Here is a 72,089-nt window from a genome sequence, read left to right on the forward strand (position 1 = left end):
TATCACCGCTGACAGTCTATATATACTAGAACGTAACCCTTATCAGAGCTATAAGAGGACCATTGAATTCTTTTGAAACAGGGGCACTTGTAATTCCTGCAGCAACACTTGTGTTGTCTTGGGTTTGTGTTTGGTCTTTGACTGAAATCGTGAGCAATTAAAATATTCACCTGTCAAGTCAGCGAGCTTCGTATGGCACCTGTATCTTTAACCACGTCAGCTAACCTGACTACCGGATCCCCTTAATCACCTATTACGACAAGTATGGGTTCCTGAAAGCCAAGTTCCATTCCCAATCTTCATCAGAGTAAATCTAATATGCAACCATGAATATGGACTTGGACTGGCACTTTTTAAGTACAAAAAATGAAAACATATGTCTTGACTACTAACATAAAACAATAAATGTGACTGTTATGTTAACAACCTGTATCACTCTTTGTGTCTGTTGCATGTTATTTTACAGTCTGCATAGTTATCCGGCCCTTGTTCTTGAATTATCTACTTTTAATGCATTTGCAATATAAATATCAGATACGTTTTATCTGCTATCAATTATCAGTATACATCAATGTATAATTGATTTTGTTCACGTCCAAGTTAAAAGTGGCGCCATTGTTCATATTGGAAGACTGAATTTTATCAAATCGTATCAGATGAAACAATAACTTCAGTGCAAGGAAGGGAAAACATTGATTCATCCTAAATGTAACATAATTACGTTAACGTGATTCGGTAACAGTCAGACCAGTTATACTCATAACAAATAAAGACAATATATAGTCCATTTGATTCATATACTGATGAAAATAAAACTATCGCGCCATCGTCGATAAATGTAATTAACTTTTGACCAACTTGGGTCACGCCAGTCTCACAAGGAGCAGCGTTTGCCAGGCCCCACAGATGGTGTCTCAACAAACTGTATGGGATCACAGTACATTGGTTTACAATATGTCATGCGTGGTTCTGTGAATGTACTGTAAATGTTTTTTTCTATTCCTGCATTAACGTAATAAGGTATATTTCCGGTGTTTTAGATACGTATCTGTATGGTATAAATTTAGTATTGCTGTCGTCTATAATGACTAAATGATTCGCATCGGAATTGACTTCCGGGGCAATGGGAACGTTGTCTACCTTTCCTGTTCCAGCAGATAATTCAAGAAAACGGGCAGAATAATTATGAAGACTAAAATAACATGCAACGGACACAAGGAATGATACAGGTTCTTAAGATAACAGTCACATCACTGTTTTCCCTTTATAGAAAGGTAATCTCAGGTGACATTCTGGAGCAGAGGAACTTATATATGACACGGTGTGTATATGTGCATACATAAATGAATTTGCGTGTGGCCTGAACAACAGAAACCATTCGAACCATTTCAAGATTCTCAAAAGTATTCAAGCTTCATGTGACAAAACTCAATATCTGATTTTCACTGCAATTCACAAGCCTACTCTTTTGAGCGATGCAAAACATTCAAAACAAAGAGGTGCAAGAAGCAGGGTTTACACCTGATTAAATTTTAGACAAACATGAATGTGATGTTTCTTTGTGTTCCCAGCAGAGCATAAGTAATATGAGTTTTTCTACATATGGTCTCACTGAGTGTTCCATTCCTTGGAACTGACATATTCAGGGCATCGGATAATCCTCAACACCCACAATCTGTAATCACTTTACTTATTGAAAATCAGTTTACCTAAAAATTATTATTGTTCATTTTATGAAAGAAATGTTTATAGCAAGACTTTGGTGCATTGGATAATATCCAACACCCACGATCTGGAATCACGTTATCTTTTCATAGGATATATTTGCATTTATCTGAAAATATTATTATTCAATTTATGTAAGACACCTGTTCATATGACTTTTAAAGTTCCGGTGGATCTGACAACTGATATGATAATGAGGTTCCTGCCAAAACACTGGACTCTTACTGTAGCATATCAACTAATACTTTTAACCATTGTATCACTCTGTCTATCGGATATTGTCATTTCATTGAGTGCAATCTTAAACACAATATCACCTGTGAAATCATCGACTATTACCAGAAGAATGGTCTCTCGGGCTTTTATTCTTCTGATCTTTATAGCATGTTCATGTATGTAGTTAATGCATCCCCCCAAGTGTATTGATCACATCCATGGAAGTTACTGATGACTAAATCACGGTCACTTGAGCTATCCAAGGGAACGTCCCTGTTCTGGGGTTAGAACATTGGCCTATCAACAGCAGATGCCTCATACCAGCGCCATGTGATTTGTGGTGTTGATGCAAAGCACCTCGGAGGCTTCAACATTCTTCTACGCTAAGTGGACACTTGGTCAGCCTGTTCTTATGCAACAGCGCATTGACGTTGCTGAGGAAGACGCCGGTGGTTAACCATGCATCACCTCTTGGACTACCTTGGTAATTGTGTTACTCGTAACTACTTCTTTGCTATTTGGGTTCGTCGTGAAACATTCGTCCTAATTTTTGCACATTTCATTTCGAAATATTTCACAAAGTTTTGATAGATTACCAAGGTTGTGATCTTGACACGTGAAATACATGTTTGGGTTCAAATCCTCAATTTGTTATAATGGAAAGCCACAAAAACATGAGGGATATAGAACAAAATATGAACTTTACCTTAAACATGACAACTTATTTCCGTGAAGCAAGGAAGAGAGCTATGCAATAAAACTAAATTTCTAAGAAGAATCAGTTGTGACAATGAAAATGAATACCTCACAGAAGATTGCAACACACCTCACATAGTTGTGGTCATGTTGTGCAAATAGATTTCGTTGCTGCTAAGTGGTACTTGGTACTCGTGTTATATTATATAAACCAACAGACGCCATGAAAGACATACATTGTATGTTTGTTTGGTGTTGATTGTGCTTATGAAAAAAAATGATTGTGCTTATGTCCAGGAAAAACCTGGACTCATGTGATTATGGTTTAGTGAGTGAGTAAGTTTTTGTGCCACTTGTAGCAGTCTTCTGTCAATATTACAGCGAGAACATACAAAATGGGCTTACACACTATACCCATGTGGAGATTGTGGGTTACCAAACTGTCCTCCCTGGATTAGAACAGACAGTGTTTAACAAGGAAGTGGCTGTATAAGTGTCAGCAACGTCAACACATTGTTCTATAAGATTTTTCATTGGCACACACTTTCGACTTGTCTAAACCTTGCCACCAATTTTTACTGGATATGCTCAAGTCAAATAGTCCACAGTATGGATATGCTCAGTTTTAGATGTTGTATACTTGAAGGAAAACCATGTTGTATGGATAGTCAATATTGCAATAAATGCTATGTTTGGGTGTAGGTACTAACACCGTTAACAAGCACCGATAACATTACATGCTTGATAATGATTTTAGTACCTAAACGGATATGCCGTACTCATGCAATAAGGAAGCTGACTATCCATAGAACTTGGTTTTCCTTCGTCCATGCTTAACCTGAACACATCTTGTACACACTATGAATGACAACAATGATCAATAATAATCAGATAATTGCATACGAGAACTATTCAGTGAACAATCATTGTCACACAAATGTTGATCAGCACAAATAATATCACAAACAGTTTCAGGAAACATTCCAAACACATTGAACACAGTAACATCACTGCTTCCTTAGCTTCACCATGCAGCTTAGCAGTGGCATATGCTTGCACAATGTTTCGGTGTCAGAAGGCAACAGTCAGCACTATCAAATTGTCAATTTTTCTGAAGGCGTCAGTTCTGTGTTAGCTCTTTATATAACTGTCTAAGCCGTACGGTATAATGGAGACTCTCCCCCATGCCCAGTGCATGTCCAGTGCCATTCAAGTGACATGCGATTTTCATAGAAAGCTACTTTGACACCAACTGTAGGGCATTGTTGTGACCAATCTTTCCGCTTCATGTCACACAAACCAGTGCTCCGCTTGGTTCTTTTACAGTTTTTTTCTACAAAGATTTCAGAGAGTATCACACAACTTTTGCTCAAATGAAGTTCCATGCATCTTACGGATTTTAAGGCGACAGTGAAGTATTCATTTATTGTTTTCATATTGTGAGCTGGGCGACATTTCAACATATTAATAAGTGAAAAAAGACGTTAAATGAAAGTATTTATTTTGTCTTTTACTATGTGTTCCAATGTTTGTTCAAGGGAAAAGGTGACATGTCTTTATATGGGCTGGGCAGGAAACGTTCGCCGGTAAGTATCACTGTCTGATAGTGATAAACACATGGCGATAATACAATCGGAATCATACAATGAATGTCCTTGAAATATGTCTTATACGCAAGATAACCCACAATAACAAAATACTTTCGCTGGATTCGGTCAAAGTGAGTGGTCTTGTAAGCCTTTCTATTATTTATTTATTTATTTATTTATTTATTTATTTATTTATTTATTTATTTATTTATTTATTTATTTATTTATTTATTTATTTATTTATTTATTTATTTATTTGTTTGTTTGTTTGTTTGTTTATTCTGCTTTTTCATCGTTAGTATCCTTAATAACTGAATATTTTATTTCATATCCCTCGTCAGAGAGAGGCTACAGTGCGCAGAGTTTCTTGACGTTTGTGGTCTCATGAACTCTTGACCTTCGCGCGAATAGGTTACTGTGTTATACTGGTTACTGTGTTATTTGGTCTTGTAAGCTTGGGAATCAAATACCTGTGACAGGATATGTACCGAACATACACGACGTTTTACACGATATTACATTATATACATATCACATTAACAGCAGCTGAGACGAAGTACAACATCTGTGTACAGTGAAACGTGCAACCCTTCCGTTGTTGAGTTGAGTTGGGGCTTTACGTCAAGTCGACATTATTCCAGTTATATAGTGACGAGATCAACTTTGCATTTATTACCGTTCTTAAGGAAGGCATTCTGGACGGCACACTCAGAGTCGGAGAAGATCTGATGGGGTTTAAAACCCCTCTTTAGTTTGTTATTACAGACTGTTTCTATAATAAGGTCCGGATCGGTGACACAGATTAAACTGCTTGTTCATGAGTCCTAAAACTTGTTTGACAGAACGAAGAGCATCCAGTTCTGAACGCTACCCATTTGATTTGTTTAATGTAATGGTAATGTATGTGTACAGCCATGTTTCCAAAAAAAACACAAAATTCGCTTATCACTAGACATTTTTATTAATCTCCACAACTGGCGCCATTGTAATTTAGCTGTAGTACTTTTTCAGATTATTTCTAACAACCTCATATCTTGCTGTATTACCCCGAGGGTAAAACAGATCATAACATATGTTTTTTTACATAAGCACAGCATGTACATTTTAAATTTCAGTCACTTAAGGAATGTGACTGATTGTGAACCCTGACACAGGTTTCTACTCCGATGACCCTGGTTTGATTTAGGATGGAAAACTCAAAACTGAAGTTTAATGTTGACGAAAAACTGTGTCTAATATGCAGCTGATGATCTTGTTCACTAAATGCACGTGTGTCAGCTTATCATCATACAAACTGCATAGTACAAAACTGAGACCTGTAAGGATCCGGGTTAGAATTAATCTTTGGGGACCCATTTTTGTCCCAAGAGTTGACTGACGAGATCGCCTGGTCACCTGCCAGCGTATCCCATTTGCTAAAGTTGATAGTCATGCTGCTGATCACTGGATGGTTTAGATTCGATCATTTACAGACCGGCATGCTCAGAGACGTGGCATGTTGCTTAGAGACCTCACATACTGAAGTGCAGCTTGTTACATTACTGTGAGACGTGACGTCGCCGTGAGACCTGACATACCGCTGTTAGACCTGCCATATCGTTGTGACACGTTCTATATTGCTGTGAAGTGTAGCATGTTGATGTGCAACTTGACATGTTGCTGTGAGGTGTGACGTGTTGCTGGGTAGCGCGTGTTTCTGTGTAAAAAATGGCATGATGCTGCGAACTCATGTCTGTAATCAACGAAACATGTCATGAAATGTATCGTGGTTCTGCACAACTGTTTTGTTGAGATTATTCGTGTTGTGTTACCTAACATCTGTCTGTCTAACTTGGCATGTTGCCGTGTGACCAAACTCATGTGTTGCGTGGTGTGTTGCGTGATTTATATAACCTGGTCTTTATTTGCGGGAAATGGCGTAAACATGCCATGATATTATTATAGGACATGTAGATAGTGTACATATCCACGCAGCTACTCCATTCTCAAGTATTTTGACCTTAGATCACTGGATGTCAGTCTCAACGGCACATCGTATTATCAATCTCAACTCCCTGGGGATCATACACCCTTGGTGCCACACGGCAGGAGTTATTGTAGCTTTCTCATGCTTACGAAGTACCCATTCACAACTGGGACACATTTAAATATAGTCACAGTATTTTGCCCAAGTTAACTGCACGTTGCTGTACCCGCAACAAAGTATTTACACGTATTCACGTGGCCACCACGTGGCCATTTACCATCGGATTCGCGGGTTCTTTGCAATGCATAGGGTTGTGTACTGTACACACTAGGGGTTGTGTACTGTACACACTAGGGGTTGTTACAGCTCTGAAAGAGTCTGCACACAAAGGTAACTCCAGTGTGGGTTCGATCCCGACAGCTCGTGATCAAGTTTGCTGGACATATCTGTGACGTCGGTAACATAACGTTTTGCGATGTAACATGACATACTGCTGTGGTTTGTACCTAGTTGCAGTGTCAAATGACTAGTTGACTTGTTGCTGTTAAAATTTTCAGATTGCACCTCGACATGCTCCTTGTATGGTATTGATCTTAACGCTGCTTGTAAGGTGATATATTGGTGTGTCCTTAAACGTGTTGCTGTGTTCAGTATCATTCGGTCTTGTATCTCGACGTCTTTCAACGTGACCTGACTCGTGGCTGTATAACGTGCCATTCGCTCTTGTATCTCAACGTGTTGCAATGTGACCTGACTTGTTACTGTGTACCGTGTCGTTCGGTCTTGTACCTCGGCGTTTTGCCGCGTGACTTGATAGTGAATAACATAAGACGTTGTGTAACTTGTGCTGGGACGATGTAGCTCCACGTGTTCTTTGTGACGTAACTGGATCATATGTAATGCTGTATAACGTAACATATTGATTTATAACGTGACATGTGTTTTTAGGGTTCGTTTGTTTGATATGTCGTCCTACATCTAGATTCGATTCTACTTCAAATGAAATTATGAACTAAACTTGCTTTGTTTGTGCGTCGTCTTTTAACTTTCATGACAGCCATGTCAAGACCGATCAATACAACACAAGGATTTCCATGATGTTCTGCCATAGATAACTTGTAGATTCCTTGTCGGGTAAAGACACTTGTACATTACGATGCACCGGGGTTCCAATGGACTTTCCAATGACAGCTGTGTTGTACATTTCAAAACATCAACTGGAAATAGGCCGGGGAAATATCAGGGCAAGTAATTTTGTAAGTGCAGTTGTACTAGAGCACACTAGCAAAAGTTGTTTCCTCCCCTGTGCCCGGAATCGTTTCGAACAAAAACACTTTCCTCACGAGGCACTGCACGTTCAACAAGTGCTTCCGTTTAGGGCAGAGTCGAAACTCTGGAGTGTGTTGGGTAGCCCTGTGGTTAAACCGTTCGCTCGTCACGCCGAAGGACCCGGTTCAGTTTCACAGGGGTACAATGTGTGAAACCCATTTCGGATGTTATAAGCAACACCATGGATTGGATATTGTTAAAAACGGCGTAAAACTAAACTCACTCCGTGTATTCTTGCAGATCAAGCTTTCTTTCGACTAAATGGACTCACCCACTCACTGAAATACGTTTACCCTGCCAAAGACTCACAGCGACCAACATCTTTGAGCTGGTCATTCTGGACACACTTCAAACACCGCAGTTCACAAACAACAATAACTTACATAAATATATAAATGCATAATAACATAAATACAATGATACCAGGTTTGGCGAGCTGGCCACACCCTCCCTGCAACACGTGTCATAAGGCAGCTTCCAACAGAAGTTATCTCACGACAAGGTCCAGAACATAGTCCATTTGTAACTTCTCGTCCCTTTTCGTAAGCGCTCTCAGGTTACGGAAAGGGACGAGTAGGTCTTTCAGGTTATGGACAGGGACAAGTAGTTACAAATGGGACACAGTCCTGCTTAAAGTTAGACGTGTCATTTGTAAGAACGTCAGTCAAAACGAACAAAATGCTACAAACGTATATTCAGACCGCGGACGACAAAAACTGTAAATATAAGGAGGAAATCAACATAATTTAACATACATTTTATTCAGCAATTTCAGAGGTACAAAAGATCACGGAAATCTGCCAAACCTTTGTACATGTTTTTGAAGAGGAGAGCTCGATGTTGTTATGGACCGGAAGTGAGATGAAATGGAAACGAGGCTTACTGAGGGCACATGTCTTTGAAAACAGAAATATCACATGAAAGTCTTTTTTTCGGAACTGTTCTCACAATTTCACTCGTCACTGCTGTAATAAACGTTTCAGCTTTCCCAGAACGTTTTTATTCACTGTCTGAAAAGAAAAGTGTGAGTTAGTTCAAATGATTAACAAATAAAAAATACTACCTACAAAAGAATGGGATAACAACTAACAATAGATGCACATGTTGGTAGAGACGTTCAATGATATGACGGCAAGGATAATTCATGTTCCTTTGACAACATCGGGGATTGTATTAACAAATGAACACTGTATATTCCTTACGTCTCAACAGAGAAGGGGCGGTGGAATGGCCGTGTGATTAAATCGTTAGCTCGTCACGCCGAAAGCCCCGTTTTCATTCCCCACCTAGGTACATTGTATGAAGCCTATTTCTGGTGAGCCCTGTCGTAATATTGCTGAAATATTGCTAAACGCTTCGTAAAATCTCACTCCACGTAGAAACTTCGTATACTTTTACTGGCAGAACGATCAAACTATTTCATGTCACCCGAGACACGCGGATGTTTAATATTCGATTTTGACTTTACCGGACCTATGGTCTATCATCATCTCGATGAATCGATTATGAGGACATACACTTAATGGTCAAACCTGATGCAAACACCACCGATCAATTTAGCTCCAAACCGAAAGCAACATATTTCCATGTTATCGTTTTGTAAACCCCGCACATGTCGTAAATCGTTAGTGTTTTACGACATAGTTTGTGTCAATCGGTCAAGAATGATCAAGTCACTTCCCTATGTGTCTCTGATAACGAATAAGTGTGTCCTTGACTCTGATATTAATCTAGCAAGTTAAATACTCAACTAACCACTTTTTCAATAAATTTCGTGATTTTTAACAATACTTTATGACTTTACGGAAATAGACACAAGCCCTTAATACAGATCAGCGGATATTTTTTTAAAGAAATGATTCAGCTAGTGAAATGCCCAGGTATATAAACGCAATGAGTATATGACGGAGATGGAGACTTTGATTCCTCTAGAATCATGTTTGACAGCTCGTGTAGCACAAGAGTCATTTCACATGCGGATCACGGAGGACTGATTGGAAACTGACCCTGTCAACGTCAATCGCGAAATGGGAAAAAAAGAAACTCAATTAAATGGGATTTTGAATTCCCTTGCCCTGGGTAAGCGAAAATGCAAATATGAAGACGCTAATCGCGACACGGTGTCTAATAGATTACATTTTAAATGAAGGTTATGCTATAGAAAAAATACTAGGAGCACCACTCATTGCATGGCAATGAATAAACGTATGACGAATACACATGGAGCATTTGCCATAATGTATTTATGAATTATTCAGGAAATCGATGAGTGTGTGGGGTACACACACATTATTGGGCGGCAGGTTTCATCATGATATGAGCTCACGTTCAGAACGTTAGGAATGAGGAATATGTACAGACCCGTGCCACTTTATTGTTGCTTTGGGAACGATGATAATATACGCTTAATCGAACTTGCATGGTCTATGTTACCTGTCACTTAAAGTAACTGTGTTTTAATACTTAGTGCAATATTTAACAGTTGACGTATATAATCCACCTGAACACCTTACAGCTTTCAAGGTGATTGAAGTTAGGATCCCCAGCAACCTTAACTGATTTCGAAGAGCGACAAAATGGATAACACTGTTGACTTTGTGTCATCGGATCCTACTGCCAGTACAAGTGTGTAAAGGGAGGAAAGTGTTTAAATTGCACATTCATTCAAGTCTGTTTTACTGTCAAGGATTTCGCCCCGTGAAGGTCACGGGGTAGAATAGGCCTTCAGCAACTCATGCTTGCCACAAAAGGCGACTATGTTTGTCGAAAGAGGCGACTAACGGGATCGGGTGGTCAGACTTGCTGACTTGATTGACACATGTCATCGGTTCCCAATTGCGCAGATCGATGCTCATGTTGTTGATCACTGGATTGTCTGGTCCACAATCAGGACCATATAGATGCAGTATTGCTGAGTGCGGCGTAAAACTAAACTCACTCACTTCAAGGATTTCAACTGATCGCGTTAGTGACTGAATGAGTGATGTAGTTTTACGCCGCACTCAGCAATACTGCATCTATATGGCGGCGGTGAGTAAATAAACCAGTCTGGACCATGCAATCCACTGATCAAGAGCATGGCCCTCAACTTGCGCACCTGGAAACCGATAACGTGTCAACCAGTCAGAGAGTCTGACCACCCTATCCCGTTAGATGCCTCTTCCGACAAGCATTGGTTACTGAAGGCCAATATTGTAACCCATAGCTTCAGGGGTGATCACGCTATTGATGATTTTTGCCTGTTTTGGGAATCTCATTATGACTTTAAATCTTGTTAAATAGGACTGTCTGAGAAATTTGAAGGGAAATATCTCTGTGCATTTCTTCTGTCTAAGAATTACCTTTAAGGACTCTGTGTAATGCTATAGAGTATGGGAAAGTATTAAGCATGTATGGCACGGGTGGCACAGTAGGCTGTCACATTTTGCCGTGCAGAGTTGCGTCCCTCCAGTTCATTTGTTCATGCCACAAACGTTTTTATGAGATTGTTTTAATGACGCATGGGGCGATGAGGAAACCCGGTGGTTAAATGTCCACTCGTCACGCTAAAGACCTGGGTTCGATTCCCACATGGGTACATGGTGTGAACCTATTTCTGGTGTCCCCTGCCGCGATATTGCTAGATATTACAAGAAGCAGCGTAAAGTATAACTCAGTTTAATTACTGTCTTTATAAGGCAAGATATGGCCTTTCAACGATAATTATTTATTTTGAGTATGGCAATGACATAACTTATGTAAAACGCCCACAGCACTTTACCTGGGGTTTATAACACTCCGGCAAACACATAGAATAAATAACTCCGTCAGGTTTTGTGTCAACTGTTTCTTTCAATCCAGAACAGCAGACGTTTCCGGTTTGACATATACTCCTCACTTCCGGCTTCCCTTCGTCGCCTACGACCCACTCGTTTTTAAGTCCCATAGTGCAACACGCGTCACTTCCGGTGGTCTGTTGTCCCGATCTGCCCATTCTGGGGAATGCTAAATATCCCTGAAGAGAAACCGAAGACACTTTGTTAGTACGAACACGTACGTAAAACATGACATCGTCCCATCATACATGACGATGTCCCTGTCAAGACCTACATTTGAGGATGCATCTTTTCCAAAGGAGCGAAACTAGTTTGCCTAAGAGCCCCAGTAGAAGCGATGCCTCTTCTCATGTTTGCCTTGCTGTAAAAGAGAAATGACATTAATTTCAAAGACATAAATCAGATGTAGATATGAAAGCATATAACAGGTTATCCATTTTTAATCAAGACCAAAACAAAGTGTATATACTGACATGGACGAACATCATTTGAAAACACATTGCGTACAAGAGGCAAATGTGAACTTTATAAAAACCCCTAGATTTCTTAAAATAAGTACTTTTTTCAGCTTATTTGCTTAGCAGGTAACTGTACACGTATATAAGACACACATGTACACAAGACACACACGTACGCAGAAACGGACACATAGAGACAGTACATACAGAAACATACATGAAGAATTAGGACACATTCCAGAAAATGTTTGTTGTGAACGCCGCACTCAGAATTATCCTAAAGTCATGAATATGATAACGGCCTCTAAAGAGTAATGCGCGTGTCTGGATCATACGATCAAGTGATAGATAATGGGAACGCCGACGTGCATCATCGGGGAACGTTGATTTAACTACGTCACTGGGTTGGAATGTCTCATCTCTTTAGTAGCTTCTGGACCGGTCGGGTAGCGTAGTGGTTAAAGCATCTGCTCGTCACATCGAAGACCCACGTTCGATTTTCCATATTGGTACAATGTGTAAAGCCCTTTTCTGGTGTCCCCCGCCTTGATATTGCTGGAATATTGCTGAAAACGGGGTAGGACCATACTCGCTCACTCACTCACTCATGTGCTTACTATTCCATGTAGTAAATATGTTCCTATTTTTCTGTATTTTCTCTGTAGTAAATGGTCTATCGACTGGACACATAAACACACAATATTTCAACACAAATGATATATGTTGGACAAACATGACATTGACAGATCTGACACGGACATTCTGCAATTTGACGCAAACAAAACATGTTTCCTTCCTTCGGGACATTAACACCTTCTGTCCTTGCGCCGAAACCCCTTCTGCTGAATACACAGAAAAGTATCGGAGGGCTTCTGAGAAAGGACGGGTCTCGTTGTTGTGATCTCCCATTGGATATGAAAGTTAAAGACAAAAAGAAATACTCGGTACACAGAACACAGGCGAAAAGGAATTATAAATTTTCATTTCATTAAGCTTTACAGTCTGGTCTATTCAGCATATAGACATCTATATATCTTGTAATCATATGTTCCGGTGATGTTCTGTCTTGGAAAAATATGCCATGCCTAGTGGTTTTCATATCCATATACCTCTGCCATAATCTAAACGATCAAACCTACACTCGAAAGTCTTTACAAAATTAAAATGATAACGCTTGGTGCTCACGAAAGAAATGCGTATGTCGTGCTTTGCTCGTATCACATTTGAACAATGTTTGTCTCATGCATTAACGGTACATCCTTTTATATTTGCATCTCCTTTTGCTCCGTATTTTGAAAGTTATATTTGCATCACAATAATGTCAACCTTAATCCAAGTCAAGGGAAGTGTATTTATATACAAAGTAAATGTTGTTATGCCTGTGGCAACAATTTCCTTGGTTTTAGTCCTCTTCCTCCGTTCTATGTACTAATGTAGGTCTGGTTTAGAGCACTCTCAAAATGGTATGAGGATTTAGTATCTGGAACGGTTCGTGAAGAAAGTGGGATTTTCTGGTGGTTTAAATTATAAAACTCCTATTAGTTCTAAATCACACTGAGTAAATGATGGGTATGATATTTAACAGGAGATATTATTCTGTTTATGTAAAAAAGCTGAGGGATTTTCAAGCCCAAATTTTCCATAAATAGATCTGGTTATTTTTTACAAGAATATACTCATGGAAACGAATAAAGGAACACATGAAAGTGTAACTGCTCCTTTATTCTTTTCAAAATTTCTTTCACAGTTTTGCATTGCACTGTGGGTGACGTTCTGGAATTACTAAAAGGCACACCTGTACTTTCATGTGTTCCCTTAATTTGTTTCCACGAGTATACTTATATCTTAGAATCGTGATGTCACTAAAAACGTATTGTCGTTGTGACACAAGTTTGTTATCTCGATTTTTTATTGTAAACGTAGGTTCAAAATCTTCATCATAATTGGTTTGCTGAAATATAAACTCAGTGGTTGATGTTAACATCATACAGCAAAAGAAGGGCATGGAACAGATACTGTGTTACTAAAATAAGAGCTATCCAATCCGTATCTGTTGATGTCCTTCTTTATTCTTTGTTGATGGTATCATCCTCTCGTACAGACATGCACCTGTGAAAGAAAATGTTAACTGACAAAATCACTGTGATGAAATTTAAATGTTTCATCGTTGCACATGCACCGATTGACGTCATACCGATCGACCCTCCGATTGCAATCGTTTCCGGGGCATAGGAAACGGAAGTCCGTCTTTACTGCGAAACTGAAGTAGCTGAAATCGAAATTGTGGAACAGGACATGATACGAATTTGGACACAATAATATTTCCCTTCTTTGGAAATGCGACACACATCATTGCAACACAAAACGGTTATATATTTACCAAACTTTAAGCGTTAACTATGTCACGAGTTATACACTAATATCCGTTCTTCAAGTTAAAAAAAGTACATGTATATTTCTTGGTGCAGAAGGTGGTGTGACTCTACTCTATCTGTGAATAGATTGTGCATTATCTATTCGTGAAATTCTAGTATCTTTGTAGGCATTCTGGAATCAGGCAAGAATATTTATTGTGATTGCGCTGTGCAATGGGGTTTGGTCACACCAAATTACTTTGCTTCTGTCAAGAAAATAAGCAAAGAGAAGAATCTCAAATTTGTGATTCCTAATTTGAGGTGGGACAACCAGACTCCCTAGCCGTGACCGTGCTTCTGTGTCTGGCGGTAAGCGTTTCTGACCGTCATCACTTCCAGCCACGAGGAGCTCAATTGTATTGATATGACTGTAATACTGTTCAAATCCGTGACTAACTTCTCATTCACCCACACACACAATTACCATCAGATTTACGTACTGTTCGCGTTCGTGTTTTAGATACGTTCACAATGAAGGTTGTGGTATGATTGTGAACAGTTGCTGCATCATTCAAATATGCTATTCTGCTGCTGATTTCTATTAACGGCGTTGAACAATTTCAACTCACCAACGCCTGTTTGACTAAACAGCAGCTCGAGACGATGTCAAACACTTTAAATTATAAACTGTTAAACCACGGTTAGAGAAAATAACCCACGTCAATAAATCTCATACGTGTAAATCATTCATGATACAAAGTTTCCGCTTTACATTTTATTGACATCTAGCATTTCATGATTAAACCAGAAACCATCTATATCAGAATAATGGGTTACTGTACAATATATCAATCAAGACGTGTTCAATGCACTGTGTGTGCCTTCCAAATGCACGCATATATGCTTGTGATGACAATGTGTCATTGTTGCAGCCTGATGTTAAGTGACAGAATCAATGGAGACTATTAACCGGCATTTGCACAATAATAGGCTGATCCTTATTTAACACATTAACGATGGATTACCTAGAATTACACCTGTATGTGTGGTGGTTACAGGTGGATAACAGAGACAGGAATACCAAGGTGTTTCCATTAATCTATGGGATTAGCTTTGATGTGACCTATTTACTATGGGAACCACTTGGAATTGATGTGACGCGGCAGCGGTGTTGCTAACGAGCAACAAATGCCATGCAGTGTGTCGTTGTTGAAATGACGTCAGATTATATCCTTTAGCTTGGAGCCATGGACAGTCGTGTTCCTGGCACGCCCCTTCCGTTGTCAAAGTCACATACATTCTCACACATTGAACTCGTCTAGTGATGATAAGGGAGTATTCGTCAGAGCAATAGCAGTAACGATGTTTCCTTGCAATGTAGCTTACAAATAGGACCCGTGTTTTCTATCGTGGTTTTCACATAGTTTGTACCTTAGGGGCAGTGGGGCGGCCTGGGGGTTAAAACGTTCGTACGTGACGCCGGATGGGTACAATATGTAAAGCCCATTTCTGGTGTACCCCGCCGTGATATTGCTGGAATATTGCTAACAGCAACGTAAAACAGACTTCAGTCAATCTTGCTCTTTGAATTGCAAGACCCGCTGTTTTAACATTTGCCTTACTACCCTACACCTGTACCGTCTCATGTATCGTTCACAGATACATGAGATCTAAACCGTTAAATAACGGTACAGCAGTCTGCCTTCCATCATTTTTTAGGAATCCTGCATTGCACAACCCACAACGACTGCTCCATAACATGGCTTAATTAAGCTTAATTCTACACCAGAGACCTCAAGCTAGTTGTAATTTCAAAAGACAGGTTTTGTGATCCCTCTGATTATAATAGAACCAGAACGCTGTAAAGACCTTGGGTGAACTATTACACCGGCTGTATTGGCAGGTAGCGCTGTGTGTACAATACCGGCAGCTCCTAGGATCCTGTGGGGAATATAGAGAGACTGTTATACTGTGGTCTACATAGCCTGGATTAGTACCTGGGATACGAATGATGCTTTAACGGCAGTGTGATGATTACTTGTGTGTGTTCTTCTGTACATTTTCAACCAGATTACAATTATATTTATTTACAATATTTATGTTCAGTTTGTCTTTAAGATTTTAATGTTCTAAAAAGTAAATGATACGACATCTGAAGGTTTTTGCTTTATTCTTACGGATCAACATAATGGGATCAGGCTGTGAATATTCGCGAGAAACATGAACGTAAGTTAACTCAGGGTGGTGGGGTAGCCTTGTGGTTAAAACGTTCGCTCGTCACGCTGGAGGTCCGATTTTGATTCCCCACGTGGGTACAATATGTGAAGCGCATTTCCTTTGTCCCCTGCCGTGATATTGCTGGTATATTACTAAAAGCGGCGTAAAACCATACGCACTCACTCGGTTGTAGCGAAACTACTTTGAATCTATTTTTAAACATATGATGTGTGATCAACTCCATAGGAAGTTACAGAAAAATGATTACTTAGTCAATGCTCTGCGTACAATGTGGTGACGGTTGTGTAAATAACAAACGTTAACGTGAACTAGCGTGCAGTGTCATCGAACATTCGCTTAGTGAACAAACTGCAACGTTCAATGCAGAGTGAAATGACATGAAACATCGTGCTCATTCAAAACTAATTCTACCACGACTTCAGTAAATACTGGAGTATGACTGGTTAATCGAAGTCAATCAGAGGTATGTAATCATGTTAAAAACTTCTGATTTTCCAACACAGTATGTATTATTTTTATCTGAATAACGCGGTCATGGTAGAATGGAGAGAAACGTACTGTGTTGGAAAATCACAGGTATCTAACGAAATTAACAACCCTAAATTTTGTATTTAGAACCGCGTTCGGTTTTAAATCAAATTTAGAGCTATTATAATTTCGTTATATGCCTCTGATTTTTTAACACAGTATATTAATCTCCTAAATTCCTTATCCACCATTAGCACCATTTCGGGCAGCCATTCTCACACCAATGATCGGTTTCTAAATTACCGTGTGAAGGGAGAGACGTCCCGGTGACATATCTGTGACCATGTACGTGTAAATATTTTGAACTAAATCTACCGTGATGTGTGTTAAAGGGTGTGTGTACTAAAGTGGGGTATGAAGGAATTTGGGTGGTAACACCCACACATAGATGCAGGAGGGATCGGAGGGTACTCAATGGCATACACTTTCTCGTGGGATGCTCCTTGGATCACAATGCTTAAATCGTGCTCATGGCAAGCTACGATTCATACCCCTGCGTCTCCTGAAGGAGACAAATCTTGCCTTCTTCCTCTTGGGAAGGCGAAAAAATGACCGTTAAAAACACCACCCTGAATAGTTCTTGGTGGAACTATATCTTCCTTTTGCTGCAATAAAACCAAACAGGAGGCTCAGATAGGGATGTGTTAGTCACCCTAATGGTTATGTTATCCTTAGAGGGAAATACATTTGAGATTGTAAATTATCATCAAAGTGTTAACTCTTTTAATACTATTATTGAACAGAACACGTTATTTATTTACTGTAAATGTGAATACTCAGGATGTGCATAAGTTAATCACTTTAAAGACTGCCCAGGAGGACTTTTCAAGGACGACCCGCCCACAGTTACGTCCCTTAGATGCAAGGATCCGCAGACGTTGGATAGACATTTACCGCTAATCCTAGTCACGGGAATACTGTTCCATGCAGCGTTAAACCCAGATCTCTCTCCCGCGTCCCGGGCTGGAATCTTGCAGGCAATACATGAGTAAGTTAGAGGCAGTTTTGCATCTCATTTAGCATGAATGTATCTTGTTTAACTGACACCAACAACAGGGAGGGTATTGTTTGACGCAGTGTGCGGGGTATACATAATCAATTCGCCACAGTTAGAAGCATGTTTTAACCATGCTCAGTGGCAATTGAATAAAAGAGAGAGGAAGCGGGGCAGATAGAGAGAAGAGCACGAGAAGAGAAAACAGGAGAAGATGGAAAGAAAGAAAGGAGGGAAGGAGAGAGAGAGACATTTCAAATACGTTCAAGAGAGAGAGAGAGAGAGAGAGCCATCTTGGTGAAGCGCACCGTTGATAAGTCGAGTCAATTCTAATAGTTCTGTACGTTTTTTAATTTGACCCCAACACGCTGATCCTTCGATCATCATCTTAATTGTAATGGTTCAGCCCTATACTAAGTCATGCTGATAATGAAGTTTATACTCACTGAACGGCCCATCCGTGGGAAAGCCAAATAGTTCTGAAATGTAAAACGCTGTTGTTAGGATACGAAATGTAACTCGGGTAGTTCACACAAGCCAGTGTATTACGACATCTGAGGTAAAACCACCACAATGAACATCATCGCAATAAACGTGAATGTTTTCACAATGAACACGACCAAAATGAATTCCATCACAATGAACACGACAATGAACACCTTCAAATACACACCATCAAACTGAACATAACCAATCTGAACGCAATCACAATGAAAACGATCAAAATGAACAACATCACAATGAACACGACCAAAATGAACACCATCACAATGAACATGAAAATGAACACCTTCAAATGCACACCATCAAACTGAACACAACCAGTCTGAACACCATCAAAATGAACACCATGAAGATAACCATCAAACTGAACATAACCAAGTAAACACAGTGTACGCCATTTTATTCGTATTCCTTTTTCGCTTCCGAGTTAAGACTGGAGATCACGTTTGTAATGAAAACTCGTACATTTAGTACATCAAAGTTCATCTGTTACCAACACGTCAGCTTTTATTTGAAATAACAACACTGATATCTTACATGATCATGTTTTAAGTGGATAACAAGAGATTATGAGGATAACAAAAAGATCCACTGTAGATTTTTATGAAAGGCTGTCGGTACTAAGAATCCGGGTCAACTTCATTCCTGATCAATTTTATAGTATTGCGTCTTTTCCAAGCACGTTCAAGGGACAGCAAGTCGGATTTACAAGTCTCAAGTTGTTAAAACAATCTGTCTGCCAAATTGGCACCGCAAATGTTGGGAATCGATTTCCCGTTAACATATCCAACACAATCACCTTGAGATATCACAGACCCGAGGCGATTAAAGCTAGTTCCTCCATGTCTTTTAGCAGTGTACATACATGTATATGGTGATGATTCACAGTGTACGTTCCACTATTGTCATCATTCTCACTTAATATCCAATGATATGAGACAAGGTAATTATCTAAATCGACGCTTAAATATAAACGTGTTCCGTGCCGAGCCTACATTTGTGTCACATGCTTCCAGGAAATCTAGCAGCAATACCATGCCCCCTCTCCCCAACTGCTGCTATTCATATTTGTTCGTCTGATACGACATCCGTATATCAACCACTCCACCAAAATATAACGTTTATTTATCCCAGCGGCCGTAAACAGAAAACGACTTTGCAAATACTAGTTCAAAGAATGATGTTGTCTGTAACAGCAACCTCCGCCATTATTTGTTATCACTTAAAATTAATCCAAATTGTTATATTACATACAGAAATAACTACCATAAAAATCTTGTTTTCAAAAATAAAATTGGATGTATTCTTATAAAGTTAAATCAACACAATCCACGTAATTAGTACATGTTTGAAACATAAATGCACCACGTGCAGTTATGCATCCAAAGACTACCAAAGACTACACATCTACGTGCCTTAAGGAGGCCTATGTATGTATACTCACTGTGAAACATCTCTTTAATTGACGCTTTTTACGTTATCCTATATTCCAGAATGTTGTCTGAGAGTGTTGCTACTGATACCGTTTTCGTCTCTTTCAGGATTGTTTAATGCTTTTGTAATATATAACTTGATCGTACATTACTGGCAATGCAAATACACACAGCGATATCAATATTGACAGCGATGTACACGCGTTTATCGGATTCTTTATCTTGCTTAATGCACGACCCCGCACTTCATCGTCAATTTGCCCTCGCCAAATGAATATTATTCCAGAACTCAACAAAATCTGAAATGTCAACATGTCAATATTTGCCGTAAATGACCATGTATTCCTTTCGGCGTTCGATGGTAAATGTATTGATAAGCAAAATAAAGTGCAGTTCGTTTATTCAACACTTACGTAGAATTGGTATTTAACATCAATAACATTTTTTAAACAATGCATAAATTTATGCGTCGCCATTCAGGTTCGGCAACTATGTAATAATTATCCAAAATGTGATTGTCTAGATGAGATGATAAAGAGCACTTCTCTTTTAGCGTAGGAGTGACTTGAGTAGCCTTGATTTGAATATACAAAACTTAATGTATTTCCGGCGTTCTCATATTTACAAATACGTTTGTAATGTAAACATTGCCATGAGCATATATGTCAAATCCTAAATGATCTTCAAAACATCAAATCCGTTCCTGCATCTAGGTTCGTGTATAAATTCTTTAGCAGAGAAGGATGATTACATATGTTTTCCTTCAATTGCCCACGAAAATGAAGAATGGCAACTTTAAACTCGACGTCAGACGTGAATGGCATCCTTTTCCCTAAGTAAGCATTCGTTTATAACAGCACTTCAATCAATATGTGTGCACGTGCTAACAGATGCGTTGTCGTATCATACGTATGATACAGATTCTACCGGAAACGGGGTCGTGATGTTACGGACGGGTCAGCAACGATTCAGTGTTGGAACATACAGTTGCTCGCAGAGTTCGATGGTGACATCGATCCCAACGCTGTGCAAGCTTGCATGTTAAATCAGACGTTTTGACCCTGATGGAACATCATATTTGTATTGATCGTAGTCACAGCAAATACCGGCGTGAATATTTCACGTTAGCTTTGTCGCCGGTTCTATGTGTAATATTTTACAATCTGTCACCTGGGAATGGCCCCTAAATAACCAACATCGTGATGATGTACACCCGATGGGAATTAGAGCCATTGAACGACGTGAATCACATCTGGTCCAAACTAAACAATGTCTCCAGTAGCTGTCCATCATAAAAGCCTTGGTAGCTGGATACTGTACCATGGCCTATGCTTATTATATTGGAGAATTAGATGGGATAGAACGACAACGTTTTTTCATAATCGGTTGAAAAGGTCGGTTCTGATTTAGAACGAAATCTTGATTGGGATGTTTTCGAAATGCCAATACTGACGATGATAATTAAGTGAATTATATTGCTAGTCCCGCTACACAGAAACGCACTATCCATTGTTATGTCAACATTAAAGGACCACCGACAACCTTACAACAGAAACATCTTTGTACAAACAGTGGCATATTGATTTTTATCTCTAGTGCGCTCCTCGCAATCAAAAACTAATTTCAACTCTAAAACACACCCATCAGATGCCGAATTTCGAAAACACCCGGTGTCTAATCAATACCACTTTAGTATGATTGATGAAGCTATTTTGAAAGGATCGTCTCCATCTACTGCCTTCGTAGACATTGTTGTATAACCAATAGTCTCCCTAAGCGGCTAATCTTCTGAGTTCAAGAATGTTGTCGCAAACAAATTATGCCAAGTGCCAGGTTAGTCATCTCCGATCGCAATAGGAAAAATTAAACAAAAATGTGATGAAGTGCAAAACAAAAACTAAACCTTGAAGAATGCAGATTAACAAAAATGTGTCGAGAGTCGACGAGTTCACGACTTAACGTCTTTCGATCTTTCATTTTATTTCATTTCTCTAAATGAGAGACATCCATGAACGCTGTTACCGAAAATTTGAGGATACAGGAATGTATGGCACCGCTTAGAGAAAAGCCTTTCCTCTTGTAATGAAGGCAAATAATCCGGAATGGTTCCATCGTCCCTTGGTCTCTAAATAACGATGTCTTATGATACCAGGGAGACCAAATGATTGCCAATCCGTGTCAGCAGTGACGGTTTCTTCATCTGCTAAACGACACCAGGCTCTCACTTTAATCTTACAATTACTCCGACAGCTCATCCAGGTTCAATTGAGTGGGAGCCCACTACTGACTCGTATTACCTCTGACTACTGCTCGACCCGCTGACGTGATTTAACGGCAGAGTAAGTCTTGAGGTGGAACTCTGAAATCTTGGAAATCCACAGGATCTGCGTCCCTTGGTTTCATTTAAAAGTCAATACCGAATGTGGTTTTGAAAGCATTCGAAGAATGCGTCTTTCAGTTGGGGTTAGTTCGTAAAACCATAATCAAATAGCGTTCATGTTTTCTTGTTTGTTTAATTCTTAAAGTTCTTTGAAGGACATTTGTGGGTTATTTTTTTCTCATCCGTAATACTGTACGATAAGCAGAAATATGTACTCTAAAGTAAAACAGACAGAGCAAAAGTAAAAGCTGACTCCTGATCCTGGCTCATCGCAGGAACGTGAGAAGAAAGGGTGGCCAGTTTGAAAACAACTACGAGTTATTTACTTTGAGGATCATTTACTTGTTTGCTGGAATCCTAGAATTGCCTGATAACATTCTTGGATCAGCTCACTCCAAAACCGAGCTCCTTCTTTTACACACTGAGCTAACACGACGTAATATGTTTGTGCGCGTGTGTTATTACTGGCCTTCATCAGTATACATTTACCATTTAACTGTGCACACTGCTATGACTGATATTTTGAACTTTCCAAGCCAGTGTTTAAGGTCATGAACGTTGTATGCACTGCGATAATCATATCTCCTTGGGTGTGTGGTTTGTACGGAGAGACAGGGAAAGGTTAAAGACGAAAATCTTGGTATAGGTCAGACACTAGTCACATAACTAGAAAAATTCAATTTCTGGAAGAAAAGCAAAATTGATTCCAGTATCAAAATACGTTAGCATTTGCTATAGAGATACTCCTGACTGTCTGGGATGGAGAAGGTGCGTTACATAGATACGTTGAATTTCATACAGTATCATGCAACAGAGTCAAATTCAGAAGTGAGTGAAAATATGTGTGAGTTTCGTTTTACGTGGCTTTCAGCAATATTCTGGCAATGTCACGGCGGGGGACACCAGAAATGGGCTTCGCACATTGTACCCAAGTTGAGAATCGAACCCAGGTCTCCAGCGTGACGATCGGACGGTTTAACCATTCGACTTCCCGACCGCCCCCAAACTGCAGTCTAAAGGGTGGAAACATGGATTATAGTGTGACCACCAGCTCTGAGACTATCTCTTGCTCTCGTATAGTCCGGAGTAACACTCCATTGCCTTATGACTTTAATTCCCTTTCATCAAACCGCTAATCCAAACCATCTTCATAAGTGGAAAACGCCGCAGGGACTCCCCTTCAGGCTCAGAGCAATTGCCATGCGGTCAGCCTTTGTTAAGCACGACCAGTAACTAGCGGGGGCATGTTCAGTGGAATCAATCCAGATATGCTATGGACAAAACTTAGCACTTGTAAAGTAGCACTACCGTTCCGCCCAATTCACTCTGCTAACTCCGATTGAATTCTTGCAGGAGAACTAAAGGCTTGTCGTCTCAAGGGAGGAGCTTTTATCAAGACGTTGATGCCAGTGGTGACGCTCTACATGCAGATACCTCATCAGGGCCACAATTACTCTAATTTTCCACAGATGAGATTTAATCGCTTCCCTGTCCGTTGGGACATGACTATCGCGTAATGGTAGATTTAATTTTGCCATAATGACAAGCCTTCACTTGACTGATCTGAGATTAAGCCGTCCGCCACATGAAGATGGTACAATTACCCGTCACGCGTATGGAAACGTCGTCTTGGTTTGCAGAATAACGATTTGTGGGACTGATTTGCTGTTGATGCTGTCATCGTTATTGAGAGGATGTTGTATATCCATGTCAATATACAGCTGTATGAATACTGGCTTTCTCACACTAAAAGCTGTTACTTGCTTCTGTGTGTGTTTAACTGTAACCATCAACAAGGATTGCAAATTGAGTTTTAGTCACACTGTAATACACATATCTTAATAAATGTCTGTATGATGGCTTCCTTCACACTTTTCTTATACAATTCTGATTAATTAAGTGCTATCCATATGCCCCCTCACAGATACCTACGAAAATGCGATGAAATGATGTTAGTATGTGATAAAAATTGTAAACGAAATTGGGCCACTCACGCGAAGGAGATTCTTTTTATACGGGTTTTAGCTACATTTTGTACGATCAACATCATAATGACTTCAGCAAAACGGTTGGCATCGCCCCCTGAGTTTGTCGTGTGAATGGTTCTATTACACACAGATATAGCCCACTTTTCAAACTGAAAGTTACCACAAGGTTATAAATGTGGAGAAATTTAGGACAGCAATTGCAAGGTTTAAGATGTTCATCCCATGAAACATAAGATGTTCATCTTTGTGGAAGCAGGAAGGTACACAGATATCTCTAGGGAAAATTGATATAATTGATAAGTTTGTAATCCGAATATCATAGAAGAAGAATAGCATCTGCTTCTTATATTTTCATTTTATGAAACAATAAGAGAATGATATCTGTTTATGCATTATATTAGACACCCAAACACCCACAAATGTATTGCTCTACTAAATTCAAATAATTCTCTAATTATACGAAATGCATCAGCATTTTTATTCAGTGCTTTAAACTATAGAAATGCTGTCGTGTCTTAATTATGTCATGTAATATCCACGACAATGATTGCTTACATTCTACCATGTGCATATTGTAAATGTACTACAGGCATGTGGCCGCTCCAATGTACGAACTGGATTAATTGCAAACACAAAAGTGTACACATCCTTAAGACGACCCTTTTATACTTATGTGCTGCGTTGACAAGCCTGAACGTCATTAAAGCAAAGTACACTACCGGACAAAAATAGTACACATTTTTAAAGCAGATCTGGTCAAAATAATTACAAATGTTATCAAATTGTCACTCCACTGAATATAGTCATCGATACATTGTAAAGGTCTGAAACATCGAAGCCCTTATCAAACGCATCACCATTGAAAGGCATGTTTGCTCTATTTAATCATCATCAGTTATTGGTGTATACTTTCTTTGGCCTTGTTGTTTGAGACATTACAGGACAGTTTAGTCATGTTGTCAAACAGCAATTAATCTCATATCAAGTACAATCAACTATCATCGTAAAAAAGGCATTTCTCGCCATTTTTTGCTGATATAAACATTGAATGTTGACCTTCCATGCCGTATTATAGGTCTGAATACATCTGGTTAAATTACCAAAGGTCTGTATGTGGCTGTAATAACCACCTTTACAAAACCATGGCAAAGTTGCCAGTTTATTCTGATACGTTAGTTAAATAATTACATATCGATTGGTGTCATCGGGGATGTTCTGGGACACTGAAACAGGCCATTAGGAATGTCACCGCAACCATACATATTCTTAGACCAACACACCTTTATATGCACGGAAGATCTAGGGCAAATAGTATTCCACTAAATGTCCTGAAGATGCAAATGACTTCATCATTCCTTTCAGTTTATTCACAGTAAGGGCCGAGTTTTATTCAAACCATCACGACACCTGTATATAGTGTAAGTCTATTTATCATCCCCCATTGTAAACGTGTGACATTTGTAAGGATTATGTGCCGATAGCGGTGTCATTATTTTCATCAAATATTAATGGACATATGAATCAGTTTTGTGATAAATGTCTGATTGATGTGGATGGAGATGTTCACAGAAATATCATCTATCAAATAAACCATTAGTCTGACATTGTCACATGTAATATAAAAGGGTTTGTTGCAAACGGTTCGCCTTTCATATGTTATGTTTCAGTTGTCACAACACGTGACACCATTGCAAACAACACAAGAAACAAGTGACTGTTCAGAATGTTTGTGTCGATTTCAAGTGAGTAGTGTTTTATGCCGCATAACACACGCATTAGAAACAGAGAGCTTTAGAGCCCAGTGCAAATCAAAGTCTCTAGATGGAAGATCAATAGTATGGATCTCTGAAGAAATCCTTACATTCTTCCTAGACCCCGTTATGCGTCCTTACACGCGTTTCTAAGAACACACCACGCATACTCGGAGACTGAAGAATGTTCTGTTAAAGGCAAGTAGGAAATGTTACATTTTCTATTTATTTCTTTTTGTCGAGCTCAAAAGGTTTATATGCAAAATGAAACATGATGCGACATTCTTTAGCACTCTTGTGTTCGCCAAGTGTTTCCAGAGTGTGATTGGCAGAGCAATCTCGATGAACCCGAGTCAACCGATAGTTGAGTCTTTCAAGAACTTCAGTTCCTGTAGGCGTGAATGCCACGACTTCTAGTCTGAGAAGGCAATTATCCTATGACTGTTGGCCAAATATTGGACAGGTCCGAAGTAGCGAATGGCCTATCCGCATGCGAATGCACGCAATTAGTTGTGTTAAAGGTACCTCAGAGTCATTTCTCACAAGGCGTTGATACATCCATACACGGCGATGAAGAGATTCTAAGTGTATGGAACGTGATAGCGTTGGGTTGGTGTATGTCAATCAATTATGAAAATAACACTTTGAGTCAAACTGATTGTACATGTAGGGCTCAACAATGATAGCGAACTGAAAACAAATACGGTTTAGTTCATTGATCAGTATACGTGGTCCTTTTCAGAGACAGTTATCATATTATATCTAATTGTTGATAGCTTAAAACATATCATCATTATGGTCCTATCGAACAAATTTAAAGTTTGAGCGACTTTGTACTGAGAATGTATAGCACTGACAAAAATTACTGCGTATGTGATGGGATTCTAGACATGGCAAAGTTTTTATACACATGATGGTATCGTAATAAATCAAAGAGAAATCCCCACCTAATATTTCTTTTGCCATTAAACTTTCTGGTCATACGTAATCCGGTTTAGAATGACAGCTGTCAGATTAAAGTGTAACACTATAACCTGTGTTACGAAACACAACTTGTATGTTTCATATTTTTTCAGCCTCAGATTACAGCCCACATAGCACCGAAATGCCTTAAACCTCCCCAACAAGCATATTTTTCTGCGCTTTTTCTATTAAGCCATGCTTTTGAAACGAAAAAAAACTAAGTAAAAAGGATAAATTGAAAAATACCTTTAATGATTATGATTAACATGATTTATTTATGAAAAGGGTTTATTTGTCTGCATGGCTTCACTGAATCGTAATCATTGCGTTCAAATTGCATTCTCATTACCAGTTGGTCCCTAGGGAGTAATCGTGAGGACGGACCCTGATTACCGTTTCTCTCTCGGGTAACCATATGATGAAATGTATTACTCAAAATGTCAAAACAAAAAGTCCCTCTCCTACATTATAGAAAATCAGCTTTGATTTTGAAATGCATAGTTAAAACTAATGGATTTCATTGCGTGTGTTAATTTATACCTTAATCCACATAATGAAGTAAACATGTGGATTGAGTGCCGGTATATTCATGATTTAGTTTCAAATTACTTATCAGAATAATACGTCTGAGATAAGGTTTCTGTAAGATTGTTTATGCGTTTTTAATGAGAGACCATCAAATTGCACGTATTTGGAAGTAATTGTTATTAAGCTGGCAAACAGAATTATCATTAATTATGAATAGATGTGGAGCTATAACAGAACCAGAAGAATTAACTAATATGTGTGGTTCACTTTACTCGTTTACCTCCGCTGCGTTCTACTGGATGCAACTTGTAATGAATATATTGGTACCACAGAAGTTCTACTGTAAATAATGTGTACAGTGATTGAGTGAGTATGGTTTTACGCCACCTTTAGCAATATTCCAGCAATATCACGGCGAGGGACACCGGAATCGTGGTGAACACATTGAAACATGTTACGATTCGAACCCGGATTTCGGCGTGACGAGCGAACGCTTCAACCACTGGACTACCCCACCGTCCTCAATATGCAGGTGAAGGTTTAGAGTATTCAACTCGGCGTTAATATAGTGTGTCAGTGCTGTACTGCTTTTTAGTGTGCTTGATTTATTGTCTAATATGCGTACTCTGACCTTTTTGTTCACCTAACTTGAGGTGATCTGTAATTAACGGATTCTGGATAATACTGTGTTTGATATCAGGAGCATCGATCTACGAAGATGGCAATCGATTTTTTTTTATTAACCTGGTAAGCGAGCCTGACATCCCGATCCCGTTTGGAACCTCCTAAGACAAGCACGGGTTCTTCCGAATATGCATGTATTCCAATCCGGATCTCTACAAGAGTTAATGATGTATTGAAACACAATAAGTGTAACATCTGTTGACATGGACAATATAAATACCTCTATCATATCAACATTTACCTCTCTGATTTTTTTCATCAGAACGAAGTCTATTTAACGAAGATGCTTTTGCCTATACAATCAGTAAAGCAATCCTACCCGAAGTGTGCTGATGGACAATTACGAGTAACAAAAAGTACATAAACGTCAAGATACATCAATGATAATCTTTATTCACCCGAACAAATGCTCTTTCATGGACCCTGAAATTCGGAACAGTTATTGTTTTTCTTCTTGTCGCAACGGAATATATCTTGATTTTACATTAATTCATTTTAGCATATTACCGTAATTTAGTCTGTGTCAAGTCGTTCCCCCAAGGAATAAAATATCGTTAAAAATATATACAGGTCATAATACTTTCACTGAAATGAGTAGGTAACAACTTCACGTCATAGAGATTACGTTTGAATTACGTGTTATTCAAATATCAACCAACAGAAAATAGAATTCTACGATAGTGACGTTACGTCCTGGATGTTAACATCCATGACGTAATTTCATTATTATAGAATGGCAGTCGATAAAGAACTATCTGTTTAAAAAGGGCCGAATATTCACAAATGGGATGTGGATAAATAAATTAGCAACACAAGGTGACACTCTCCAAACCAAGCAGAGGGTCTGCTTGTTTACTAACGTAGCCTATCTATTGCATTACTGTGCTTGACGTCAAGTAGCCTGAGATGAAGAAGGAACGGAAACGTCGAGTGACGCTCCGCTTGAGATCGTTGTGGTGATAATTAGCACGTAGAACAGAGCTCCTGAAACATTCACGAACCATTTTCATTTTCAATTAATCGAAATCCTACATATGGTCTACAAGACAAGAGAAATGTAATTGAACGAAAACAGGGAATGGAATCTCAACGAAAGCCTGCCTGTTCTCACGTGTTTTGTGGTACTCGTTAACGCTTTGATCCTTCTTGCGTTGCGCCAAATTACGTCGTCGATGGAGTATTGCGATACACACAGCGATGACACATTGTGTCTTGGAAACATGACGTTATGTGACTAACTATGGACTTCTATTCTAATGTGGCATGTATATTTTCCTCTGGTTTCTTCATTCTTTATTTGCAACACAAGTAAAATGTACCGCTTCCCTTTACCCTTCCGTAAGAACACCCACCGCAACCTGACAAGTTAATTACATACTATGGCTGACATAAACGCCTATGTACTCGATCATTGCTGAAGCTGATAGTGAAAGCCATTACTAATGGCTACATTAATTAATCAATTTATTAATGGGTACTTTTATTGGACGGGCAAAACACTTGTCAGTCTAAGACACGAATTCTTAACAGAGCTACTTCGAGCCACTGACATTATCAAAAAGCATATTTAATCAAGATGTGATACGTATATCAGTAACATGAAAATAATGAATGAGGACTTGTGTTATTGTAAGGCAGTTGGTGCCTTCAGGTCAATTGGTCATTATCGAAACAGGATTATTTATTTATGAGAGCTGTAAAAGACGGATGATCGAAAACGGATCAACGGGAAAACTTGTGCAATGTATTTTCAATGTGAAGTTCCCCCTTCCCGCGGCTAATAACATCATAAATATGTAAAGAAAGATCAATACTGTATGAAAACAAAAGACTTAAACTAGTTCATATTTCCAAACACAGTTTGACGAGGACTATAACTTTGTAAGTTGTCTGTTCATTAGATCTATCAGGCAGGAGCTCGTAACTTGTCGGGGTCTGACCAGCGAGTGATTGATATTATGAACAGCCAAACATGCTGCCAGTTCACGTTGACACAATATCAAGCGTGACTCTTCGCTCCTTCAGATACCCTCCGAGCATTAGAACCTAGGAGCCGAACCCCAGGGGCACAGATACACGTCACTGCATGATGGATCATGATAATATAGTTCAACACCGTTGTGTAGAAGCTGACTGACGTAAATGAGTGAGTGAGTGAGTTGAGTTTTACGCCGCACTCAGCAATATTCAAGCATATGGCAGCGGTCTGTAAATAATCGAGTCTGTACCAGACAATCCAGTGAGCAACAACATGAGCATCGATCTGCGCAAATGGGAACCGATGACCTGTGTCAACTAAGTCAACTAGTGACCATCCGATCCCGTTAGTCGCCTCTTACGACAAGCATAGCCGCCTTTTATGACAAGCATGGGTTGCTGAAGGCCTAGTCTACCCCGGAATCTTCACGGGTCTGACCGACGTAAATTCCTCACGAAATAATACCCATATAAGGAGAAGGGGAGGACAAAGATTTTACAGTCGACACAATTGTGCGTTCGATACACCAGGACTCCACACAAAGGTGTTTGACTCCAAAGACTCCACTTCGAGACAACTTCATGTTGGACTCAAAGGTGTTTGGCTGCATATAGGTTTACTTATTTCAAGGACTCAGTGTCCTTGGATGTAATTTTTAAACATAACTGTATGTATGAAGAGATTATAGTGCATGTTTGAGCAATGAAAGCCTTGGCGATGGCCAATGCTATAATGAGCTACGTCGTCAATAGTTTCAATGCTCACAAAGTGCTGGTTACAACGGAACAAATTCGAGATACATATTTAAATTTATCAAAATAAATACTTATTAAGTGATATCCTTCAAAGCAACAGGACGCATTATTCATTGAAGTTATATTTTTCTTATCAGTATTCATAATCAATGCTTTTTAATGTTTCCATACTTTTTTATAAGTTAACAACACATTTATTGATGAATGACTCCCTTTTCTAAATTCGCATACATTCGCAGTAATATTGAACGCAACATGATTATATATTTGTTTTGAGTGAGACATTTTCTGAAGAGATGCAGAACTTTTGTACCGTTCGACCTCGTGAATTGTATTCCTTTATCAACCACACCCTAGATGTGACACATGTGATGTGTTCAGAGTACAGTTCTCTTCGATCACGGTCCATACAGCATTTATACAACGGCGCAATGTATAGACTTGGCAAAATGACAGCCTGTGTTGTTCAGTACAGTACAGAACCTCGTGCGTTCCTGATTTTACCTTATCACATGCCTATACCATTAGCGATAGAAGTCCGATTACTGGTATATCCCCTGACAACGGGGATAATCCATAACAATCAGGGGTCAATTGTATGTTATGACAAGGTTGTCGATTTCACTATGAAAAGCTGACCACGGTACACCTGAGGCTTACAATGTTGAAAACCTTTTCCTTGTCAGCGTCAATAGAGTAATCATATTTTCCCCGTCAGTACAACAGGGGTGTATATCCTGGATCTTGGCTTATTCACCACGAAGCTCAGCAGTTCCTATTAACGCCACAGGTTAACGCCTGAGTTGAGCTTGGTGAAACGTTAATTGTCAGTCTTGTGTTGACAGCGTAAGCAAATATTTACGTAGAAAGGATTGTGCAAAATCCAGATTTCAAAGTCAAAAGAGTTTATTGTATCTATTGATGGAATCGTCATGGCTCTGCTTTTCTAGGTGAAATACTAAACCCAAAAATATTTTGGGGATTTCTATTAAATATTCAGATCCAACAGCAGCGCATTTCCTTTATCATGTATCTATGAATGTCATTGTTGTTTAAGGAACTTGTGAGAATATAAGTTTGATGTTACTAGAACTCCATTCCATTTGATATGGATATTTGACAACATAATTAAACCATATCTACTAGACTACACGAGGCCTTCTGGCTTGTTCCTATATGGGGAATCAAACCCGGATTTTCGACTTGAAAAGTGAACGCTCTGACCACAAGGCTACCCACCGCTCTTAAAACATGATGGTCACACACGCATAATGGTGTCCTTCAACGTGATCAGAATGTTTCACAGTACACGCTATACCGTTTCCCATGTGAACGAAATTGAATAGAACAGAACACACGTGTTCAATCTTTTTTTCTCAAATGATGTCCCAATACGATCAGGCATGAAAACGTGTCTCAAACATTTGATCATTGTGACCTGGCATCCTCTGCAACATAATCTAACAACAGGGATATATGATCACAATCGTTTCATCACTGTTTTCTGTTTTGATCTATGATATTATCAAACATAAAAATATATCCAGTGCGTTTCATCATTCTCACACTCTCGTAATAAAGAAGTTGTTATTCATAAAGTTGTCAATTTTGTGTTTCATCATTGAGTCCAATCATCACATCATCTGACGTAAAAGATTCCTTTCAACTGCAGTCGTACATGAATGTACTTGCACATCAAATAGGTTTCCTTGTGGTGGGACTACAAAACAAACGTACCAGAGTGCATTGTTCCTTGTTTTCATTTTCTGAAAACAAAAAGTGTCCTGTGGAAATTTATAAAAAGATTACTAATATGCCTGGTTGCTTTCTTTGGAAGTTTGACATATGGGGAACCTTTTTGCGTTCCTTTTGATATCAACTAATTCCTATACAAATAAAAACTGTAATGTTTGCAGAGGAGCTTTAACCTTATATCGACGTGTGTTAAAAGATTTGATATAGAAAGACGCTATGGTTAGATTGTATCTGTCATCCAAATAACGGCGAATATAGGCGTATATGTAATAAAGGGCGAACAATAAAACCAGACAACAAACTTTCGTTGTGATTAGAGGTCTATGTGGATGACGTTGCCGATGACGTCACAATTACCGACAAAACAAAGTATTTAGGGAATATTGATAAATCTCAAATTATACATCCAAGTTGTTTTATCACAATATATCATCGTCATTCTACAGTATATTGCGATGCTAATTTGTGTCAGAAGGAACTTCACGGTACGTTGATATATAATGTACATTAAATGGACAACAAACAGTACATCGTTATAACCGCGTTTTGTCATACGAATCTGGACTTACTAAACGTATTAATTAAATCCATGAGATCGTTATTAGCGTTCTTTAATATTGCCAATATCTAATATCAACAGAATTCAATGAGACATCTTCATCTTTAGTTACCGCGATAGGAGATTATTGTGAATTTCTTTACAAATTTGGACAGTAGATCGACATTTACATATTTTCTGGAAGAAAATTAAAGTTAGGGATTAAGAGCAGGTTTGATTAGCATTGCAAAACATAGAAAAACCTGTATGATACCATGAATTATAGTTCATTTGTTTATGGTAGATACATAATGCGTCTCAATGTTCATAGCTGTGAATTGAAAGATCTCTTTCGTAGGTAGCCAAGTATGTTGTCGGCGCATTCAATTTGTTAATTATAACCGACATTAAAAATTACTTATAACCTTAGTCACATAATGAAGTGGGTTCTGAAGTCGTTGATGTGATGACGTCATAAACTGCTTTAAGACGTCATTAAACAGAAAGAGACGCCACAACATTGTGATGTTGTTACATGTTATAAATGCCAGTGGCTGCAAAGAGTATATTTGGTTTTAGAATCATTTGATCCCTGTTAGTTTTCATATTTCAAAGCATATGATAAACAAGAACATTAAATGAAGTGTCACAGGCATGGCCCCTGAGAATATATTCAATCGATACTACTTCTCCGGCTTTATTGAAAGGAAATCTAAACAAGAGTATAAGTTTAAAAAGCACTAGCCTTTAACATTAACAACACTCACGGTCGTTGGTGAACCCAGCGAGATAAATAAAAATAGTCTCTTGACACCCTTTCTGTTTGAAAGATCAGCTCAGCAACCTTTATGCAATCGTCGCATGTTCCTTCAAAGGTTCTATCACATCGTTATTGGATTGTCGCTGTATCTGTTTCATATTTAATGCCGTAAATGAATTCCATCTGAACGCGACAAAAGCTTTGACATCGGAAATGGGAGTAACGCATTAAATTTATATCAAAACATTTTCAGAAATGTAGTAACCACAAACAGAATGATGCTCATCACGAACCGTATAGACATTCATAACGGAATGTTTCAATGTATCAACAGTGCCTTGCAATCGACCGTGGAGTCGTTGAGTCATTTTAGAAGAAGGGGTGCCTTAGAAGTGACAAAAACTCGCATGAAATCAAAGCCGGTTTATTTTCACGATCTTTAACTGAAATTCGGTCAGCAGGGTTGAACAGTTTAAAGTAAAGAAATACACCCAAAGTCAAGAAATACAACCATTTTAGCCACCTCGTCGTGGGGCACCGAGCCAATTGTGTATCAGATAGGTTAATTCCAAAGTTTCGATTAACAAAAACACCGGTGTATTGCAATTAGTCACAACGTGGTGGAGATTCCAAAAGTCAATTCTCGGCCACGAACAGCTGAAATAAACCCTCCAAGCCTCTTTTACAATAAACGATGGGGGTGTTTATGTCCTTTAAATAGTTCTCGCCATACGTGCAAGGGAATAAATTAGAAGCAATTAACCAATTACTAGGTCCCGTTGGTTTCGAGCACAATACCCTTTGTGAGGCTGATTCTTACAAATGGTTATCTGAAGCGTTTTAATCGCATATGTGAGGCACCGTCAGATTATTTGAAGTTTGTTTACTTCACTTCAAAGGCCTTGCCTAAAGTACAATGTTTCCTCATCATGTCACCTAAATACTGTCTCAACAATAAGAACACAGACTATTTTCACTCATCTCCATTAGACAGTGACAAGCACCACGGGAAAGATTTCAGGATCTATTAGAAAATTCCCATGTTTCTTGATCACCATTAAGGAAATGCTCGTATACACTGTTCAGCTCTGTGAAGGATCCATGCTTAATTATCAAGGGAATGAAGAAATTAGTGTGACCTTCATCGTGGTTCCTCTATTCCTGTCCAGCCTCACTGTTTTTCTGCTACTTAGAATTGGTATATCTGCCGTTATTTATACAACTCTTCATGGTAAACTTGATTGCGAAATTTTGTAGGTCAGTTGATCACGTCACAGTGTGTGTATTAGGAAGGAAGGCTTTTCCAACACAATCTGGATCCAAATAGAAACAGTGACGTCACAGTGGACCTCCCTGCTGTTGGTTGATGGTGAGTGGAATATATGTAATTAGGACCCAACATGGTACCGAGTGGTGGGAATTTCTGGGGTGCTATTTCTGGCGCAGCATGACCGTAAATAGGGTATTCACCGTAATACGTATAAATACCTTTAATGTCCTCAACAGATTGAGACGTTGACTTCATATTTCCATATTATACAACCATGTGTAAATATGCAACTATATGCTTTTCTGTATATCCAAATAATCCTAAAACGTGATACTTTTGCAAGATTGCTAAAAGCGGCGTAAAACCAAACTCACTCACTCACTCTTTCGCTTAAATCCACATGCGAACGTGACAATGAATAATTGTAAGATCGCTAGTCACGGGGATACTTGAAGCCGATTTTCTCGACGCATTGAACTGAATATGCTCTTAGGTTACAAAGTTGTATTGTGGGTACCCGGAAATGAAACGTCAGACGCGACTGATGTGTTTATACGCACGTTTCCATAACTCTAAGTATTGGGAAAGATAATACTAATTATTGTTTAACTCACTGATATCGATGGTAGGGTGTGACTTATGAATAAACTATTTTACACGTATAAATATCGCAGCTGACGAAACTGATGATGATTTGCGACCTGTTCTGGGTAATATCTCACATTTGTCCATTGTTCCAAAACACAGATTTAACATAATGTTTTATAAATTTGTTTAATCATCATCACCAAATTATGGTTGGCCTTAATTATGTTCCGTGGTTTTTTAACACTATACGCCAAGCTCGTGAGATTTGCATTTCTTCTATCTTTGGAATACCGATAAACCCAACTCGATCACTCACTCGCTTCCTCAGTCATTATCAGCAAATACTGATCAACACTTAAATAATATTACGTCTATCTCCACACTTCATTTTTCTCCTCCTGCGCATGAAACAAAACTAACCCCTGTAACAATAATCTGTCCAAACGGCCATGGAAACATCACGTTCTTCCAACGTCAACCGATAGCCACCTGAACGGTAACGAAAGCACACAGATATATCCTTACCTTCCTGAAGATGAGGAATACCACAACAGCGATCATAAACTAACTGTGGTTATGGGCTTTACCTCAAGCGGGAACATTTTCACATAAATGTAGCATAACTGATAGGCGCTATATACACTGCTGTAACGATTTCCTGCCTTGCAACCGACAGAATGATCTGTGTTAGGACAGGTTTGCTGGACGTGGCATCCTCAAAGAGAATTTACACAACATGGACCTTTTTATGGTAAGTGACAAGGCCTAATCCCGTTTGGGTCGAGGTGCTTTATAAAATTCTGAAACAAAATGTCTGTCAGTGAACATGTATTTCCTTAATGGATTAATTCCTGGAGGCGAGGATTCGGAAGGATTCCAAACCAATTATTTCCTCATGCTCATCCCTAAGTATTAAACACGCTTTTGTGCAGATACGACATGACATTACCGAAACAGCGCAGAGTGAACAGCTTAATAGAAATGGTCTACTGCTGTTGAACTCTTTCGCTAGAGACGCTTTTAAGTCGGAGTGAGTGCGTGAGTTTAGTTTTACGAAACACTCAGCGATATTCCAGCTCTATGGAGGCGGTCTTTGAATAGTCTGTAAATAAATAAATGGTCTGGACCAGACAAATCGGTGATCAACAGCATGTCCATCGTTATGCACAACTGGGATACGATGACATGTGTCCACCCGATAACCCGATCCAGTTAGGCGCCTCTTCGACAAGCATGGATAGGTGAAGATCGATTCTAACCCGGAACTTTATGGGTGTCTTACAATGTAGACCAACCCGACACCATCATCATCATCATCATCATCATTATTCGTGTTAGTATCGTCGTTTCATTTACTGAAATATTGGGCCTGCATGTGTCCAAACGCTGTCACAATTTCAAATAGCCGCTGCAGCGAGCCTGGCCACCCGATCCCGTTAGTTGCCTTTTACAACAAGCAAAGGCAACTGAGGATCAATTCAAATCCGGATCGTTAAGGGTCTCTATCGTTGATATAATGTATCTGCTGTAACCTACGGAGCCAAAGTCTCGGTGCTACCACCAGTATTTCATTTGCAGCCGTATGCCTAAATGACGACCACGGTACCTAATCATCAGGGTTCAATCAGCCATTGCTCTCCTTTTACTAATCAACCGGCAAAGGATTTGGATATTTCAGAAGCTATAATAAATGGCTTATCTTCTCTTTACAAGGGAAATGTCCTTTTGGTTTTGAAGCTGGTCTGTAATATGAAAATGATCTTATGATCATGGTTAGGCTAGTGGTTCAAGTGTTCACTCGTCACGCCGGGTTCTGTTCCAGGTGCGATGTTTGAAGCGCTTGCTAATGTCTTCCAGCATGGAATATTGCTGACAGTGGCGAAAAAACATACTGAATCCATCAGGTTGATTGATTCATAATTCGAAAATACCAGATAGTGTAGAAGATGCTCTTGCACATAAACAATTTACCTTTGTGCTATTAAGTTTGTGTTTTCCAAGAACATGGAAGAGATAGAAAGAGGTTATTCCAACAAAAACGGCACCAAAACCTATCGCATTAAGGTAAAATTCCAGAGTAATTTAAGATTTTTTAAGCAACAAACTAATGATGAAGCAGAGTATAATGTTATGTTAGTAATTAGAAAGTAACTGAACATTATATTCAAAGATCTGTCCTCGTTATGGAAATCGATATCTCAAAGAGTGGTTTTACTTAAACTGTCAAGTCAAACTGTTTCATTATTTTTGTATGAGTGGTTTATTGGTTTACAGGTCAATATGTCATAGATGCTATGTTTTCTGGCAGGGAAGAGAAGTATGTTGGCAGCGTTTACAGGGATCAAGTTATAAGAGGGGTTATTTTTTTCAAGATAATATTAACAAAGCTATGAAAACAGTGGAAGTAGGAAAACAAGCATCTTGTGACTACTTCAAGGAAACTTGCTTACTAGCGTAACGTCATCCTCCTCGCGAATAATAAAAAAAAACAGGTTAGGAAACACCAAGCGTGACAGAACGTTATGACTATGCCGGAAGAGCGTGTAGACAATATCTAACCTACTTTAGCCATTTCTGTGTACAATAGAAGTGAGACAAAGCATTGAGCATCCTTACAATGTGCAAGCTAATGATCCCTCATGTGCCATTCTTCCTTCATATTGATTGTAATTTCTAATAAGCGAAAACAGCAGTCAATGTTTGGGAAACAAACGGCTTGTTTTGGAATAGACAAAAACAGTGCGCCTTAGGCAACTGTAGGCGTCCAACGGATGTACTTTGTTTCTTGGCGACGAGCTGAAGCATGAAGAGACACAACTCCTTTTATTCAATGAGTTTAGACAAGTGATGTCTTGCAAATAGGAAGGAGATGGGCCTTTCAAGTTGATGTGTCTTGGGGTTAATTTTACATTTCGACATCTGATTCGTCTACATTTTGACCCAGCGTCATTGGGATTCTTTGTTTCGACACATTGCTTTCTATTTCATAATTTCCTGAACTCTGTTTTATTGGTACTGCGCCATTCGTCTTCATCTTCCAAGGATACGCGATTGAAAGTGTAGCTAACAGTATTTGCTCGTGATCATAGTCTGATTCCGTCTCTCACTGCAGTATTGCCTTACGAATGAGTTTGGTTAGGCTGAAGCTTTGTTGGATGAAGTCGAGAATTTCAGGTTAATATCATTCACGGGTGATATTGTATTGCTGTTGATGTTATTATCAGAGTACGACATTCACGTTCGTTGAATTAATCACCCAAGATTTTCACTCTTGAAAAACGCGTCATACATTAAAAGGTTAATTCCACCCTGTCACGACAAACCAGTATCTTTTTATCTATATTGCAGGAAGTTCTTCTTTTGAGGTAGCCACACTACTGCTACAATTAGATTTAGAGATGTCAACCGGAAATCGCATTACTCTTTATTGTTCCAGGTTAGCTTCTAACAGTAAAATATAATTTACACTAACAGTTTACAGGAACATTTCTAACACTTTACAAAGGCGTTATTTTCCAGTTTGACGTCCTCAAATTTTAAAGTCGATGCAGTGTGGCAGCTTATCTAATAACATGGCACTGTTTTTTTTCCATTTTCAATTGTTTTCAATAAAGGAGAGGGATTTTTTTCGACAAGGTGTGTGCTTTAAGAACTGTCATGGCCATGGGCTTGATCTGAAGTTTGGTGTTTGACTAATGTTGCGTATGTAATGTGTGAGACGGTTATTAGTGAGAGATGTTGCACAAGTTCCTATCGAGTACCCTCGTACTGCTTGATAAACGGAGGGATGAGTAAATGACACGAGACATGTTCATAAAGAGATGAGTTGAAAAAGTTTTACTATAAGAATCAACTGCAACCAATGTCATAGCGAAATTATCTATGGGAAAATATTCTGTGCCGAATCACACCCACACCATGTAACGTGTTGATAGTGCCTGAGTGAATGAAATGCATTCAGTCTCCAACATGTCTTGCATGTGTGGGGATACCAGCGCATTGAGCAAGCACTAGTTGCATGGATATGTGTTGCGCCGATATTCAGCTCAGCGGCTCAAAGGCGCTTTGTTTTTCCCTGATTACTGGATGTCAGTCTCAACGGCATATTGTATTATCAATCTCAACTCCACGGGGAGCTGCTACTAGGCGCACCGAGTTGATGTGGCTTTCCCATCCTTACGACGTACCCATTCACCGCTCGGTAGACTTGGACACATAGTCACAGTGATTTGCCCAAGTTTAATGCTCTTTGCTGTACACGCAACTAAGCATTTGCAATAAAATAACGCTTGCCTTTGTTACTTTAGTTTTCTTGATCTAAAGCCATTCAAGACAAGTATATTGTACTAAGATCATCGATCACACGCACGCAATAGCTTGGGCGTTATGTCAGCGGATCCCGGAACGTGAATGTAGATTTGGTTTCGCTTAATTTGTTTGGTTGGATATCATTAAGTAAATATTGTACAAGCCATCATGGTTGCAGTTCGCGTGTTCAGTGTTAGAGACACTGATGCATTCGATGCTGTACACGTGTTGTACAAGCGTGAGCCGCTTCTTTAAAATACAAAATACATCCTTCCTCATCCCTTAAACCGCTGTAACAACAGATCTGATAATGTCATGATTTTTCCTGTGGATATTAAGCAACGGCTATTAATGTAATCATTATTAAGGTCAAAAGCAAGCACTTGTTGTTTTTTCCTGACGCAAACTCCAGTTATTTTGAAACTTGATATGCTCATTAAATTACTCAAAGAAATCTCGTGCTGCGTAGTCACATCAATAACATATTTTGTCAAGCCTTCAGTAATGACATCTTTCAAACCAGGTGGGTTATCCAAGTACTTCTCAGTCTTGAGGTCGACATTTTTGTATTCGATAATTACCATTCTATTTCTGCTCGGTCATATTCTTCAATAGAATCATTGACGGAGAAATTAAGATAAAAAACTAAATATTGATTTTTTATACTTTGGATAAATTGCAACTTTGAAACCTTTATTATATAAAACCTTCACGTTTCATGTCCCGAAACTTGTAATACTTGAGTAAAGAGACTACATGTGTCTATGCATGTTTTTCTTTGTTCTTCTTTGTCATATTCTTTTTAGAACTAGAGGTCGGGACGCGGACGCGGTATAATAAGTTCACAGTTTTGGAAATCACGAAAGATTTGAAACGTCACCGTGAATGTTATCGAATATGTTCAGGAAAAGAATTATTGTTCATTTAAACATTTACATGGGGCTTAATCACTTTTATAATTGCGAAATGAATGTGGAAGTTTGGCGTTTAAATGCCAGAATGGTTGATCTAGGAGTTTCCAGGAAGGTCCCCTCAACGCTTCAACGCGACATGAGTTCAGACAGCAAAATGTAATCATGATTACAGACCACATTAGGACGTGCGCCATTATATTTTCAGGTAGTTTAAGAGAAGCAGATTATTTTCCCTTTTTTGCCCATGTTAACAGAACATGTAAACAATCCCGGTATAAGGTAAACATTGGCAAATGCAGAAGGAATACATGTGAGTTGTCTGAATATAGTTCATATATTTCCGTAGTTTTGGATTGGTTGAAACGACCTAGACTTCAGTGTTGGGTCGACCACATCAAATAAAACGGTTTTGTAGTTAGATTATGTTAACAAAAGTGACATCATCTTAATAAGTTGCATTTGGCATATGGGGCCACACATTGCGGCTGGTCTACACGAATTTACAAAACCCACGTTCTAAAGTACATTAGAGTCGGAATGAGACGAGTTCAAATGTATGTGCACATGCTCAGTTCAGACCGCTAAGGAGTAAACACTATACTACTATGATATATGTGATGCCAACTGAGACATTACGACAAATGTGAACTCGACTACCTCCTCATATCAGTACACATCTGAGTTAAAACAGAAGCTGAACAAACAGATTTAACCAATCGGAAACAGCATTTTCAACACTTAACTCATAAGTGATATTTTTGCGTTTTATCAAAACTAGCACTGTCATCTTATATATTTGAAATTTCTTACAATTATGAACAACAGGTGAAGGTCTACAAATAAAAAGTTCATTCAAAAAGTTGAAACCAGTTTCAATGCTCACCATTGCCTCCGATCCAACAACAAGGATGACCGCCAAGCCAATACTAAGTCTAATAGCAGAGGCTTCCATACTGGTACAACTGGCTGTGGTTTCTTTCTACACGTCCTGGAAGTCACACTTGCAACTGAAATGATCGAGGTAGAGACAGTCGTGCCAAATATACTACAACGCCACCCCCAACCCTGCGGCCCACCCCACTTGCCAATAACCTCCCCATGAGGCGTTGGTTTCCGTGGCAACATCACTCCAGACCGACCAATCAGCGCGGAGGGGAATACCTACGGTGGAGTATCCCAGAATCGATGGTTGCGCTCCAGCCGTTGAAATCAAGGATTTGGTTGTCAGTTAATTGTTCCCGGGTTGTCACAGATCTTTTTCATGAGCGGGATGGTTTGTTTCAATATTCCGTGATTTCAGCCAGCTGTTGTGTTTTATATTATTGATACACCTACGGTGGTCTATTCTTCACAAAGAGTATATCGTCAACAGCGGTAAAAGAATCGATGCTGTACTGGCGTTAAGAGAATGGGTATCACCCATAGGAGTATTGCTCCATTACAATGAAAAGTATCATCTTCCAACACGGTCGCTTCTATAAAACACCAATTCCACATGGACTCCCAGCCCCGATGCTTATTTGCTTATGTGAATTCTCCGAGAATGGACAATGGGTGGTCTATTATAGAGCAAGAGCCGATTAAATTGGTTCAGTGCCGTATGGAAATAGTCCACGAAAGTTCAATAGAAACTATTATATTCGTATTGTCCGTCATTCTCAAAGAATCAGCTACTGTCCGAGGCCTTAAAAAGTTTCTAAGCTTGGCAAAAACATCCACCATGAGAGATGGGAACGTTTGTGATGGGACATTGTTATTCAACATCCGTTTTCATTTCAGGAATTAGTAAGGTGACATGGGGGAGTGTTATCATCAACAGGTAACCCTGGTCGCTACACTCGGGAATGGAAAGGTGGAAAAGAAACAACTCTCACGGGAATTTAACGTAATTGAAATTGATGCATTTCATTGTAGCCGAATACCCTTGGAGCCTATTTTCACTATCAATTTCCATAGGACTGGTGTATGAATAGGCCAATACTTGCAACCAATAAACATTGGACAAATGAAGTGAATTTTACTATTTATCACAGTAAATAATTTATTTTAGGGCACCACTCAATCGCGTTTCTATCCGGAAAGAAGTGTGTGGCTTCTAAACGATTTCACTATGTGATGGTTTGTTTTAATCATGCTCAAACAGAGGTTGGACAATTAATATTGAATTAAATGAATAAACATAAATATCGCACAACCATTTCGTTAACTCTGGAGTTCCTGTCATTAGATAGTCCAAGCTTGATTAAGCTTGCTGACAACTGAATATAAATCGCTTTAATGAAAGAAGTCGTATCTCGTAACGCGAATCACCGCTGATAATTTATATGCGTCTGTCATGTGCATCGCGTCATACATCCGTTTTATCAACCATCTGCAAACAATATGGTGAGACTTATTTAACAAATACGGATCATATTCCCCTTCGATGTATCGATATCATTTAATCAGTACAAATGGATGAGAACAACGAATCAATTGTAACACCATCGTCTGTATAAACACTGCCACAATGTTAGGTAGCTTGGTGAAAAGATTACGTGGATCGCAGGGTGTGGTTTTAAACATGGTTTTTATGAGGACTTGGTGTGAAGTATAGAAGAATAACGTGAAGACAGATAAGCGTCGCTGTTTCTGAATTTTAGTACTGATCATGAAGTCACACTTTGTCAAAAGATTCTTGTAAACGTTTATTATAAGAACAGGAACAGAATTCCCTTCCACCAATTTACCAACCTAAACTAGACATAGGATAGACCTTTGAATCCGCCTCATCGTTTTATATTAAGGTTTTGAAAAAAACGATACAAAGTTACTATCACTAAGATCATATGCGACGGGGATGACTTCAACTTTCAAATAGTCCACTGTCCTTTTACTACAAGCATAATGCCGGCACTCAAAGCCTACGCTGTCTGCATGTTGTGTGCATCATAGCTTTGTTTCAAAGAAATTCTTTGAACTGCTGCTGATAAGGATTATAGCGTTCAAGGTTTTAGCTTAACCTTCAAAAGATATCATGGCAGACTGGACGATATATGTACATTCGTCACATCAGTGGTCAAACTGATGTTCCACACAATGGCTGACTGGTAGTACAATCGCGTCAACTTTCAGCAGATATATTTTATTCTGGAAATGGATAAGTGTTTCTATGTGAAAAACAGTAACATAGACTGAGAATGCTTTAATAATTTAGGATCAGCATGTAAGAATGTTGAAAATTTAATGTCGTCTCAATGGATGATTGTGATACAGTGTGTGCAAATGGATATGATCGATGAGGTGATATGGCTGAGGTTAGGTCGTGTATTAGGGTAATTCAGACTGTGTAGTGTATACAGATTATTGTGGTTGTGTAGTAGTATTATACAGATTAATGTGGTTGTGCAGTGTATACAGATATTGTGGTTGTATAGTATATGCAGATTATTGTGATTGTTTACTACATGCGGATTAATGTGGTTGTGCAGTGTATACAAATGATTGTGGTTGTGTGGTAAATGCAGATATTGTGGCTGTGTAGTATTTGCAGATTATTGTGGTTGTGTAGTATATGCAGGTTATTGTGGTTTTGTTGTAAATGCAGATTATTGTGGTTTTGTAGTTTATACAGATTACTGTGGTTGTGTAGCGTGTAAGGATTTCTGAGGTATAGGGGCGGTTGGGCAGCCTAGTGGTTAAAGCGTCCGCTCCTCACGCCAAAGGCCCGTGTTCGATGGATACAATGCGTGAAGCTTGTGTCTGGTGTTATTGTGTAAATATTGCTAAAAGCGGTGTAAAACCATGCTCAGTCAATCAGTGTGTATTAGGACTGAGGTTTACTTGTACAGGTATATGAGGGCTGTTGCCATTTACTGTCTATATAGATAACTTTGATAATAATGCTAAAAGCTGCGTTTGGCCCAACGTTTTCACTCACTCGTTCAATTGCATGTGTTTTACATGCTCTGGGTGACCATGGGGAAACGTACTGACACTTGGATTTAACGCAGTCAAGTCAATGCTTTGCTGATTGTATCAAGTTTGTAGTTTCTTTACCACGCATTCTTCCACAGATAAAACGGTTATGTTCACTTCCTCAAATATGGCCCTGAAATATGCATTCATAAGTCAAAGCTGATTCACTAGGATGGGTTTGGTGGAGTCTGTCTGTGAACCGTTGCAACATCCAAGCTGTATTGCCTGTATTTCGTATTTCACCATAAGATAAGTAATGTTTATAAAGGACGGATATATAACTGTTTAACTTGAGAAGGATGTTTATATATGTTTTACTTGAGAATGATGTGTATATCCGTTCTACCTAAGAGGAATGTGTATGTCCATTTTACGTAAGAGATCATTGCATACCTGTTTAATTTGAGAATGATGTGTATATCCGTTCTACTTAAGAGGAATGTGTATGTCCATTTTACGTAAGAGATCATTGCATACCTGTTTAATTTGAGAATGATGTGTATATCCGTTCTACTTAAGAGGAATGTGTATGTCCATTTTACGTAAGAGATTGCATACCTGTTTAATTTGAGAATGATGTGTATATCCGTTCTACTTAAGAGGAATGTGTATGTCCATTTTACGTAAGAGATCATTGCATACCTGTTTAATTTGAGAATGATGTGTATATCCGTTCTACCTAAGAGGAATGTGTATGTCCATTTTACGTAAGAGATCATTGCATACCTGTTTAATTTGAGAATGATGTGTATATCCGTTTAATGTGATAAGGATGTGTATAATTGCCTAATTTGATAAGGATGTGTATATCTGTTTAACTTGAGAATCTTGTGTATATCCCTTTTATCGTAAGAGGTGTGTGTGTGTATGTTTTGCATAAGAAGTAAGTGCATATACGGTTTACTTCAGAGGTATGTGTATATCCACTTTACTTTGGGTATATGTTTTATTTAAGAGGGGTGTGCACACAGAAACAAATGCATGTTTGATTCCCTCTAACCATCGGATGCACTGCTCATGGTTGAAAGTCCATTGTTTCAACTTATTAAGTTGACCACACTCTTATCCCAGCATGGCCAGGTATGTGCTCATGCTATAATTCGTGTACAAAGAGTTTGAATTACTATCTCAAGATTTAGGTAACCATTGACTATACATACGTCTTCATGTGGTTTTTCGTCACAGAGGAACCTATGTGCACATGCTATCCTTAACGCACTTTTTCGATAGGACATCAGATGTTTTGATATCAAACAAGCTCAAACTTTCACCTACGAAATAGTCATATGTTTTAGTGTTAGAGCTGAGTGAGTTGGTGAGTGAGTTGGTTTTTACGCACTTTTTAGCCAAAGGAATGGGCTCTGCACGTTGTAGCTGGAATCGATCCCGTGCCTGACGGGCGAACGTATTCACCAGAACCACCAGCCCCCCGCCCCCAACAATTGTTAATTGAAGGAGGCGCTTGTCACTTAAGTGATCAAGTTTAACTGACCGTAGCATTACGCCCAAAAGTACATTCTCGTGAGTAATGGCAAGAGTTCCGGCAAAAATGACTCTATCTATCACACATTAGGACAATGCTTCTCTTTAGGGAATCGAATTTGTGACATTATGTTCAAACATTGTTCTTGATTCAATTAAGAAATCCGACTGTTCCTTTCTTCAATATGCAGAGAATGTAAGGTGCGTTTTAAGCCCGTTTGACAGACGGATTTGTTTTGATCCCAGGTCAGCGTAACAGCTTTATGTGCTGTTTGTCTCGGCAAATCAGACGAACGCTGTTCCAGGGATGATTGGATATCAGATTTGAACGTCACCATTGACATCAACTCGCTGTCGTAAAACTTAAATTGAGTTAGCGTGATGTTTTCAAAAGAGCTTTTGTGAAAAGCCGAACCGGTTCTTTGTTCTTGAGAAAGATTATGACTAGTGAATGTTTGAAGAATTGGGATTTTTCTCCTGATAGAATTAAACATCAGATATTCCTAATGCTTTACCAATTCGTTCCAGTGGGTGGTCTGTGTTTTCAAAATACAGTAAACAGTACCTCTTGGGCTTACATTAACACGATACGTAATGCTAACGTTCACTTCAGTTGAAGTGGTGATGGATATAGAAATTACGGTCTTCACGACGCATTTGAAAAATGGATGATTTGAAAACCCTTCCTTGCAAGACTATGCCACTTAAAGCAGCCTCTTCGTAAACAACTCTCAAAGGCCATTTTTTGGCAACATAACAGGAAATGTTGACTCATTCAATTTATGTATTGCCTGTTTAAAATTAACTGCATTTACTAATAAAGCAATGTAAAGTGTAAAGAAGTGCCAGTTACAAACAACACATTGCAGGGATTGCTGCGTTTTTAATCTTTTATCAGAATGGGAGTATGGCTCATACCAGCTGATAAATGAAAGGTCACCGTTACATTGACTATTGTCACTGCTTTTAAAAATCATTTCAAAACAAACAATTACAGTTTGGTATCAACATTTGATAAAGAATGGTTATCCCTTTAAGATTAATTACATTTAATATCATTAGGTCACCTTCGGTACGTCCATTTACACAGGAAATGCTTTCTTTCGGAAACATCGGTCCACCTTTCGTAGAGCCCTTGAGTAAATGTTCATCCTTTCGCTAATATTTGATACTTCATCAGTTAATTTCTACTTCGACCATTAAACATGACGTCCTTACCGCCGCGAGGTCATTCTTCAATCGGTGTCTATTTGTTCGTCCACGCGATAGAGGGGGTTCATACCTTCCCTTTCTTCCATCTGGCATTTGAATTTCCCATCTAGTGAGAAAATGCAAATGTTTGCACTTGTGCGGGGCGAACACCTTATTACTTTACTAGTTCATGCTGTTACAATCGACTTGGCAGAAAAAAATATTTCTCTTTTTCACGAAGATCTTTGCAAACACCTGCATTATATTTAATCGGTTGACCGATTGATTTGGTAATGTTTCTTTAACAATTGCGATTCGAATACTTAACCATTTTTTTTCTCTCAAAATTTGATTCGGTTTGATGAAATCCGTTGACATAATACTCATTAGATGTATCCTGATCGTAACGGTATTTGTGGAAATAGTTTACATCATGAAATCTTACCCTTTTGTGCAGAGATTGTGTATTATTTCCACCGATAGTAGGTCAGTAAATGTGCTGATTGTCTATCAAAGAAATCAGATCAATGTTTCATTTTCCCTTCTTTTACATTGCCAAGGATTGTAATGCAACATAAAACCCACTACCCCCTCAAGTGTACGAATTAACGGTATGATTATAAACAGATGTACCCTCTGTTGAAGTATAACATGCAGGATTCTGTAGTGGAATGCTTATATTTTAAGATAATTCACATAGGCGTCTCACTATTTCTTAATTTTCAGGTTTCCTTTTGGAATCTTTCCTTCCACATCCAACCGATCATTCATAAGGCCACGCTGGTGCCACATCAGGCTGTGAAAAGGCACTGATACAATGTAAAACCGACACCAAGCAGGAGATGAATTTAGAACGTCGGACGTGGCAAAATTCACAAACATGGTTGAATTACGAAGAAAACACAGAATTATAGAGACATACAAACAAACATAAGCGCGAGTAGGTCTGTGTCTCAAGACGATTTTTCAAGCCATATTTTGTAATATTTTGAATGTATATCTTTTCTGAAAAAGATTAGACGACGTTCACTATCAAGCATATAGAGGCATGATAAAACCCTAAATCAACTTTTTCCGCACATTTTGCACATAATTATACAGAATCCGACGTGATATTGCTGGAATGTTGGTAAAAGCGACGTAAAACCAAACTCCCTTACCCATTTAAAGGGCTGGATTCACCATACTAAACCATTTCGTTCATTTTCAGGAGATTTAAAGCAACTCGAAAATGGTTTGAATTACTTATCATCAAGTTAACCTGAAAGGTGATTATGGCAGGTGGGCTTGAAAAATAACTTGTGGCTGAATAAACCTGGGCACAAGATTAAGTCGATGCTACATAATTACAGAGATAGAGCGCGCGCCTAATTGCTCAGTACCACCAATAATCGATCGAGTAAATACAACCCGAGCATTGCCGACAAGGTTTAATATGAGATGGCAAATTGTCATCAAGAGCCCGGACTTTGCGTAACTCGTGATACGGAACCAGCAAGCATGTGATGTGAATTCTGATGTTTGTGACCCCCTACCGCCGTCAATCACACCTGGAGAATTGAACGGCTTGCTCTCAAAGATGTCAAAACAGTTGTTTCCCCAAGGGTTTGGAAAATGTAATGACAGTCAGTTTTTATTTAAGAATCAATGCCCATTATGCCAACCTTAATGAACTCTAATAATATAATCTTCGGTATGCTTGAAACAAACCTCACCAACACAAAAACACCGATGTTGTATGTTGCACATCGTAGATGGTAACAGCTCCGTAATTTTTAAAGAAACGGAATCATTGTTATAATAAGTCTAATAGCAGTATAGTGTAAATGTGTGACTCAGTTCCAATGCATGATGATCAATCTCGCGTACAGTATGTAAACGGACAAACGGTTGCTATAAATGAATTCGTCACCTCCACATACAAGGGTTTATTTCATCTGTTCGGACAAATGAAGTCAGATCACCATCCTGGGGACCATGGGGACTTCTAGTACTCTTCCCTCCTGCACGGACCCTATCTGGATTTAATCCTGTTAGTATCAGTATTATTATTTATGTTCGAAGTAATACGTGTATAAGCAAATGCCCCCCGAAATTTACTGGGTAAACAATGTGTGAAATACTGGACTTCCTATTGGAATAAGATATTAAACCAGGGCAGCTCCGAAGCTTTCGCCTGTGCATCACTCGTTCTTGAGCTATGTCCTTATTCATAGATCACCAAAATCCATCCAAGGGCATTGCAGCAAACATTTTAACCTACCTTCAGGTTTATCGATGATCTGGGGCGGTGGGGTAGCCCTATGGTTAAAGCGTTCGCTCTTCACGCCGAAGGCCCAGGTTCGATTTCTCACACAAGTACAATGTGTGAAGCCCACGTTTGGTTTCTCCCGTCGTGATGTTGCTGGAATATTGCTAGAAGCTGCGTATAAACACACTCACTCACTCACTCACTCACTCACTCACTATGGATGACCTGACAATCCTATGCATTGGTCAACCTGTCTTGGCTGGAAATAGGTATCTGAAACAATATTATCTTTTGCATAATTATTTAGATCTATGTAACAGCAGTTACAATAGTTCAAAAGAGTGTATGAAAATGGGAATGACTTTAACCGTCCAGTTGTCAACTCGTCCTTATGTTGAACAATGGCCGATCTGCTCTGGCCTTGACATATCACAACTGTTGACATATCACAACTGTTGAGGTGCCATTCCGTTCTCTTCCCTCAGAGGTTACTTGTCATATCTTCCTACGGACCTCGTAGGTTCCCGGTTCTCATAAAATCCCCTAGCGGCAAAAATCGCAACACGAATTAGCTCCCTTTTGTCTGTCCATTCAGAACACGTGTTACATCGACTTAGATCCAATTTGACTAACAGAAGTAAATATGGCGACACAAATATCCCTCATCTGCCAGGGACTTGTGTTGATGTGACACACAAGAATCTAATGGCTAGTTTGCCTGTTGTCAAGGCGAGTTATGGAGACGCCATTGCACAGGCCATTACATGACTGAGTTCCGTCTAGATGAAACATTGCGCATCGCGCTGTTGAAGAGGTTCTAGTTTTCCCAAAGCACAAGGGAATTATAAAGGCCTTACGAATGATCATTTTTTTAAACGCTGATTGCACAACTAAATCTGATTGCAACCAGTCATGAATCCTGAACACTCACACTCTAATACGAAGATATAACAAGTAGGGGGTATAACAAGGAGCCTCTGTGGGAGGAGAATGGTACAATCAAGAGGCGGCGGGATGGCCTTGTGGTTAAAGCGTCCGCTCGTCAAGCTGAACACCTTCGTTCGCTCCCTTACATGGGTACAAAGTGTGAAGCCCATTTCTGGTGTCCAGACTCGAGTATTTACAGACAGCCGCCATATAACTGGAATATTACTGGCTACTATCATGATCACTCATTGCAATACTTTCTGTCAGGTCTGTCTGAAATTGAACGCAACCGATGGCTAGGAGACATATCATTAGGACAGAATATATTGTCATTAATCCACACAATCCACACAAGTCCACACTGTCGTTAAACCTGAACTTGAAATCCATTTCGTCAGTTGACGATTAATATATCATTGCATCCGAACGCTATCTTTTTCTTCGATCTTTCTTTGTTTCGAGATTAGCATGTTACAATGCATGGTAAAAGTCAGTTTCTATGAATATTTTATTACTGTGTGTATTACTGTGAATATTTACTTAATTCATCATTATCAATAACACCAGAACGGCAAATGGACAATGCTGTCACTTATTTTAGATGAAATTATCCGCTTGTAAGATGAAGAGTAGAAAGTGACCCCATGTCAGCTATCGCCTTCCGATGGAGTACAGTTCCCGTTGAGCTGACATCAGTCCCGATACTTAGCAACAACAGTTCGCCATATACCCCCTACTCTCTCTCTCTCTCTCTCTCTCTCTCTCTCTCTCTCTCTCCCCATATGCACAATAATCAAATCCCCCACCCCCACCCCCCCACACACACACACACGCTCACACACTCCACCCCAAACTGATCCCTAAATTTAATTATCTCTTCTTGATGGGTACTTCAGTAGTTATAACGCCAAACAGTTTTGACGTCGTATCTTTAACATGCGTTAAGAAAAAGAATTCGAAAAGTTTGACTACAAAGAAAGTTATCGCAGACAACAGTAAATCTGACACCAACTTGAAACAAATCTTTTAAGTCTTAAAATGGGCCGTCGGGAATATATCACACAAATGCAAAGTCCGGTAACTGTAAGAGTGGGAGGACCCCATATCCGGGGGCAGAAAAGTGTAAGTCTCGCGGTGAACGTGAAGCCAATAAAACGTTATGTCCCATGCGGTTAACTTGATTACAGATTGTGAATCAAAGTCGGAGTCGAGATGCTACATCTTCTGCAAAATGGTTCTAATTCGACTTTCCCTGGGGGTGTCGCTCACTCTCAGCTTTGTATTATATCCACCAGAGAGACGCCATAATACAGGCCGAGAACGTTCATCCTAGCTACTGGACAACGTCTAAACGAATGCTGTTTGGTACACTACTAATATTATCTATAAATGATATAACAAAATTTAATAACTGCTCATTTGTTTGTAAGTTGATTCATTAGCCTAATTGTATGCATAGACTCTAATGAGGTGATCTTAACGGATAGTAATTGGTTTGAAAACAATGAAAATGATTTTGAAAGAGAGATGCTGGCTGCTGTGTAATTGACTTAAATGGAAGAGGTTGCATCGAGCATAAACATCCATGATTCATGCGATTCAATTTACTGGTTATTATTATCATTGCTGTATTATGCCCTCTCGACGATTGCCATGCTAATGTTATCATGACATTACACTGTATTCTCGACAATCATCGAAATAGACAAAAATCTTGGTTCCTTTGCCTGAGGCTTGTACCGCATGAAAAATACAGAATACTGCGCATTTAATATCGGACTGTGGAATCTAGCAGTTAGATATACACGATCTTGGTTTTCCACCTCTTATAAATCCCTCCGTTATAAGAATGTCACCTACGAGGGGGAGAAAACCCATAGTGATGCACGTTTGCCACTTCGATTAAAGAATATTTATGATGCTAATGAACCAAAGAATGTATAATCAGTGCGAAACTGAAATTCGAACTCCAAACGGGGTTTAACATCTTGTTCAATACTATCGCACTGACACACCACTGGGAGTTCAGTTTCACAAGGTTGAAGTCCAATATACATATAGGACACAGCTGATGTGTATGAGTGAGTGAATGAGTGGTTTGCGCCACGTTTAGCAATATTCCACACCACAAATGGGCTCCACGCATTGTACCTTTGTGGAGAATCGAACCCGGGTCTTTGGCGTGACGAGCGAACGCTTTAACCACAAGGGTACACCACAGCCTCTGATGTGTGTGAACACGGGTGTGTGTATACATGTATATGTGACAGTTGTTTTGTATATAGGTGGCTATTAGTACATATAGATGTCAACTGGTGTGTTTATATGTAACGGTTGGTGTATTCAACCATCGGTGTGAATATATGTGAAAAGTGGTGTCAAATATGTAACAAATGGTGTTTCATGACACTTGAGTGACACTTGTTGTGTATATAAAATGAAGAGCAACAGAAAGTACACAGGTTGTGTTTCTCTCAATAAGATGAAAACATCAAAACCTTTTGGTGAGATGGAAAATGTATATAGACGCACACTGCAATATAGTGTTTATCATTAAAACTATATTGTAACAGTAAACAGTGACGTAGTGATGCCCATTGCAGATGGTTCCTACAATGCTGTCAAGTGATTGGTCAGTCTTCACGACGAACAAGTTTGATACCCCGTGTACGAAAATTGCTCGTGGACAGGACAACAATCATAATTTTGCTAAAAAATCGTACTAAACACTTACAAGTGTTTTAGTTTGCATTTTGGCAAATGAAATATGGTTGTTGCGTTCTATACAATCTGTGTGCTTCTATAGTTTTATCAGTTAGAACGCAAATTTTGGATTGCAGCAACAATTACACCTGTCTACTTTCTTTTGCTCGCCAGCTTATTAACTTTTTTTGTGTGTGTATGCAAATGACAGCTTGTGTTTGTAAGCTTGAAACGTGATGTGTGTATATGTGACATTATAGTGTGACAGCGGGTGTGTATATGTGTGACAGTTTATATGTATATATGGAAGCTAATGTTTATGTTGTTTATAAGTGTGGCAGTTGGTGTGTATATGTGCGACAGTTTGTAAGTATATATGTGTCACTTGGTGTGTATCTATATGACACCTGGTGGATATGTATGTGACAGCTTGAGTTTATACGTTGGACAGCTGATATGCGTACATGTGACCTTAATGTGTGCATATGTGGCATCTTGTTGTTTATACGCGTGGCAGTTGGTGTGTATATGTATGACAGTTTGTATGTGGCAGCTGGTGTTTATAAGTGTGACAGCTTGTGTCTATATATGTGACCTTGATATGTCTATATGTGACAGCTTGAGTTTACAAGTTCGACAGTTTGTATATGTATGTTTGACACTTAGTGTGTATGTATGTGGCAGCTGGTGTTCTTAAGTGTGAAAGCTAGTGTGTATGCATGTGGCCATTCGTGTGTTTATTTATGTCACAATCAATGTGGGTATATATGGTGTTTAGTGTTACACAAGTGGCAATAGGTTTGTAAAAATGTATAGAATACGTGCACAATAAAAACAACTTGAAAAGGTTGAGAGATGTCATATTCAAAGATAAACTGGTTATTCTTACGTCAGTGTCGGGGCGTTATAGCGGGTTAATATTGGTTAATATTTCATACAGATCAGATCCAATGTCGAAGACGTACCACGTGTTATTGAACCAACAAGGGATCTATCGTTAGATGAGACACTACACGATACGATCTCGTTTGGCTACAATCTGAACGGACAGCTAGGCCATTTCCCCGCTATTATAATACAGCGAGGATGGCACATTGTACTGAAGACTATGGGAAGGCAGGACTCTAGCGGAACTAATGAAGCGGTGGACAAAATTAATTCGGATAGTGAAAAATAGACCGAGCAGCCTTCAGAGTCGGTTGGACAGTCGACGCCATTTTCGCAAAAGCCCCATCAAATATTTACTGTCTATCACAGAATTCGCTAGAAGAGCACTCAAAATTTTCCCTGGAGTCACATGGGAGTGCATGACTTAGAGTGCTATTAGAAAGCATTTTGATCATGTAGAGACAATATGACGTCATTTCCAAAATGTCGTCTGCCATTACGGTAGCAGACGATGTGAACGAGGGTCGTGTGCACTTCGTTGGCTTGAACATACTTTCAGATATATGTGGCTATTGTAGAAAATGTCAGATCATATAGATAAGTCTCGTGACGGATAATTGGATATTGAGTAAATGAGACTTTGTCTTACGTCCCGGTTTAAATTAATAGACACAGCGGGAAAACATAAAGACTGACTCCATTGAGGTGTTGGTGCCGTATGACAGACAGGAAACCAAATATTGACCGACCGTTGAATTGAAAATGTACATTAAATACCTTGTGACCTGCAATAAATAGCTGTTTTCGCGTGAATGTAAGTTGGAGGTATCTAATGCATTTGTTATTTCTTTTAATTGGACCTATGGGGACGGAGAACTCCAGGATTCGATCATGATTGTTTTTGTAATCATTATGAAAACAAACATGATCCTGACAGTCAGGACTGAGTCAGTTTGATGTACCCATAATTTTTTTCTCAGCTTATTATCAATATTTCCATTCCATTAAATCAAAATAATGTTTACTTGAAAGTTGGTTGAAGTGCTTTGTAAGATTATTGTAAGAAACTTTAGAAACCTAAATGTGAGACACTTTGACAGTCAGTCATTGGTTTCAAGTGGTTTGTCTTATACAGGTAGTATATAGCTTATTATGGCTGCGTCTTCGGCGTGGCGAGCGAGCGTTTTATCCACTGGGCTACCCCACCGCTCCACAAACAGATGGGAGCAGATACGAGCGTATTGCAGGACAGAGGGTCAACGAACCTGGTTCATGCATTTCATCGTATCCCACCGGAGCTCATCGATGTTCATAATATCAATCACTTTGTTGTGGCATTCGATTAACTTAACAACGCCGTCATTTAGCTTGAATATTACTGTGGCGTTAAACAACAAAACAAGAAAGGCAATGTTAGAGCTGACGCCCACCTCATCAGCTACTCAACCCTAATCTTCTAACTCAGTTAAAGACAAACACTCAGACAGGGTATATTCAATGACAGCAATTTATACCAGACGATGGTAGAATTTTATGTGTTTTACCCTGTTTATTATTCGCACTGTTCTTTTCACTCACCAACTCTGTGACGTTGTCAAACACACTGTTTGTTTCATTCAACGGTCCGCGACGAAACGAAAACAACATAATGCATTATCATGGAGAGTTTAGAAACTCAGAGCCAGCAGAAGTGGTATCGAGTTACTATCATTTTCACCTGACGCTTCAGCGTTAATGTCCACGCATCTCATGTTTATATATAACACAACAGACATAGAAATTCAGTACTGTACAGCAGAATATTACTGGAAACAAAGGTTGCACCATGACCTTTTCGAACACACCATTTACAGTCAGCAGAAATGACACAATTCATGGAAATGAAAGTACATATAGGACACTCGTTCAATTACTGCTGTGTCATATTATCTGTCAAAATGATATTATAAATGCTTTGGGTTGTAGCATAAAGGACCAGCATCATTAGGGAACTCCTAGAAGCATTGGTCTGGAGGACTGATCAAAGGCCCATTCACGATTGATGTGTTTGATTGGCATCAATGAATGGACGTGCTATAGATTTCAAAGAATTACGAAACAAGCTTCATACTTATGAGTGCCCTGTAGTCTAATAAAACACAATGCTGTTTTATAAATTGAAATGACAATCTGAATGCCTACTACTTGCAAAACCGTGATCACGGAGTACAACTGAGAGCAGTAAATGCTCCTTGGTGACCGGAAGATGAATGGTTACACTTCATAAATACATTAAAATTATAATTTGAATTAGAATTCAATTAGGCAAATGGCGGGTGCGGGGGCAGGGCATGCTTATATTATATGCAATGATATTATGGAGAATGAAGCCCATGTACTTCAACATGCCCTTATATAAAAATGTTGCTAAAACCATGTTAAAGTTTAGTTTTATGTTCAATGTTAATGTCGGGTTTGGCGATACTTCTGATCGTGATCAGTTAAGCTCTCGTATGTCATGTCTCTTTATACTACAAACAAAAAGCATGTGAACACCCTAAAATTTGATAGGCGTATGTAAACTTAATCGTGTTGAAGTGATAAATACTTTAAGGTAAATGCAACTTTTTGAGTGCGTAATGTCCTACACATGCACTGAGCTGTTGTGCTTGGGAGTTTGACTCAGACATGTTTTTCACTGTTTTTAACACTGTTTTTAACACTGTTTTTAACACTGTTTTTTTCACTGTTTTTAACACTGTTTTTTTTCACTGTTTTTAACACTGTTTTTAACACTGTTTTTGACACTGTTTTTTTTCACTGTTTTTAACACTGTTTTTAACACTGTTTTTTCACTGTTTTTAACACTGTTTTTAACACTGTTTTAACACTGTTTTAACACTGTTTTTAACACTGTTTTTAACACTGTTTTAACACTGTTTTTAACACTGTTTCATTTCATTCAAACCCAACGAATACTGAATCAGTTGCTTCACTGCACGTTCTGTCATGCCTCCAAAAAGTTAGATATATATTTACATAAATGACGTCACCTCGAATAATTTTCTACATGACTATCAGATTCTAGGGTGGTTCCATATTTTTCTTCGTAGTATACATTTAGAATTTCTGCCCAAATCTGCATGGATGCCTTAGATGTTAGAAAATTACTCGTATATACCCCCTAAGCTTTATAACTTTACTAATACATTTACATGACTGTATATTTATTGCATATTTTATGTGTTTCATTTTACCTTTCAGAGTCTCTCATAATCTCATAAGGGATGAGTCATTATATATATCTAAGTCATGTGGCTTGTATATGTTTTATTTGCATGAGGTAAGTTCTAAATAAAATATTTCTCCGTCGGTCAGCTTACTCCTTTCCCGAGCACGCCGTGCCATCACCGATTTTCAGCTGCCCATTGATTTTCACAGAAGCTTTGTCCTTTTCAGCCTATGCAGTAACTTTCTGAGTATAGTTGAGACCTGTGTTTTTTTCTTTTACACTAACGTTTCATGTAAAAATATTTATAACTATCAAAATTTCATTTTTACATCCATTTTGTTCACATTTTTTGTGTGACATATTCTGATGTCGCTTTGGTAAATCAAATTTTATCTGCATATCAAAGTTAATATATATTAACGGCGAGAGTATTGACAGAATCCATGCTGGATCCAAACAGGTTAGCGATCTATAGTACAGGTAATATCGATGGTTAATAATGCTTCTGTCCATCAACCAAAATAATATGCTTTTAATCAAGTGTACGTCCTTACGAAGCATCTTCACAACAACAGTGGCGTTCATAAAACAGCCGGCAGGACATTGAAGCACCTACTGTTCAAACAGCATACCTTATCTCGAAGTACAATAACGTATATGTATATCCCGAGTTCACGCTTGCGCTATGTCAACATCCATGCAGGGGAACTAGTACGATAAGGATTTCACCTACTGATTAATTGTTACATTGAGCATAAATAAGTAAACGTGAGTCATTCCAGCAGTGTAATCATCCCTGTGCCTCACCAGCAGTAATATATTGGTGTTATTGTAGGTAGAACAATGTTGTCAATTGATTGTCTATTGCATTGAGAACGGTGGAAGAGGGATTCATTTACAGTGGACATAGTGCGTGTGTGCTGACACATTAATGATCGATGACATGTCAGTAGCACCTATCACTTCACCTGGTATGATCCTTGCATTTCAGTGGCATCGACCGATAAATATACAACACACGTGCAACGTGGATTTTGAAATGGATTTTTTGGTGGTTGTTGGAGGAAATTTAACCATGGTGATAAAACTATGGTATGCTTTAGTCATAGACTGGTTTGAGCTGGGTTTTTTTTCTTAAATTCGTGTAACACTGGTCAGTGTTCAGCAACCCTTGCAGGGACCTAATGAACTAACATTCATCTTGAGCGCCCGAGTTGGTATATTGAGTGCACATACTGAGCACACACGTTAGTATCTTTAACGCTCAAATTAGTATCTTGAGATACGCTAATCAGCATGCAGTGCGTGTCGATGCAATGGAGGAGCGGAGACGCGTGTTGATGGTTACACGACACCAAATGTTTTCCCATAGACTTCTATAGTAACGTTATATTTTCTTAAAAATCATACATGCTATCAACAGCCATTCCATGTACACATGGGCACAGTCTGGCCTCTAAGCTACAATAAAACACACGTTCTGGCCAACTTGTCCGCCGTAATTTCCAAGCACAGGAAGCGGAACACATCAACCCCCATCTCCGCAGCAAATGTCAACTACTTCAAAATATATGTACACACATAAGTATAACCCATGGTGATAAAAATGACAGCAGTTAATGCTTAAAATTGTGGTCAGTTTCAAAAAACAGGGTGGATGTGCTTTTAAAACACATAAACATCTTGCACTATTTCATCCAATCACAGCTGTCACAGGCCTCTCTCCGTTTGAGTTGTTTCCAAACGGTCCTCGCTCTGGGAGCATGTGATGTTGATATAGTGCAGTGGAACCTGATTCATGCTGATATCAGTCTTGGGTTCAAAAACAAATATATAACACACCATCTGATAAAAAACATAGCACAGTATTGGTAGCACGACACTTGAAGCGTATTCTGTGGTGCATGTCCCTCTTTCTCACCAAATGTCTGATTTGCTGACATTACCGACTTTACTGCAGACAACGTCAACCATCTGGACAAAGATATGGTTATCGTTAGATTCATAAAAATATATCCAGTGCGGTTTACTCGTGAAACATGATACTGCACGGTCGTTGTTCAGAGTGTTAGACTAGGATGATTTTGAATTTCGCTCAAGACACTGTCTTCATCGAGATATATATTCTTCAAAGGCACCTAAAATATCAAAGTATTGATTATCATGTTTTCTACAGCGGTGCTGGCCTAAAACGACTTATCTCACAATGTTCTAAATCTTCCACATCACGATTTAACTTCTTTCTATTACAATTTTGGGTCACCTCTCAGCTTTGTCATATATCGCCAATGTGTTGGAAATAGGATCTCAGTTTTGGGGACTATTATTGAAAAAAGTATCAGCGAAATTCCGTTGTGGTCGAAGTAGTACTAACAAAATTCAGTACAAACAATGATAATAACCAAGATATAACAATAGGTATTCAATTTTGATGTGTGAAGTGAAATTATATAAAATATTTATCTTCCTAATAAGCCACAAATATGAATGAGATCTTTTCTACTTCACTTGTGGATAGAGAGTCAGGGTAGACTATCATGTCATTACCCCACTGACGATATGCTTTTTAGTTCAACTTGAATCGAGTCTTTTGTCTGTTCGAAGTATGACACATAATTATTATTCACTTCTATTTGAAACCAGTCTATAAGGAATTAAAGCGGTGTAAATAAAATGAGGAACATGGTATTCTAGTGAGAAACAAAGTCGGTAGAAGTACTATATGTGCAAATAGTAATGGATCAAATAAATCAGGCTGGTCTTATATGATATTGTTAAGCTGCCAATGTGCCCGCTTTGGAAAACAACTACTGGTACGTGCATACCAAGACTACAAACTAAAGTTCCGTGAAAGAGGTCGACTTCCAATGCATCAGACATCAGTTTCATATTTAAGTATAACACTCAATATTTCCATTTTTCATGGTCATTTATTACTATATATACATAATTAAGCCATAGCAAAAAACAAGTTATCAAAGCTTTATGCTAGTGTTCATAACCTTTTGTACCAACGTGAGAAGTCGGTACAATACTGCAGCTGTTTATACGTGCAATAAACTCCTGTTATGTTATAATTCGTACTATGGCGTTATAACATACCCAGGTATAATTTAGCAAAAGCGGTAAATCAGTTTCAACGAGTAGTATTGACAAGTACAAAGACGACTGAATATTTACATAACATTATCAACGATCATGATCGTTTTGCATACTTGTACACAGGCACATCATAAGCACCTAGTTAACTCCGACTTTGCATCGTTTGAAATCTTCCAAAAATCATATACGTTTTGTACCTTTTAGACAGAAGTCAGGTAAGCGTACGTTCCAGTAATGCCGTTAGATGCTAAAATCGAAGTAGACCCTCAGCGTTCTAAGTTGTGCGTTCAACATACTAACTCGTGAGCTCAAGATAAATTTTATGTCATCAGGTTCCTTCAGCGCTTCCGTAAATCCTACTATAGGACATCTAGAATAAGCATATTTTCTTATTCCTCTGAGGTGTTATATCACACATGGATGTATAACCTGAGAGGGAAGAGGAAATATGCCCTGCGGGCCTAAGTGAGTTGGGAGGGATGGGATTGTGGATTAATAATAATTCGGTCCATGGAAACTTGATTAAGAACTGACTTTGCATCCACATGAACCTTACACCATGTTGGTAATATTGTAAACTGTAAAGTCTAATGATTTTCTCAGATCAGATGAGATATCGTCAGATATTGATTATATTAATATACTGGTCAACGTGTGAAACTAGTTTGAAATGTGGGGTGCAGGTGGGGTTTAAATTTAAGTCTATAGATGTATTCATTAAGTGCTCTGTCAATTTTCAGTTTTGGAAATAATATTGCTGACCTCAGCGGAAATGATACACATGATGAAACCATTGTCGTAATTTATCGATAGCTTATTGAGAAAATGTGAGACATTTGTTTGTTGTCTTTCATTGACATCCGAACTCCATGTGGTTTTGGTAACTATGTGCATTCCTAAAGCCAAGGCAGCCAGCGGAACCCTCGTATTATCTTTTGCACATATCATTTAGGCTCATCCTTTCTAGTGACAATAGGGAATAGTACATATATCAATGAAATTGTTCATGTATATTCATGGAAAAACAATAAAATGATTTACATACGACACACAATGCAAGTGCTGTGAATATGCATTTTATGCAACGACATACCTTTGTCATCTTTATCAGCAAAAAAAATACCTTGCTGTTTCGTCACAATATGTAGTTCAATGTTACCAAACAACTACAAACCATTACATGTAAAGAACTTTTCAAGTTTTTGTTCATTCTTTGTTTCTTTGCATTTTCCGATTTCTTTCTTGAGGCACATGCGACATTCCAAGGCTTCAGCACACTTTGATTGTTATCACGTTTTTGTGTACATGAGTCTCTTCTTCTTTGTTGTATTATCTTTTGTATTATTCACATATGAGCATTTTGTTTTCTATTTTAGGTATTACAAAGGACTTTCTACACAGCCACAGCAAGGTTTGTTTTCTAAATTGATGAGATTTTTCTTTAAGTTATTAAATTCAACATTTCCTCTGTTTAACATGATTTCATTTCTTGTAAACGTAATTAAACGTGTGGAATTTTAAAGTGCCTACGATAGCTAAATACATCCGGTGAAACACAAAGTATCAAGGAATTCATAAAAAGAGAATCTTCAGCATTAAAAATATATTGACTTTATAGATTGTGTTTTGGAAATTGCTTTGCCTCAATCTCAAATTTGATAAAAAATATGATAACTCAACCTGTTTAAATGCTCGTACATGATGTTATATTGACCGACTCTCAAAATGCATAAATCACATCAGGACGAATATTGCTAACAAACAAAACTCTGTCCTCAACCCAAGTTCACAAACGATTTTGTCAAATAAAATTCCTTTCGAGGGAGAATCAGTTTATGGTGAGTCACACGCGAGGTTCATGCGATAGAAATGTTAATTTCATATTCCTACAAAATAAGTATATTATGATAGCTTTATGTCAATCTGTCAACAGATTTGTCAGTGAGCTCGTAAAGGAACTGACAATATATTGTCACTATATAAACCGATTATGTGAATGATGCTTTGAGCATTGACATAACACATGTCAAGGAGACAACTCTGGATTTTGAGTCCACAAAAACTGTACATGTACGTGCAAAAAAATAGCTTATGGCCTAATTGATGTTGCCAATATTATCTGATGATGTTATTTCATGTGATTAATATTATGAACATTCACTTTCTAATTCATTTGTCAACATTAGCGATCATAAGAATCAAAAGTCTGTCGAGACGCCAAAGGCTGTTACGCTACATCACAAGGAGTGTTATGGATTATACGTTCATCCCAATGTTGGCTGTGCACAATATATGGTCCCTTGATAAAAATGAAGTGGCTTTAAGGACGCATAAAATTTAACTTTCTTGCCATTGAGTGAGTGCGTGTGTTTAGTTTTACGCCATACTCAGCAATATATGGCGGTGGTCTGTTGATAACCGAGTCTCAACCAGACAATCCAGTGACCAACAGCATGAGCATTGATTTGCGTAATTGGTATCCGATGGCATGTGTCAATCAAGTCAGCGAGCCTGACCACCTGATCCCGTTTGCCGACTCTTAGGACAGGCTTGGATTACTGGAGATCAATTCTAACCCGGATCTTCGACGAATTCATGGGTCTCTTATCATAGATGCCTCCCAGCTTCTGTTCGTATTAAGTATTAAGGTTAACTCGTAATAATTCACCATCTCATACCATACAATTTAACTTTAATATATTTTATTGATGATGAAATATTATCGAGATCTGGCTGCTTAACATGTTAGAAGCATTTCATCTTTGCACCAAAGCATAATCTTACCCAACATCTACGTATGAGGAGGCGCAAAGATTGGCAACTTTAAGCATCTTGTAATGTCATCTAGATTGTGTTCATGTGGATATGAGTTGTTTTGCCTGATTTATTGGCGACCTTTCTTTGGTAATTATCTTTAAACACAGACTGAAATCTGTTTATCTTGTTTCTTTGGGAACTTTACGTAAATCTGACTCAAAGGTTATCTCCTGCACCTGCGGGAATATTTGAGTCAATAGTTTAATGCCACAGGAATTCAAAATGTAACGACCAGAGAGACTGTCAATACATCGTAACTTAACAATTTCTTGGATCAACTTTATCAGTTTGAAACACATTTACACTGCATTAATTTTGTTTGAAACTGTCAGAATAAGGAAAGTAACATAGGTATAAAAACATTGCCCTACAATACCTAACAATGCATACGATGTTACTTTAAAGTTCATATACTTCTTGTAATACTCGGTTTGGGCCATTACCCAGTGAAAGGGTTTTATAGAAATGGGTTTAAAACTTGCCAGCGCATTCTCGGATAAGCACTTAACGCTTTTTGCTGCTGAAATCATTCGCGGCAGTCAATGTTTTGTACAATCTGCATTAATTAGTTGTACTTGGCAACGCCAGTGGTGCATCTCGGAAGCACTTACACCTTGTATCCATGATCAATTGGCAATAATGCAGTAATCGTTGTCGAGTCAAGTTCAATAAATTGCTCAAGTCACGGTTATTAAACATCGTTAGTTACACAGTTTCAGCTCCACTGTAAAGGGGATGGGTGGTTTTTCTTGCCATGAAATTGAAAACCTTTGGCAGTTTGTCGTTTCTGACAATAATGGAAGGTGTCTTTTAACTTTACTGTTTCTGGAATAGAACGTTCAAATACTAACGTTTTAGTAGACCAGTGGTCAGGAATAGGTGTTTAGTGATCGAAGGTGCGTGTGGAAGATAGACTTTGTCCTGTACACATCATGTAATGTGTACTAACACAGCTATAGCGTGTTCTGTCTCTGCATCATGTGATCACGCCATCTGTGGGAGTAACTTAAAGGGACTATGAGGTAGCTCAGCGTTCGTGGTGTTCTGTGGCCTTGCCATGCCTGATTGCAACCATGAGTGCGTTTTGTGGTACCAGTCACTATCTAGGTAACTGGAAGGTTCTGAGATTTAATAGATAAGATGTCTCACTCGAAATAATGTGTGAATAAGATAAAAAGAGGACAGCAGTTTGAGTAAAGTCGAAATTTTAGATGCAATAATGTGAAATATTGAATTGTCTTTTGTTTGTAGGATGTCTTTATTCTTTTGGCTTTTTTGGTTTTTTATGGTTTTGTTTTTGTTTGTTTGTTTTTGTTTGGTTGTTTGTTCTATTTCTCTTTTTCATCGTTTTTGTTTGTTGATTTGGAGGGTGGGGTGTGGGGTGTGTGTTGGTTTTAGTTTTGTATCTTCGTCACATAGATGGAAAAGCTGTGTGGGTTTGGATAACAAACGTATGGAATGGAATGGTAGCCATATTCTATTGCGTACAAATTCACATACAATAAAACTGGATAGAATAAAACAGAATTGATCTTTAGCAATACACGCTTCTCGTGCGAGGCGACTAACGGCATCGGGTGGTCAGGCATGCTGATTTTGTTGACACATGACATCGGTTCCCCATTACGTAGATTGTTGATAACTGGATTGTCTGGTCCAGATTTGATTATTTGCAGACAGCTGCCATATAGTTTGGACATTGGTGAATACCAACACAACAATTCATCCTTCTTGCTACTGGTTTTGGAAAGACAAATGTTAAAATGTTATATACCAGTTTCTGAGTGGTATGTATATGTAAGGGAGAAAGCAGATGAGCGAAAGGCTGAGTATGATTCGACACTAAATTCCGAAAACTTCCGAAAAATCCCTATGGTGTTGATTAAGTGAATATTGTTTCGTGTATTTTATTCATTTCAGTCTTTTCGTGTCGGTCTGTAAATAATCGAGTATGGTCAAAGCACACCAATGCTTTGCATCAAGCGTAAGGAGGGGAGGTGAGGTAGCCTAGTGGTTTAAGTGTTCGCTCGTCAAGCCGAATACGTGGGTTCGATTGCTTATGTGGTACAATACGTACAGTGCATATCTGGTGTGAAGCCCATTTCTGGAGTCCGCCGCATCTTATTGATGGAATATTGCTAAAAGCGGTGTAAAACTAAACTCACTCACTCACTCATTCTCTCACTCACTCACTCACTCACTCGATCAATAGCGTACGTTGACTTAGAATCAGCCATCCGCTTTAGTTGTCCAACTCTTACAAAAATAGCAATTTTCTAACCCGACATCCCAGCGGACTCTGAACTAACGATTTTTATATTCCAATCACATATTTCCATTAAAACTTTACAACCATACTTTGCATATTCTTCTGAAATATCAACATTGCATCACGACTTGTGAATGTGACTTTTTGTGCGTTTAAACATTGAACGTTGGTAAAGTTAGCATGCTATTAAATGTCTTTTTCCGGCTCTCGGTGAGTTTACTTTTACGCCGCGATATTTCAGCAACATCACGGCGGGGACAAGAAAAATGGGCTTCACACATCGTACCATGTGGAATCGAACCCGGTCTTCGGCGTGACAAGCGTAAACCGTAACCACAAGCCTACCTCACCGCCCCTACTACAGAAACGATATTAAGAATATTAGGATAGACAACTTCTTTATTGCAACAGAAGTGAATTTGTGAGTGAAAGGTGTTAGCATCTTCGCCAAATCGTAGCATCTATCGCAGTGATGAAGTTCTCCACCCATACATCTCTTCATCATATCAGCTTCTAACTTAAAGAAGAAGTGACCGACGTAAACTCGGGAAAGTCCAACCAGACAGGTCAAACACAAACGTTAAACCATTTCACCTTACCCCTTCCGCTAAACAATAGATTGCGATCTTTTCATTTTGGTCTGAGGGCACCATACCGTTTACTCTTGGGTTTTGCTAAACGTGTAAACGTCTCATACCTGCTTCACTGCAATACAAGTTTCACATAAATCTGATGCGCCGTGATGAAACTGAAATAATGTTCAAATCGGCGTAAAACCAACCCACTCACACACTCATTCCAGCTGTTATGTATTGGCATTAGATTCAACGTAGAAACCCCGACACTAGCCAAACAGCTGACTAACACCAGTACATACAATATGAGGAGATAAGAGGAATATATCATATTGCTGGTCCTGACAAACCAGAAAGCGTGGCAGATTATATAGACAAGGACGATATCCATTTAAGCATTTAGTTTGCTGAGGAAGATAATCAGCACAATGGATGTCTGATGACATAGCGAAGGATGGACTTGTGTTAGCCAAGCATTTCCACTTGAGGGAATCTTATCCTTCGAAGTTGTTCCAGCGTCCCTGGGGCATTGTATCACTGAAACATGCGGAGCAGAATCGTAGCATGCTTGATAAACACAAGGACTCCAGAGGTAAATTTCATTTGTCAAAAAGCAGGCATCTCCTTACGCGCCCGAGGGGTAAAAACCAGGCGCTCCTTAATTCCTTTACAAACTAGACATTCCATTCTCAAGTGGCGATTACATTTTAGAAATCTGAATTGAATTGAGTTGATGTTGAAATTCCTAGTAGCACAGACAGTGAAATGTGTACTATCAACAATACGGACATTTATTTCTGAAAGTGCAAAGGGTTGGGTGTTTAACAATCACTTAAACAAAGAAGGATCAAAGAGGGGTTCACTTTATGATCCTTCAGTGTACGTTTTACCATGATGTTAATGGTGATGTAGAGACATGCTGTTTTATACCTCTTCATTACAGATATATGTATCTGTATCATATATCTGTCGTGTTATCATTCGGAAACTACTGACGAAACTACTGATTCCTAACTCTGCATGACTTTACTGGATGAACAGTCACGTGTAAGAAGCACTTTTATCATGGATGTGTTTTGTTACCCTCAAATGGGCATGGAAAGAAACGTATTTCAAAGACGTTGTCCAGTATTAATGCTTGTGACCCATGTCCAAAACTTATCATACGGTGTCATCTTCAAAAACGGTTTCTGTCAGTGAAACTCGAGTGCTCATCGTTAAGGTTCCAAAAATATTGGTAACCGTAACATATGTTATATATGGGATTACACTTTCTTGGTAAAGTACAAATTCTAGTTCTTTTGAAGTTGAGTCCCATCCGGGATTCGAACCTTCACCCTCAGAGTCAGGCACAAAGTGTGATAACCGTTGTGCAAAAAGATAGTTGATGATATTTTCCCTGCATCATTCAAAGCATGTCCTAGTGTTCAATTTCTTCTGTTATGCCCAAGCGCGGGGCGGGGTGGGGGGTGGGGGGGGTTAGCATTATGCTTCGCTCGACGTCACGCCGAAGGCCTGGGTTCTATTCCCGACATGGTACAATGTGTAAGCGCATTTCTGGTGTCCTTGTTGTGGTAGTTTTTATATATTGCTAAAAGCAGCGTACAACCCAACTCATCCACTCACTTTGCTTCGTCCAGCACATACCATCGTGAGTTTGAATATCAGGCACCTAAAAAGTTTCCATTTTTCAAACATTTCATCGTGCTCGCGGGTGTAAAAAACTTGTAAGATCTGAACTAAGTTTGCCAACGTAAATTAGATTTAGCTAAAACTCTGTCCAAAACAGGGTCGCACCAACATCCCACTACCTTTCGATGACTACTTTCATTAACGCGTTCTCTTTTCTTCTCTTCGTTCATTTGCCATGTGTACTAAACTGCAAAAGAAGTTTCCCAAAAATGAATTCTCATTAAAGCAAGGGTTCATGGCTATGTCTTCTATTTAAAATCTTGACAAAAACACCGAGTTACGTTTCTTTTGCTTTTCAGAATACGTTGTTATGGGACTGAAAAGCCTATTCAAGCATGTTATCTTGTTCTTGTGGCCTATCTTGATAATATTATTATCTGGATCATTCTACAACACAACTGACGAACTCATTTAGTGCTTCATTCAGTCTTACAGTAGGTGAACAGTTGACAAAGGCATAACGTACTACCGAATTATGGATTCCTAACCCGTAGTAAACAAGCAGTTGACAGTACTGTTGACACAAGACATCATTGTCAGGATTAAATGGATGATAACATTTGCCATTGTGTCCCAGGGGATTGGTCGCTGTCGTGTGGTATAGAGAGACAAGGGAGGACACAACAGCAATGCTCTGACATAAGGCCGTTCAGTGCAAAGCTAGCGTTCTATTGTGCAAATATTATCAATTACACTCAATTGAAATTATCACATTTCTCCGCATCATTAAGTTACCCGATTATTCATTGTCATATACTGTATGCGATGGCTTACTTTGACATGTCGTTTAACATTTTGGCATAGCAAATATGTGAATGGAATTTAGAAGTAAGACACATAAGAAGGAGAGTCTTTATGGACATCAACTTTAGACCTTCGCTACGAGGAACACATCGTTTCGGAGTACAGACATATCCTTACTCTTCACCGGGTGGATTATGGTGAAAACATTGTGTTCATCGTGATAAAGAAGTTGCCATTCATAAAAAAACTCTTCCTTACTAAAGAAGATGGCATTACAAAAGAATCTTATCTCTGCCTATCGTCTACCTGTCGTCATGCGCAGTTTTATTTATTGTGAAGCAATGTTCCACGTGAATACCAATGTGTTTGTTGACAATAACGTCCTCAAGCCCTCCCCTTAGCAGTAAACATTATAGAAACATCTAGCAGCTTTTTCTAAGGCACGTAAGGGGAAGATAACTCTTTCCTCTCATCTTGCATTACACCTCAAGTTGCATGAAGATCAGTATTTTGTGTGGTGACGACTACATCCTGGATACTCTGTTTTGGCCTATTTTGACCTTATAATGTTGGATTGGGGCAGTGGGGTAGCCCAGTGGCTAAAGCGTTCGCTCGTCACACCGAAGACCCAAGTTCGATTCCCCGCGTGGGTATAGTGTAGAGCTGAGAAATAATGCTGAGAGCTGCGTAAAACTAAACTCACTCACTATAAATTGGATTACTGTTGTTGAGAAGGGAATACAATCGCTGCTCTTGTATAACATTACCTTTGAATTTGTACTGCCACAGTGTTACTTCTTTGATTGGCATTCTAGACGTTGGGTAGAGGAAGAATCAGGACTATTTTCTGGAAATACAACTTCATTCTCTTTGGGCGACGTTTCGACATAGACTCATCTCTTTCTTGACAGTGGAAGATATGTCGAAACGTCGCCGATAGAGAATAAAACTGTTGTATATCCGTTTAAATAGTGCTGATTCCCCACTCTATTTTACACTACCACTCTGTTTTACACGGCTACTCCACACTGCCACTGTAATACATTTGTTAAGTAAATTGTAAAGTCTATTAATCTTTTAACAATAAAAATTCACATTGCTTTTTATTGGATAGTTTTACACCAAAGTATTCCAGGGTGTGATCTTATTTGTTTCATTGTTTCACCTTAAGAAACAACACGTCAAGCGGTCTACAGCGATTTTACTGCGATGGCATGTCACGTAACATTTAGATCTACGAGTTTTGGAAGGTTTACTGTACGTATACGTTATGGTTAATACGATGACAAGCTTGTATATTGAACATTGAATCACATTGTGAATAACAATATAGCAATATTGCTAGATATTGAATATCAGTATTGGATGGCAGTGGGGTAGCGTGATTTATACCCGGACTGTCGACAACAACGAACAATCCGTCCAAAATATTTGTCGGCACTCCGGGAAAAGGGAGATGATGTTCCACATGAGTGACCTGACGCCCAGTGTGCTCGCAGTTAAGAAACCAATTAGAAACACAGTACTAGTGTAATATCAACAGTGCACTATAATATACCCCCTAAGTAACGGGGGTATGCAGTGTTCATTCTGACCGTATATATTTCGCACAATATATTTTGATATAGATATATATAGTATATAAGTGAAAGAGGTATTAAAATTTGAGAATTGTGATGATAAAGTCTATTTCAGTAATCTGATTGTTCAGCCAAGATGAAACAACTCTGACACGTAGTCTGTGTAGTTCACGTCAGTAAGTCTGTCGGCAGGAAGGTCGGCCTTCAGCCAAATACAGTGGACAGGTGGAATCTGTACATCGCCAGTATGTTTTCTGAGCTCTACGTCTGTTGACTGTACTTGAATCCATTGTGGTAAAGATTCTGACCTCCATTGTTAATGTTGTCAGTCAGTGTAACCCGCACCATAGCATTTGCCATTTTGACAGTGATAACAACGTTTTCCTGATCTATTATATATCCCCAAATAATACATGTTTTCAACAGGATTTCACTAATCCTGCTACACCCAATTTCACAACATAATTTCCAGGGATTTTTTTATTTTGTGGCATGTGAAACTCCAAAATGGCAATCCTTCCACTGGCATAACGTAAAATAAGAGTTTGTTTGCAACCTTAATTCTCTTACAAATTGTTAAAAAGACAAAGTTAATTCATTTCCTCATGATACGCACATAACGTAAAATAATAGTCTGTTTGCAACCTTATTTCTCTTACAAATTTTTTAAAAGGTTGACTCTATTACTAATGACTGACTAAGTCACTAAGCAAACATTTTATTTAACACCGTCACAGTTTGTTGACCACGCTAGGTCGACGCTCCGGGTTTTTAGTCTGTCGACGATTATCAACATCATAATTTTCATTTGTCGACAGATCGGTCTGACACCGGGTAGCTTAGTGTTTAAAGCGTTCGCTCATCACAACAAAGCCCACATAAGTATAACATGTTAAGCCCATTTCTGGAATCATGTCGTGATATTGCAGTTATATTGCTAAAAGTGGCGTAAAATCACACTCACCCACTCTGTTCCAGTCGTAAGGCAGATTGCGGAAGTGTGTTATTTGATAAAACGGGATGCTGGGGTAGCCTAGCGGTTAAAGGGGTTGCTCGTCACGCCGAAGACCCGGGTTCGATTCCCCACGTGAATCCAATGTTCAAAGCACATGTGTGGGATCCACCACCATGACATTGTTGGGAAAATGCTAACAGCGGTGTAAAACCATACTCATTCACTCACTTTGTTAAAACACGCGGGGGCGGTCGAAGGGCCGATAATTAAGCCTGTACACCCAGGAACAGGTCTATATTAACTGTGAATGGCGCCATGGTGCTGTCTTTGTTTTGTACTTTTGTTTGACTGACTTTCAAACGTCCGATATATCTGCAAGCAGATGATATGTGGTTCTATATAAGGTAGATTTATGTACTCACCAAAGTTTGTTGAAAGGATAAAGGATCTGTTCAAATCGGGGAAACACCTAAAAATATTTTCAGCTTTTCTGTGTTCAAACACTCGGCGACATTAATATGAGAAGAAAACAGGAATAAATGTTTACATTTATACATATATACAGCATGACTGCCTGTCGCTTTATACGTTGATGTCAGTCTCTCCGCCTCAGTGTGCCTGACAGATATCCCTTGCCTGTCTGTGACGCCACAATGTCCGATCGATTCAGATGTCCAACTGACGTGTTAGCAAGAACAACGCCCTAGTGTCATCAGTCAAAATGGACTGTTTGCACGTGC

At 38.8% G+C, this 72,089-nt stretch overlaps 1 protein-coding gene across 2 annotated transcripts; it reads right to left on the reverse strand.

Annotated features, from left to right (window-relative positions):
* Window positions 1-8,263: 8,263 nt before the first annotated feature.
* Window positions 8,264-42,057, reverse strand: LOC137268642 (small cardioactive peptides-like). 2 transcript variants are annotated; one of them, XM_067803218.1, is made up of 4 exons: window positions 41,889-42,057; window positions 18,355-18,387; window positions 11,282-11,515; window positions 8,264-8,527 (listed from the first exon to the last, which is right to left on the reverse strand). In XM_067803218.1, the coding sequence occupies exons 1-4, from the start codon at window positions 41,955-41,957 to the stop codon at window positions 8,525-8,527; spliced, it is 339 nt and encodes a 112-aa protein (XP_067659319.1). In that variant the 5' UTR covers window positions 41,958-42,057; the 3' UTR covers window positions 8,264-8,524. The 2 variants fall into 2 exon arrangements, with proteins under 2 accessions (XP_067659319.1, XP_067659318.1); XM_067803217.1 differs by having other exon boundaries at window positions 8,264-8,531; window positions 41,889-42,024.
* Between the last annotated feature and the right edge of the window lie 30,032 nt (window positions 42,058-72,089).

This window comes from Haliotis asinina, chromosome 16, assembly GCF_037392515.1.
Source record: "Haliotis asinina isolate JCU_RB_2024 chromosome 16, JCU_Hal_asi_v2, whole genome shotgun sequence".
Lineage (NCBI taxonomy): Eukaryota > Metazoa > Mollusca > Gastropoda > Lepetellida > Haliotidae > Haliotis > Haliotis asinina.

Excerpts from the sequence above, each read along its gene's own strand:
- LOC137268642 (XM_067803217.1), bottom strand. The coding sequence starts at position 41,957 with ATGGAAGCCTCTGCTATTAGACTTAGTATTGGCTTGGCGGTCATCCTT. Across the intron at positions 18,388-41,888 it reads TTGTTGGATCGGAGGCAATG|AACTATTTGGCTTTCCCACG; the intron begins GTGAGCATTGAA and ends TTTACATTTCAG. Across the intron at positions 11,516-18,354 it reads TCCCACGGATGGGCCGTTCA|GGATATTTAGCATTCCCCAG; the intron begins GTGAGTATAAAC and ends GTTTCTCTTCAG.